This window comes from Haliotis cracherodii, unplaced genomic scaffold (genome assembly GCF_022045235.1).
Source record: "Haliotis cracherodii isolate W230 unplaced genomic scaffold, xgHalCrac1.p SCAF_15, whole genome shotgun sequence".
NCBI classification, from domain to species: Eukaryota; Metazoa; Mollusca; class Gastropoda; order Lepetellida; family Haliotidae; genus Haliotis; species Haliotis cracherodii.
The window spans coordinates 12665162-12737250 of NW_027266270.1; the positions used below are offsets into that span (position 1 = coordinate 12665162).

At 39.7% G+C, this 72089-nt stretch overlaps 2 protein-coding genes across 2 annotated transcripts; both read left to right on the forward strand.

The window, feature by feature from the left end:
* The first annotated feature begins 23214 nt into the window (after positions 1-23214).
* On the forward strand, positions 23215-24156 carry LOC139461525 (adenosine receptor A2b-like). The gene has a single exon (XM_071243008.1). It carries the CDS (start codon positions 23215-23217, stop codon positions 24154-24156), a length of 942 nt encoding a protein of 313 aa, XP_071099109.1.
* A 7558-nt stretch (positions 24157-31714) lies between these two features.
* Positions 31715-54909, forward strand: LOC139461526 (uncharacterized). Its single transcript, XM_071243009.1, has 7 exons — positions 31715-32057; positions 42639-42715; positions 43749-43841; positions 45146-45534; positions 49207-49308; positions 53989-54109; positions 54823-54909. The coding sequence occupies exons 1-7, from the start codon at positions 31715-31717 to the stop codon at positions 54907-54909; spliced, it is 1212 nt and encodes a 403-aa protein (XP_071099110.1).
* Positions 54910-72089: the final 17180 nt, after the last annotated feature.

Below are 72089 nucleotides of genomic sequence, written 5' to 3' on the forward strand. Positions count from 1 at the left end.
AAAGGAACAATATCCATTGCGTCTGCAGCTGTACAAAAATACTTATTCGATGTCAAATGCCTATGTGAGAATCAAATACTTTAATAATAATTATTTGGAAACAATATTTGGAATATATATGAAATATATTAAAATATTTAAATATATCGTTTTTAAACGTTATTTAAATGTATCGAATATTATAACCCGTGTCTGTTTCTTAACTTATCACTTAGTTTGTTTCAATTGTTTCACATAGGTGCCAAGTTAGCTGAGAAAGCCCACGTGACAACTATTTTTATAATGTCCACGGTTCTTAAAAACATACATTGAGTTAGATAACAATAAACAACCAGTCAGTGTATTATCGGTTACCCTTTGAACAAAGTATGTTGTTTTTACATCTGTACTTCACGCCATGATATGAGTGTATTCCCTAGGTTTAGTAACCCTACCTTCACATGTAAACACTTACTTTTGACATATCCACTGTGCAAGATAACAGTAATTAATCGATCAACGTATTTCCTGTTGATCCTTTGATGTCTGGGAATGATCAGTTGATTTACAAAAAAAGTAAATCAACTGATCATACATCTCTTGCTGGGCTGCCACGTGCATAATTCACATTCCACCTCACTTCAAACCTGGATTTAGATTAAATAATTACCCCAGGTACAAGAAAGACCAAATTTGAACCTTTATCCGGTAATCTGAGTGGTGCTACAACTGAGTATACATAATATAAATTCATTAACTGAGCAGCATGTGAATTACGACAAATACACAAGTGTAGGGTTATACCAGAAAATGTGGATGACAACAAGGGAGTAGTAATTGTATCATCCACGCAATCCGAAATCCGCAAATGCTTTCACTCAGCGATACTTTTTTTTATTATCAAACTGTAACAATCAGGGGTATTTCCAAATAACGACATCCGATGAGCTTTCGCCGTTATTTGTCTGTTTGTTTAGGCTGAAGAAATTAATTACCATGCGCCCTTTGTTGAAATCTTCATTGATCACGGGTAACCAATCAGTTTTCAAAAATGTGTAAGTTTATTTAGCTGTCCTTGCAGACTGGTAGCCCAGTCTCTTGTCACGCTCGGTTGCGTTAACGAGCAAATTGACTCACGGCAGCTAGTAAGCCCAAGCGGAAATCCAAAGGTCGTATTACCTGAAGAATCAACCTTCATTTGCGAAATATCTACTGCTCTTAAAATCAATATTTCTCCCAATACTAAAATTCAGAACTTTCTAACCAAGGATTACCAGTTGAAACTGGTCGATGGCTGAACATTCCCAGGTAAGAGAGCCAGTGTCCACTCTGTGATTCTATCGCTGTGGGAGATGAATTGCATTATTCATTCCGATGTGAAGCTTTACACCAACGGCGATATGAACTCTTAAATAAGCAATATCTTAAGTTTCCAAACATTTAAGAAAATTATGACCACTAACAGTGTAAGAAATCTAAAAGGCCTATCTAAATTCCTTAACAATGTGTACAATACAATTAATAATTTGTATTAGTATCCACGTATCCTATTTTTATTATTTTTGTTAAATTGTACATAATAAAAATTGTAGATAATTGTATGTCATGTTATTCTAAGAATAAATGAGTTTGAGTTTGAGTTCGACACCTGAGAAGAAGCCAGAGATTAGTGCTCCTTTTTGAATAGTTTACAATCATGTGTTTTAGGGTTAGCTGTGTTGGCTTAAACGTATTTTTATTTCAAAAGAAATCTGGATCGGTAAACAAGCAAAACTTGCTTGTGTAATACCTCTCCAGGTAACAACTTAACAACAGCTGGATATATATATATAAGAGAGTGATGAACATAAACATACAAAATGCACAAATGAAATACACGAAGCCAGTGCACTGAAGCAACTGGTGTCTGTGAAATAAGGTAATGCAGTTTTCCTTTACTACATGCATAAAATTAAGCTACTCAAACCTTTTGCTTTTGACAATGATGTCATGAACTGATTTAAGAAGAGTCATGTTTGTAGAACTGCTTAGCTACTGCCATGTAATATCATGTTTAGACCATACCCATGTGTGTAGAAATACACAGTGTTTCTGATATTATCGTATTTTTTAACAGTTATAGAAAAAGTGAATTGCATCTTCAAGGTGATATCCACAAGTGCAGTCTGGTATGTCTGATACATGTCGTCTAAACTTATCAGCGTTTAAGTCACTGTAGCCGAGCCTAAGGCGACAGTGGACAATTTGGCATGATCTATGAAAATATTTGAAGTCAAAATTATTAATAATTGCATCAGAACGATTAATTAAGGATTTGATTTCTTTTAATGAGCGAGCATTAGTTACTTCATCGGATAGAGGGTTCCGCAGGTTGATCATATCCAGAAGAAATGATAATAAGCATAGGTCTGTGTTCTACATTTGATTGTTTGTATGTTGAATCTTTTTCTAAGGTTATATTTGCTGTTATCAGAGAATTGAATATACACTTTTCAAATATTTTGGCTTAGCAACTTGTGAGTGCTACATGTACAGGTCTATGATTTGGGCATTCATGTTCATTGCTGACACTGACACCGCATCAGCCCGGCAGTGGACTTGACACAGGTATTTGCGCACTGATTATATAACTCCTACAGACAGGTGGGGTGGTTGTTCAAAGCGAAACGGACGACCCCGTCTGTTATCTAATAAATGCTGTGCGGCGCCTTTGATCTTGCCTCCAACCATACACCTTATAGTAGTAAACGACGATCAGGATGGCCTGGAACTAAACACAATTCTGTCTGCCCAGTGTATCCACAATTAACTAGAATGCTTCATATCTACAAATATATATATAGAAAATTGCATCAGTGTGGTTTATCATGTACAATGCTTTCTTACGCTTGGTGAGGCAGACTGAAATTGAACATTAGGATAACGTCAGCAGGGATAAAAGCGGTCATACCAAAGAACTTTATTTACTAGTGGAAAAATCAGACATTCCGATCAACCACTACAAGCCCCGGCCGGATCTCAAGGTTGACCAGATCAACACCCCAAAGGAATATCTCTACGCCAAACAAGGAGTCCCTTTCGTCATGGTGCACAAGAAGGGGGGGCAGGACATCGAGTAAGACATCACAAACTACACAGACTTGTACCACTTCTTCCAGAGTAGTGGCGTACCGACCTCAAACCACTTCGTCGCACATACCGCCGCCCTCCTTGCCAAGAGTCTCTACCAGAATCCCGACCCCCAGGATGAGAAGCTGACCAAGAGACTACTACAAGGACTAAACTTAATTTTTTTTTAATTTTTTTTTGTGGGGTGGTGGTGTTTGCACTTCTTTATTTAATCATTACGCTTTTTTACCCTAATAGTATAAGTGCTTCCCCGTGTGCGAGATAGGCTAAAGTCGGAAAGCGCACGTTAAATCTCCGAGGTACCTATCTACCAGAACTTTATTTGCTGTTCTGGTCATACATAAATATATGTAAGTTACGTACATGGGGAGGCTAGATTATTTACAGCTTACAGCAATATAGTGCAAATATTATGTTCAATAAAAGAAAACGTTGATAGATCTATAACACACTTTTTGTACTTTTAAACAAACTGTGGACTTTTAAGACATTTTCGCTTATTGAAATAACATCTAGCTAACCAATCATGTCTATCTATGAAATCTACAAGCATAGTTGCTGTCAAACCTAAAAAACATATACAGGGAGGTAAGTTTTGACTTGCCAAGCACCTTAAGGTGAGTTTACTTTTAAACTGTCAAAAGCTATTGTCCCTTCAATACTAGTATAAGTCTGGAAGCTGTCTCTCGGACTGTTATGAGTTATGATGTATTTTATGATATAACTGGGGAATGTTCAAATTAGTTACTGTCATTTAATCCAACGTTCTAACTGTCAACTGTCTCAACAGGATCATAGGTTTGGTTATATATCTCCTCCCTGTCTCTATGTCTGAAGCTGGTAATCGGTAACTGCGGTCCAAATTTATCAACTTATTCATCTATTGTTGCAAACTTGACTGATTTAAACATATCTTATTGATCATGAACTACTCAGTCAGTCAAGCACCTGTATCAGAAATGAAAAACCAGCCATGTTTCATGTAGTCCCAATATCACTGAAAAATGCCGATGTAACGTGACATATAAATTTACTCACAGACAATATATTTTTCGTGAGAGTGAAGCACAATTTTATTAAAGTTTTATTAACAATTTCATAAACTATAATAATATTAATATTAAAATTCATCATCACTTGCCAAGTTTATGAAAATGTCCCCATTTGGGAGATGTCACATATAAACAAGGATTCGAACTAAATTTGATCGTCTTTGACACTGAGGTTTATCCCCACTTTGCCAGCAAACTGCAGAAGATTAACAGTGAGTGAGTGAGCATCGTTTCTATGTTTATACAAGAAAAGATGTCATGCCAAAAACGCTCACAGTAGTTAGTGAGTAAACTCACGACCTGTCATGACCTGGTTGAGTGACTTCCTCCAATCAACATGAAAGGATTACCCACAGAGAAAGAAAGGATTAAAGTCACCCATAAATCTTCTCCTAACGTAGTACTCCAACTTCTAAATGCCTCTCAAAGAAGGATTAAAATCCTAAAGATATCCTATCTACGTGGTATAGGTACTCACAACCTCTAATAATAAACTGTTACGTTTGGTATCCCCAGCAATACTCACCATGGTCATTGGGCAAATGTAAAAATCACAAACCCTAACGAGATTCTGTCAACATGGTCACACCCGGTGATTGTGAAGATCTCAAATTCTATCAACTGTCAGACAGCATGGCTGTTCATATTCATTTACAACATCCTCTTATAATTAGTATAAAAGTGTCCCACACAAAACCTTCTTTTATTTATTCTTTCAAAATACAACACAGAAAGTGGGGTGTGGGGAAATGGGACATATTCCTACGTGAAATAATGAGACATTAGTAGTGGTGACGGCTATAACATAATTGTACTGTCTAAAGCATAAATTTGGCGAACGAAAAACGTTATATTTGCAATCAAATGGAATGACTCGTGTGGGCAAATGAATATGTTCGCAATCCACAAACAATCATTTTATTAATGGCGAACATTTACCAACCCGCGACAATCGTGTCAACACGGGGGTTCCCCTAGCAATAAACTCGCATCTAAATTCACTACTGTTCTACTGTCGGCTAGCCACAATGGCTAGACTGGACCATAGTGGAATGGTTCATGCCATAAAAGTCTAGCAACCGAACACTAATTAAGATGGGCCGACCTTGTATTTACGGTCTGGTGAGCACAGCTCAATGGCCGCTCATTAACTCAAATTTCACATCTCACTGTTTTGTTTTATCTCACTATTCATTTGATAAATTTGTCAACTTCAACTGGAACCCGGTCTCGTGTTACACGCGTGGCACACGCGTGTGCAACGGGTTGCACACGCGACGCACACCCGTTGCACACCCGTGTCCAACGGGTGCTCACCCCGTGTGCAACCCGTTGAGCACCCGTGTCACATGCGTGTTACACGCGTTCTCAACGCGTGTTAGGGGAATGAACTTTTAGGCAGTAGTGTATCTCGAGCCAGCACTACTACAAATCGAACTTAGGTATAATTGAATATGAGTGTTTCAGTTGAATTCCGTTTTCTTCAAGTTTGCAAGAGGACTAGTAATAAGTAAACTCTTTAGTGTTTGTCAGCCTGCTAGCTAGCTGTGCATCGTTCTAAATTCCCAGTTTCCAGAATTCAATCGAGGTATATGTCAGATCTAATTTCATACAAGACATTCATCGTGTACAGATAGCTTTAATTTGATGAAATATGTATTTTAGACCTGGCAAGCAAATTTTATAGGAAATAAACTATTGCCAGTTCTGTCCTGAAATACTGTGTCATCAGTATGATGTGTCCAAGCGCTACAGTAGTCACACTGACTCCCTTGATGTCTCATGTCTGATCATCTTCGTGCCGAATACCTCGACAACAATGATAAGCAGGTAATGTGATTTTCCCCGACCTTGGGCTGTTTCTTCAAACGAGGGAGAAATATCCAAAGATTGTTCACTTCCATGTATACTACAGAAGAGCATTTCCCGTACACATTGTATTGTTCTTCACAAAGGCAACTCTATATGATATGCCATTGTTCTAACACAACCCCTATATGGGAGTGAGTGAGTATGGTTTTACGCCGCTTTTAGCAATATTCCAGCAATATCACGGCGGGGGACACCAGAAATGGGCTTCACCCTATATGGACATATACACGATAGCCGTGAAGATCCGGCGTATAATATGTCTTCAGCAACCTATCTTTGTCGTTAAAGGCGACTATGCCTGTCGTAAGAGGCGACTAACGGGATCGGGAGGTCAGGCTCGCTGACTTGGCTGATGCATGTCATCGTATCCCGATTGCGTGGATCGATGCCCATGATGTCAATCACTGGATTGTAAGGTCCAGACTCGATTATTTACAGACCACCGTCACATAGCATGAATATAGCTGAGTTCGGCGTTAAACAAACAAACAAACAACGTGTACACGAATCTTAAATGAACAATAAATATAAGCACATGAATTTAAACAGGAAACATCCATACACACAAACACAAACACTACACTGCCGTGTTATACTAAATGAGCAGATTTGTTGGCCCCTGTTGTGCTCCTTGTTGTCTGATTATGATTTTCTAACTTGATGCTCACTGACGGTGTCCACATTTGTGCATTTCTACATGCAGCTTTACTTAACCCCTTCCAGTAGATTACCATCTTCCCGAGGCAGGAGAGTTAACTGACTTAAAAGTTAAAGAGTTTAGTTTCCACCCTTGCCGAACTAGCCTGGAAGTCCTGGGCTCGATCGTAGCCCCACCAGTGGTTATTACGAGTTATGTCCCTTCTAAGCCTCTCCTATGGACCATTCAAATTCCACCTCTTGTATCACTTGCATTTGCTTCAAATAAATGGTGGCGCCCAGTAAAGACGATCTGATCAAAACTCAAGATCAATATTGGGATCAAACAGGTCTTTCATCGCGAAGTTCACCTTGATTAAAAACATAAAAACATTTGTAAAATATCTGTTGAAAACGAGTTGGCGGTACATATGCTTTGCAAATCCTGCAATTGACCGAAGTCTGCACGGCAGTTTACGAACCGGATTTCGATTTCGTTGCGCGATTTTGATTGGACTATGCATAGACTCGCTAGCCCATCCAAAATGTAACTCCATTATACCATCCTAATTCGGCAAGGGTGGAAACTGGACTTTGATCGTCATTTAACTCGTTTGCCCCGGGAAAATGGAAGATTACAGAATAACGTCATCACATCTGTTTTTTGACGTGTGTACTTCTACATGCAGTTTGACCTAACCCCATCCAGTAGATTACAGAATAACGTCATCACATCTGTGTATTGACTTGTGTATTTCTACATACAGCTTGACCTAACCCCATCCAGTAGATTACAGAATAACGTCATCACATCTGTGTTTTGACTTGTGTACTTCTACATACAGCTTGACCTAACCCCATCCAGTAGATTACAGAATAACGTCATCACATCTGTGTATTGACTATGTACTTCTACATACAGCTTGACCTAACCCCATCCAGTAGATTACAGAATAACGTCATCGCATCTGTGTATTGACTTGTGTACTTCTACACACAGCTTGACCTAACCCCATCCAGTAGATTACAGAATAACGTCATCACATCTGTTTATTGACTATGTACTTCTACGTGCAGCTTGACCTAACCCCATCCAGTAGATTACAGAATAACGTCATCACATCTGTTTATTGACTATGTACTTCTACGTGCAGCTTGACCTAACCCCATCCAGTAGATTACAGAATAACGTCATCACATCTGTTTATTGACTATGTACTTCTACGTGCAGCTTGACCTACCCCCTTCCAGTAATTACAGAATAACGTCATCACATCTGTTTATTGACTATGTACTTCTACGTGCAGCTTGACCTACCCCCTTCCAGTAGATTACAGAATAACGTCAACACATCTGTTTATTGACTATGTACTTCTACATACAGCTTGACCTAACCCCTTCCAGTAGATTACAGAATAACGTCATCACATCTGTTTATTGACTATGTACTTCTACGTGCAGCTTGACCTAACCCCATCCAGTAGATTACAGAATAACGTCATCGCATCTGTTTATTGACTATGTACTTCTACGTGCAGCTTGACCTACCCCCTTCCAGTAGATTACAGAATAACGTCATCACATCTGTTTATTGACTATGTACTTCTACATACAGCTTGACCTAACCCCATCCAGTAGATTACAGAATAACGTCATCACATCTGTTTATTGACTATGTACTTCTACGTGCAGCTTGACCTACCCCCTTCCAGTAGATTACAGAATAACGTCATCACATCTGTTTATTGACTATGTACTTCTACGTGCAGCTTGACCTAACCCCTTCCAGTAGATTACAGAATAACGTCATCACATCTGTTTATTGACTATGTACTTCTACGTGCAGCTTGACCTACCCCCTTCCAGTAGATTACAGAATAACGTCATCACATCTGTTTTTTGACTTGTGTACTTCTACATGCAGTTTGACCTAACCCCATCCAGTAGATTACAGAATAACGTCATCACATCTGTGTATTGACTTGTGTACTTCTACATACAGCTTGACCTAACCCCTTCCAGTAGATTACAGAATAACGTCATCACATCTGTGTATTGACTTGTGTATTTCTACATACAGCTTGACCTAACCCCATCCAGTAGATTACAGAATAACGTCATCACATCTGTGTATTGACATGTGTACTTCTACACCCTGACCTAACCCCATCCAGTAGATTACAGAATAACGTCATCACATCTGTGTATTTACTTGTGTACTTCTACATACAGCTTGACCTAACCCCATCCAGTAGGTTACAGAATAACGTCATCACATCTGTTTTTTGACTTGTGTACTTCTACATACAGCTTGACCTAACCCCATCCAGTAGATTACAGAATAACGTCATCACATCTGTGTATTGACTATGTACTTCTACATACAGCTTGACCTAACCCCATCCAGTAGATTACAGAATAACGTCATCGCATCTGTGTATTGACTTGTGTACTTCTACACACAGCTTGACCTAACCCCATCCAGTAGATTACAGAATAACGTCATCACATCTGTTTATTGACTATGTACTTCTACGTGCAGCTTGACCTAACCCCATCCAGTAGATTACAGAATAACGTCATCACATCTGTTTATTGACTATGTACTTCTACGTGCAGCTTGACCTAACCCCATCCAGTAGATTACAGAATAACGTCATCACATCTGTTTATTGACTATGTACTTCTACGTGCAGCTTGACCTAACCCCATCCAGTAGATTACAGAATAACGTCATCACATCTGTTTATTGACTATGTACTTCTACGTGCAGCTTGACCTAACCCCATCCAGTAGATTACAGAATAACGTCATCACATTTGTTTATTGACTATGTACTTCTACGTGCAGCTTGACCTAACCCCATCCAGTAGATTACAGAATAACGTCATCACATCTGTTTATTGACTATGTACTTCTACGTGCAGCTTGACCTACCCCCTTCCAGTAATTACAGAATAACGTCATCACATCTGTTTATTGACTATGTACTTCTACGTGCAGCTTGACCTACCCCCTTCCAGTAGATTACAGAATAACGTCATCACATCTGTTTATTGACTATGTACTTCTACGTGCAGCTTGACCTAACCCCATCCAGTAGATTACAGAATAACGTCATCGCATCTGTTTATTGACTATGTACTTCTACGTGCAGCTTGACCTACCCCCTTCCAGTAGATTACAGAATAACGTCATCACATCTGTTTATTGACTATGTACTTCTACATACAGCTTGACCTAACCCCATCCAGTAGATTACAGAATAACGTCATCACATCTGTTTATTGACTATGTACGTCTACGTGCAGCTTGACCTAACCCCATCCAGTAGATTACAGAATAACGTCATCACATCTGTTTATTGACTATGTACTTGTATGTGCAGCTTGACCTAACCCCATCCAGTAGATTACAGAATAACGTCATCACATCTGTGTATTGACTATGAACTTGTACGTGCAGCTTGACCTAACCCCATCCAGTAGATTACAGAATAACGTCATCACATCTGTTTATTGACTATGTACTTGTACGTGCAACTTGACCTAACCCCATCCAGTAGATTACAGAATAACGTCATCACATCTGTTTATTGACTATGTACTTGTACGTACAGCTTGACCTAACCCCATCCAGTAGATTACAGAATAACGTCATCACATCTCTTTATTGACTATATACTTCTACGTGCAGCTTGACCTAACCCCATCCAGTAGATTACAGAATAACGTCATCACATCTGTTTATTGACTATGTACTTCTACGTGCAGCTTGACCTAACCCCATCCAGTAGATTACAGAATAACGTCATCGCATCTGTTTATTGACTATGTACTTGTACGTGCAGCTTGACTTAACCCCATCCAGTAGATTACAGAATAACGTCATCACATCTGTTTATTGACTATGTACTTGTACGTGCAGCTTGACCTAACCCCATCCAGTAGATTACAGAATAACGTCATCACATCTGTTTATTGACTATGTACTTGTACGTGCAGCTTGACCTAACCCCATCCAATAGATTACAGAATAACGTCATCACATCTGTTTATTGACTATGTACTTCTACGTGCAGCTTGACCTAACCCCATCCAATAGATTACAGAATAACGTCATCACATCTGTTTATTGACTATGTACGTCTACGTGCAGCTTGACCTAACCCCATCCAATAGATTACAGAATAACGTCATCACATCTGTTTATTGACTATGTACTTCTACGTGCAGCTTGACCTAACCCCATCCAGTAGATTACAGAATAACGTCATCACATCTGTTTATTGACTATGTACTTCTACGTGCAGCTTGACCTAACCCCATCCAGTAGATTACAGAATAACGTCATCACATCTGTTTATTGACTATGTACTTCTACGTGCAGCTTGACCTAACCCCATCCAGTAGATTACAGAATAACGTCATCACATCTGTTTATTGACTATGTACTTCTACGTGCAGCTTGACCTACCCCCTTCCAGTAGATTACAGAATAACGTCATCACATCTGTTTATTGACTATGTACGTCTACGTGCAGCTTGACCTACCCTCTTCCAGTAATTACAGAATAACGTCATCACATCTGTTTATTGACTATGTACGTCTACGTGCAGCTTGACCTAACCCCATCCAATAGATTACAGAATAACGTCATCACATCTGTTTATTGACTATGTACTTGTACGTGCAGCTTGACCTAACCCCATCCAGTAGATTACAGAATAACGTCATCACATCTGTTTATTGACTATGTACTTCTACGTGCAGCTTGACCTAACCCCATCCAGTAGATTACAGAATAACGTCATCACATCTGTTTATTGACTATGTACTTCTACGTGCAGCTTGACCTAACCCCATCCAGTAGATTACAGAATAACGTCATCACATCTGTTTATTGACTATGTACTTCTACGTGCAGCTTGACCTACCCCCTTCCAGTAGATTACAGAATAACGTCATCACATCTGTTTATTGACTATGTACGTCTACGTGCAGCTTGACCTACCCTCTTCCAGTAATTACAGAATAACGTCATCACATCTGTTTATTGACTATGTACTTCTACGTGCAGCTTGACCTAACCCCATCCAGTAGATTACAGAATAACGTCATCACATCTGTGTATTGACTATGTACTTCTACGTGCAGCTTGACCTACCCCCTTCCAGTAGATTACAGAATAACGTCATCACATCTGTTTATTGACTATGTACTTCTACGTACAGCTTGACCTACCCCCTTCCAGTAATTACAGAATAACGTCATCACATCTGTGTATTGACTATGTACTTCTACGTGCAGCTTGACCTACCCCCTTCCAGTAGATTACAGAATAACGTCATCACATCTGTTTATTGACTATGTACGTCTACGTACAGCTTGACCTAACCCCTTCCAGTAGTACGTGCGTATTTTCACATGTAAACTAATTTCCAAAACACTCTAAATACTAAGTGTATTTTTCTAAGCTGAGGACCAGTATATTGTACTACACATGAATCCAACAGAAGCAATGAATTTGCCATCACAAAACGTGGAGAATAGACAAACAGGTTGCTGATGGGAGGTTATAAATGTAAAACTAATTACATGTAATTTCCTGGTACTATCAATATAACAAGGAATTGCTTTGGCATAACATCATGACAGTCCACCTTAGATGCCTAATGGCATACATTGATGGTTGTGGACAAACGGGTGTTAAAGTTAATGTCCTTTCGATGGGAGACAGTTGGCGTTTAGCGTTTGTGCTTTATCACACTGCGCATACACGTGCACACAAGCATACCTGTCCTGTCCCTTGCTTCAGTTTCTTTCTGTTGGAAAACTACTTTCTCAAAGCAGTGATGGCCAATAGTACCACAAGTCACATTTTATGTGTCTTCTGTGAAGATGTTTCCTGGGTTGTGTTTCGGATAGCCTTCGGTTTCACCGTCGTGATCTTCAATACAGTGACAATCATAGCTCTTACACGATGTAAAGAGTTAACCATGTCTTTGAAATACTCCTTCGCGAGTCTTTCATTGAGCGACATGCTCTTAGGAATAACTTACATCTACACCTACACTGTGTCGGTTTTCAAGACTAAGAATGATCTTGAGTGTAAAATCCGTGTCTGGTTTATGTCGGTGATGTCGTGTGTGGCTTTATTTACTCTTAGTTTACTGTCTTTAGACAGACTCATTTCATTGGAATGCCCTCTGAAATATAATACTTTTGCCACCAAACGGGTGTTACTCATAATGACTTTTCTGTGTTGGAGTGTGACTATCATTTGTGTCACCTGGGCTTTGGCAATGGTTCGGGATATCACAACGTGCAACTTTATACAACTTATAACTCCAGAAGCGTTAATCCTGTTTGCGGCTGTTGGTTCTCTCATGATCTCCAGTACCATTTGTTTTCATTTGCGAATCTATGTATTAGCTCGACGACAAATCTCGAAGATTCTTCCTAGTATGCTTCAGGAGGATCGAGCACCTGCCGCCATTAAACTTAACACAAAGACAATGGTAACAACTGCTGCTGTTTTGGTGCCATTTGTTCTGTGTAACACGCCCTCGTACATCTCTTTCCTATGTTTTTCACAGATTCCTGATTTCAGTACACGCGTCTACGCTTCTGACATTCTTGATATTCTTTTGTTTCTGCAGCTTTTGAGCAGTTTACTTAATCCGATAATTTATATCTGGAGACTTCCTGGAGTTAGGAACCAAATGAAGACAATGGTGTTATGTCATGGACAGTAAGATCACAATTTGAAGCCATCTGACCAGAGGACTGATCGAAGTATCAAGCGGGTAGACAGGGACCTGACTCAGTTGTGATACAGTCAGAATCGTACAATAGACTCTGCCTTTAGCACTGATTTCCTATAAATATGGAAAGGGATTTGTGGGTTTTATTGTAAACCTTTGCAACAGCGAGACACATAAAGATATGATGATACAGATTCTCCTTCAAGTTTCAGAAATAGTGGACATATGGAGAGTGATATATCAATGTTGTAAAATCTTAAGATTAAATATGTAGATTCATATGTTGTTGATGCAGGAGTCATTCTTTACTTTTAGAGGTAAGTCATATATGATGATTATGTGTATCCTTCAAATCTATTTTTTGGTCCAGAAAGGATTTCCCCCCAAGTTTATGTGTATATTTATCACTCTTATTACTATGTAAAATAACCATTATCTAATGTATTGTAATAAATTGCTTTCAATGTTTGTTTAACATTTCAAATCAATTCTTTCATGGAGCATGACCTCGTAAACAGAGAACCCTTCATATCAAGTACCAGGTTTTATGAGGAGCATTGTAATATTTGTATTACATAATGGTTTGATATTCTGTGGAAACGAGTTTGTATGGTGTTTCTTTCTTTTTATAAATATAATACTTAAAATTATATCCAAGGCCTCCGAATTAATGTGGCGGTTGTGCAGCCGGCCTAGTGGTTAAATGTTCGCTCGTCACGCAGAGGTCCCGGGTTCGATTCCCCACATAGGTGCGATACTTGAAGCCCATTTCTGGTGTCCCTCGCTGTGTTATTGCTGGAATATTGCTAAAACGGTGTTAAAACAACCCACGCACTCACTCAGAGGTAATGATGACTCATCGACTCTTCTTTATGTAGAGATTTCTATTGGATATGGAAAGGGTTTTGTCGCTATATTTATATGCAGACTGTGAGTAAAGTTGCAAAAGAAGGACCCTTATCTGAACTTTCTGGGACAGACAAGTGTGCATGACATATTTGCATGAATGTTGTTCAAAGAACCATTTGTTGATTACACAATTTCGTTGGCAATATTTCCGTTGTGTTGTGTTGTGCCAGTAGCCGCCAGGTAATCATCTGTTTAATGTTGAACATATTACTACAGATCGAGGTTGACCTCCGGATTCGTCACATCCACATTCGACACAACGAGTTTCGACTGCATTATTACTGTCGGAGAAATATTTCAAACCAACTGCTACTTAATCACAAATTCAAAATAACTAAGCTCCTGTTATTTAATAAGGTTCTACAACCTGTCACCCTTACAATGGGTGGGAGTTGTCATGTTCGTTTCCCAGGAATTACTTGTCGCAATATATGCAACAGGTTGGGATGAAATGAAAAATATATCTCTATGGAGAGTTATTTCGTCATTTTTTTTCTGCCAAGTGTAATATTTTTTTAATCCATCTTCTGAAACTTATTATGACAAAGCAGCTCTATTCATGGTAATAATAACAACGCATGTTTCGCTGTAATGCAATGTGGCAGTGGAGACTTGTGAATTTATTCGTAGTAATGATATAAGTACTTGTGAAATATCCAGTTCTGTCGGTGGCAACTGGTGGAATTTAGAGTTATCGTCATTATATGTAGGGCGGGCTGGATCATTTGAAAAGTTTCGGGATGGGCCTATTGCTGGAAGGCTGTCTGTACCTTTAAAAGCGAGAATAGGCTGATATGATGCCTTTTTCGACCAGACCTGTGTCTCGTCTACGTTCCAAGCATAATTTGTAAACACCGAATTCCCAACAACTTCCTTCCAACAATGTTGGATTCGAGGAGGGAGACAGGCGCGTTACAAGACACAATTCTGGTTGGTTTGGTTGGTTGGTTTGTTGTTTAACGGCGGTCTGTTGATAATCGAGTCTGGACCAGACTATCCAGTGATTAATATCATGCGCATCGATCTACGCAATTGGGATCGATGACATGTATCAACAAAGTCAGCGAGCCTGACCACCCGATCTCGTTAGTCGCCTTTTACGACAAGCATAGTCACCTTTTACGTATGGGTTGCTGAAGACCTATTCTACCCCGGAATCTTCACGGGTCGACAAAATGCTGGACATTCGTGAGTGGACTTGTATTAATTAAAGGCCTTGTTAATAGTTGCAGCTGTCATTTGTTTGACCCTTTGTATTGCATTGATTTATTGCATACTTAAAACTGTGTTTTTGAATATAATCGATTGATGAGTCATTGATCTTGTGTGGTGATTTAATGATTTCACAATTTAGTCCTGTACGTAGTGATTTCAGAGTTAAATTTTGCGTTTCAATTTGGAAATAGCCCCGTGACACCAAAAATCCCAAATGACACCAAAAATCCTTGTCCGAAAGTATCTACCTTTCCTTATAGTTAATTGTTAACCGTATTCGACGTAATAAGCACCCAGGGCGCTCTCAAAATTAGAAACAGTCGGCTCTTATTAGAATATTATGTTGGTGAAAAAAAGAGAGTTGAAAGATAAATTTCGTGGTTTATGGTGACAGCCTGAAATGTTTATGTACGACAGATATATTTTTCCAGAAATTAATTGCCCAAAATTAGAGGTGCATATTACACACGAGTGTGTATTATACGGGAATAAATAAGTCTTGTGTACATTGATCAATCGGAAGGGGTGCTAATTGGGATTGTTCACTAGCCAATATATCAGCAAATATCGACCTGGGCGATTATTAGAGCAGGGCGCTTATTACGTCGAATACGGTAATAGTTAATATACGAAACAATGTGAAATTAAGTATAAAAGCTGACCCAGTACAAACACTATTTTTATATCGATTTGATCTGTGGAAAGTTCTTGGGTTTGTATCCACTACATTCTTCCACCAGCCCTGAGTAATAGGGCTGATATAATATAATTGATAATATTATTACCTCCTTAAGCTGATGAACTGCATGTCAACGCATTGTGGATTAGGCTGTAACAGGGCAATTGGTGTCGGTGGGGATTAGAACTTGCAATTGTCTGTCATTTACTCAACTGAGTAGTGCATTTAGAGCCTAACTGTCTGGTATTCTACGTATTCAACTTAGGCTTCAAACTGCAGCATAAGAGGTACAGTATATATACACTATTATCTGTACATGGTATATACAGTATAAACAGTGGTGTTGAACTTGGGTTTGTAACACATATTAATTCAAATAAGAGAAAGAAAGGAAAGATGTGGTACAAGTTCAACTGTAAAGACTGTAAGATACTAACATGAAATAAACACATTTACACTTACAATTACACTTAAAAGCAGACATAATAATCTTACAAAAAATAGAGAGTTTCCTTTTTGTTCCTACCTTATGATTATTAAAAAGAATATTCATTATATATATTTGGTTTTAGGATATAAATGTTATTGAAATTAGCTTTTTTCAATCAGTTTCAAAGTTGGGATAAACAAAGAGATAATGAAATTCTAACAACGACACCTTTTAGGTTACATAAATTACACTTTCTTTTAATTAATGGGATTTATTTCCATCTACATGTCTCAAATGGAAGATAATGATTTGAGTTTCTAAATTTAAGCAATATTCTCCAGTTATTCTCTTGCAGAATACTTGGGTACGATACGAAATGAAGATGTAGTTTTTTTAGTCATGTTATAAATGATTCCTTCAGAAGAGTTTTCTATTGTAGACACCCATGTTTGCTGATAAAAGTCTTTCAGTTTAGTTTTGATGATAATTTGAACCAATGGATACTTTTGAATTTCTGTGATGTCTAAATGTAGCTCAACCCAAGTTCGTTCAATGTTCTCTTAATGCAGATTATCCATGACTATGTACTCGTAACATGTCTCTGGTGACTTACATAAGATGTCCTTCCACTTATGAGGTTTCTACTTAGCGAGATTTCACTGTAATTTGTAATCATTTTATAATTATAAAATGCTGAAGTTATTTTGCTGAAAAACCATAACGTTTGTAAATATGCCTTTATAGCTGATTATATTTTTCACTGAAAGAACGTGTGTCAGGTCAGGGTGACTGCAGAAATTGGCTGAGGCTACACTAGGACTGTCTCCCCCTCAACTGACATAGTCCAAATTAGAAATGACAAAAATATATATGCAAAATAAAATCAAAGTATTCCCTTAAAAATTATTATTTTTGATACTATCACACTGTCATATTGCCCGCTAGCGTCGAACTCCAAGTTCACTAAACCTTTCGAGTTAATATGCATGGTCATTAATGAACATTTAACACAGAACACAAGGCTGCACGTTACCTTTTGGACAAGCTACATCGCATTGCCCTTGATACATGGTCGTTTACACAGTTACTTTGTTACAGCGTTGCTTCAATACGAAATTGAGAGAGAGAGAAAAGCAGCGTCAATGGGTACATCTATCATGCACCGCAATTTATTTAAACCTTTCTCACGAATGCATGGTTAATTATTCAGTTGCTGATCGATCAAAGAGTCGATATACATTCATCAGTCAAATGCATTACATTCCTACCATTACAGGTGCAATGTGTCCGCGCTGCTGAACATGGCTTTGACATGATGTACTTATGTACTGCCCACCCACGTGTTTGCCATCTGTTCTATGAAAGGCTTGATGTATTCTATGATGGAAACACCATCAACACAAACTTCGTGTAGCTGATTTAGATCTAAATCGCCTACGCCCCTTGTTGCTTTACAATCGGGCTTACTCAATAATTTCTACATGTGTGCGTCATTAATATGGAGAAGCTTATTCACTGATCAACCGATTTACATAGTACGTGTACTTGTAAATGGGATTTGTATTAACTTGCGTGCTTCTTTGAAAAATGGAAGAGATGATGTTGGACAACTCTACTAATACGGATGACAATTACTGTTATTTCTGTGCCGACCCAGCCTGGGTTATATTCAAGCTAGCCTTTGGTGGATTGGTCGTGATCTTGAATGCCATTTCACTCAAAGGTCTTTTGAGATATAATGAGTTGAATATGTCTCTAAAGTATTCCTTTACAATTCTTTCATTCAGTGATACACTTATGGGAATATCTTACCTATACAATGGTTTTGTGGCATTTTTCAAGGACACTCATGACATTGAGTGTAAAGTGCGATTCTGGTTTTTGGGAATGGGATCCTTCATGGCTTTGGCTACCGTGGGTTTATTGTCATTTGATAGACTCCTGTCATTGGAGTTTCCCCTGAAATATAGCGCGTGTGCCACCAAAAGAGTGTTACTAGTGACCACCCTTGTCTGTTGGATAGTAATTTTCATCGGTGTTACATGGACTGTGGCAAAGTTTCAGGATTTCATTTGGTGCGACATTCTGGACCTACTGTCCCCAGAAGGATTCATCCTGATGACAATGAGTGGCATTTTTGTCATATTCGTCACCATCATATTTAACTTGCGAATCTTAGTTTTAGCCCGACGCCAAATCTCTAAGATACTTCCAACCATTCTTCAGGAGGATCGTACAACAGCCGCCATTAAACTGAACACAAAGACAATAGTAACTACCGCTGCTGTTTTGGTGCCGTTTGTCCTATGCACTATTCCCATGCATATCTATTTCCTGTTTGTCATGGGAAGACCTGACTTAATCACACGTACTTATGCGCCTGACCTTTTGGAAATAGTGTTGTTTCTTCAGCTTTTGAACAGTTTCTTTAACCCGTTCATTTATTTCTGGAGACTTCCTGAACTTAGGCACCATATCAAGACAATGGTTACATGTCATGGACGATAAGATCACACTATGAAGCCATCTGATTAAAGGATTGAAGTATGTACCGATTGGACACGGATATGGCGCAAAAGACATACGCCTTGGAACGGTGAGCCACATAAAGACATGAATTGTTGAACACACAATGCCAAGTAGTCAAATGTAACACATGTTATAGTTGGTGTAACACGTTCTTAGTAAAGTTATGCCATATATAACATTTGTAACATTTTACCACTTTCTAAATGGCATGGTGTGTTCATAGCTTTCGGCAGTGGGAGCCGTGACCATTAACACTTGTCAGAGGGGTACACAAAGTACGTGGTCTGGACCACCAGTTGTTTGACTTTCATTGTTGCAGAAGCCTCGGTGGCTGAGTAAGTTAGATCTCTGTGTCGATTAGGTGCCTCATTCTGGCAGTGTGGGTTCGAATCCCGGAAGGGACTCAATCCACCAATGTACAAGAAGCTGTACTTTACTGAGAAAGTGTTATCCCAAATATAACATTTGTTAAAATGAATTGATGTTGCTTCAGGCTTCAAAATAGCAAAAGTGCATTGCTCTCATCTAATAAGTATTTATGATATTATAACATATATTTATAATAATACGCCAATCGCTGTTGTGAATATTGGAATATATAGATCGACTTTCATATGTAATCGTTTGGAGATGAACGACTTTCCTCTTTTGTAATTCTTTCACGTGTAAAAAGATTATTTCTCGTGGTTGTTAAGCATTTAAAATAACTTCATATAATTTGTGTGTTTGTAGAGAGTGTGTGGAGTGTTTGTGTTTGGCGTGTGTGTGACGTATTTGTGTATGTGAGTGTGTGTTTGTCTGTGTGTGTTTGTGTGTGCGTGCCTGTAATTTTGTGTATCCCTATATGTGTATGTATGTGATATGTCCTTTTTGTGTGTCTGTGTGTGTGGTGTGTGTGGGCGGTGTGTCTGTGTTTGTGTGGTGTGTGTGTGATGTGTATGTGTGTATGTGCATGCGAGTCCTCTCATAGACGCTGCATCAGGTAATTGTTAAAGGGGGTGTACGCTCGGGGTACTTGGCAGTCCCAGCACGTTTGATTGATGTAATAAAAACAACACTTTGTCTTCTGTCTTAGATCATATACTATTGATCAATCTAACAGCTCAGTATCACCCCTATTGTATTGAGAAATGGACCCAGTTCCCAACTCAGCACTACTTACAACGTCTAGTAGACTGGGATAGTCACATGGACAAAAGTAAATATTACTCAGAAAGGCAAGTTGTGAGGTGTCATTTCAGGGCATGCTGAATAATAGCGATCAAATGCACATCAACCAATCATCCGTCCCCTGTTGCACTTCCATTTGTATATTACTGATTGTTTTTCTTTAAATCTGCATTAACTGGGTATGGAACGTTTGGCGACACCCCGTTAAGATTACCAACGACTAATACTACTTTTGCATGTGTTATGTTTGTTAAGGAGGAAGCAGCGATATGAAATGGTAACTCAGTGTCAGTTTTAAACAATAGACGCATGTGTAGTTGGCAAGGAAGGTTTCAGTAGCGTATATCCAAGACACATCAGCCGAGTACGCACGCACGCACGCAGGCACGCACGCAGGCACGAACGCACGCACGCACGCACGTGTTGAGGAGTACGGAGATGTTATACACCGTTCCTCAGAAATTGTGTATTAAACGTTAAACCCAATTTCACCTCACCTCACCCCCATGAAAATTTATGATATTTTTCATTTATTTATAAACAAATAATATATAATGGGGGGAGTAATAGCCGAGGACAATTGTTTCAGATACACACAAACCTACACGAACAAAAACACACAGATAGTTCGTGAAAAAATATTGAGCAAACATGTATTGTAGATTGGAGACTGGTTAAATGTCAAAGGAGAAATATAGATCGATACACAAAATCACCATAATCTCTCACATTTTCATTGAAGCATTCAGTCAATATTACTGAGTAGGTAAATACTGAGGAACGGCGCAACGGTACACTGACGCGTCCATACTCATCAGCAGAAGAACAAAGCAGTGACACCTAATGTGTATCTGGTTTGCTCGGGTTTTGCGACACCTAATGTGTTTTACGATCCAAATGTATCCAAAGTTGACCATTATGTTAATGACCTGTTTGTCTCTGCGTCCAGGAACGGTATTCCATCATGGTTCCATTCCAATCAATGATACAACCCCATGGGATTCCTGGTTAGAATAGGTCCTCGGCAACCTATACTGGTTGTACGAAGCGAGAAAGTGGATCGGATGGTTAAAGAGGTTAGATTGTCTGTCTTTTCGCCTTGCTGTACTGAAAGATAGGTCCTTGGATGTGTGGTAATTTTATCCTCATAATAGGCAAGTCCAGCTAAGCCGGCAGTACGCCAGCCACTTTCAGGGACACATTTTTCTTATTATTTATAAGATCAAGAAATTATGATTTAAACTAATAATTATTGTAGAGACCTGTGCAATCTACCTGCCATTTTTGTTCCCCGTCATGGAATGTTGCTGATAATATGAACAACAGTTGTTTTGGTCTGGACCAGATTAATCAACAACGCAACAAAACCATTGGTTGGTTGGTTGGTTTGTTGTTTAACGCCTCACTCAGCAATATTCTAGCTTATATGACGGCGGTCTGTAAATAATCGAGTCTAGATTAGACAATGTGGTGACTGATATCATGAGCATCGATCCACGCAATTGGGATCGATGACATGCATCAACAAAGTCAGCGAGCCTGACCACCCAATCCCGTTAGTCGCCTCTTACGACAAGCATAGTCGCCTTTTACGGCAAGCATGGGTTGCTGAAGACCTATTCTACCCCGGATAGTCACGGGTCATCAGTGTATTTTTATTGGACGTCATTGACACTGGCTCCAAAACGAAGTTCGGAATAATAGCATGAAACGTTCGCACGGCGATGTGATGTTACAACGTGATATACTTACACCATCACAATAATTATTTGACTACTCTTTCAAAATATCCCTCTGATTCTTTGTATACAACATGACATAACTCCACATATGCGACCATCTGGGGAAAACTTAAATGTTTATTTACTAACTGCCCAGGATGTTTCGGTATTATCTTGGACATTATTCAAAACAAGATCATAGTCCCATATGGATATTTCCAAAAAGATATGTGGTAGTTCGAGATCTTCACGGGTCAACAAAACCATTGAAACTAGTGACTCCCCAGCTGGTAACTTGAATAGAATATGTTCTATTGACATGCCTTCGCATGTGTTTGTGACGGGTGCCACCGGTAGGGCAGGATACGTTCACCTTTTCGCGAACACCTGATATAATCACCATTTGATAGTACTAATGATATACAAAACAACCCGTTCCATAATCATAAGAATTCTGTAATGAAAACAGAATCCACATTATAAGTATAAGGAATTGCATCGGAGATAATTTTGGTCAATAACAATGTGTCACATTTGGAAATACGCTCCACGCGCGTGCCATAGGACGTTTCAAAAGCTCTATAGAAATCTCGGGTAATGGATAGCAATTATAGGTGTCCGTGCCAATCAGTCGTAGAAGAGGTATAACCTTGTCATGTACTAGTACTTATCCTAATGTCGATATTTCCTTGCCGACAATCACAACATGAACAATTAACGACTTACATTAAGACCACTTACCAGGAACCACAACGTAGCTTACCCTGTGTCAATTCTATGAACTCCTGAAAGCTGTGTCTATATCGTGTATGGTGACTGTACATGGATCACTTAACTTATTGTACATATTGATTCTGTTGATGACAAAACTCGGACAGTTTGACAGCCTAGAACATGTGCTCCTAACAGATGATTCTCTGGCTGCACCGAGAGTACTATCCTGCAACACACACTGTTCTTTTGTCAGTTTACGTTTGTTACGTATTCAAAACTAAGTAAAAATACGTTTTGTGTGGGGATGTTTGCTTGGAAGCCAACACACAACTTGTTTTTTTCAGTTTACACCGAGTTGTTACGTCTTCAAAACTAAGTAAAAGTACGTTGGGATGTTTGCCTGGAAGCCACGATGGACAACTCGACAAATCCTGAGGCTTTGTGTCTGTTCTGTGACGAGATACCTTGGATTATATTCAAGATTACTTTTGGAGGCATCATCATCGTCCTCCACATCATCACACTTGCAGCTCTATTTCGGTGCAGGCAGTTGAAGATGTCTCTAAAGTACTCGTTCACCAACCTCTCTGTCACCGACTTAATATCAGGCATCATGTATGTATACTACGGCATTATGCAGTTTTTCATCCACACCAGCAGCTTGGAGTGCAAGATACGGTTCTGGTTTGTGTCCATGACATCTTGTGTGACGCTCTTCACTCTCAGCATGTTATCACTGGACAGATTGCTCTCCCTGGAGTTTCCTCTGAAGTATGATACGACCATTACCAACAAGCTGTTACTGATGTTCACCTTCATCAGTTGGATGATAGCTTTTGTGTTTGTCACTCCAACTGTGGCAATGTTTCGAGAAATGACCATCTGCAATTTTGTTCAAGTGATGACCCATGACGGATATATCACTTATACATGTGGCGGTTTCTTACTAATCACGGTCATCCTTGCTTGCCATTTAAGAATATTTGTTTTAGCTCGACGTCAAATTTCTAAGATCCTCCCCACGATGCTTCACGGTAATCGTGCAACTGCCGCCATAAAGTTGAACATGAAAACAACAGTTACCACTGCTACTGTTTTGGTGCCTTTTATTCTACTTAACATCCCAATATATGTTTATTTCCTCTGTTTGTCCTTTGAAAGTGATGTGTCGTCAAGTGACAATGCTCTGGATATCATGGACGCCGTTTTGTTTCTTCAACTTTTGAGCAGTTTCCTAAATCCGATTATTTATGCATGGAGGTTGCCTGAACTTCGACGTCATGTTCGGAGAATGCTCTCTTGTGGAAAGTCAGAAACGGAAACAACTAATTACTCTTCATCGACTGAAGCATAAGAAAGGCAAGTGGGTATAGCTATCTGATTCATTCAGTGTGGGAGTAATACTTGGCAAGCTGCTGAAGAGTTCCTCCTACAGTAATTCAGACCGGTATTAGGCCTTTGCATGCGTTTGTGACGAGGGCAACCAGTAATGCAGGATACGCTTACCTTTCCGCGAAAACCCGGCATCATGGTTTTTTGGTGATTCATGCAAATCATAAACTCATAAACTTATAATATAGTCGAAATCATTCAACGGACCTTTCTTTTCGGACAGATTGCTTTTTTTCCGTATTCGACTTTAATATATAGTACAAAATGTTTCTTTTTTTCATAAACACATTATCATTGGTCGTGAGTGAGTGAGTGAGTGAGTGAGTATGGTTTTACGCCGCTTTTAGCAATATTGTACCCATGTCGGGAATCGAACCCGGGTCTTCGACGTGACGAGCGGACGATTTAACCACTAGGCTACCCGACCGCCCCCATTGGTCGTGGAGACGGCGTATGCTACATCACAGATCATATGTGTTTTACGGACGTGATCGCTATATTGCTGAAATAATGCCAATGCAACGTTAAATTTTAACTCATTTCATTTACGGACGTGAATGCTTTGCTCATGGAATAGAGCTATCTTGGCTATATGCATTTCCTTGCCCTTTAAAACTAGGATGTGGTTCGGTTTTCGATTCCTTGTTTAGCTGCATATATTTAGTGGAATGTCATCACACGTTTTCTTATTCATTACAGTTAACTACGGTTATAACGAACTCAAATTGACCACTGATTTTAGTTCGTTATAACCGTAGTTCGTTAAAAGTATATCTACAACATCTATACAGCAAATGGCCGGGACCAAAAATTGAGTTCGTAATATCCGCCAGTTCGTTATAAGCGTGTTCGTTATAAACGTAGTTACTGTAATATATTACCCAACTGAAATAATAAAGAAAAATCGGTACCTGTGACGAAAGTTGCTTTATGATGTACCAAGACTATTCATTCTAACCTGGCATTTTTTCTAAAAAAATTCTCCATATATTTTCTATGGTGTAGAATAGCGATACGTACAAGAGAATAACGGCAATGCCACTAAACACTGTATCAACAAACCAGTGTAATGAACTCATATTAATCGACGAATAGTGTGTGAATCTGGCGCCAGGTCATCTGTGAAAAGGTAAACGCATGAATGGTAGAATAACTAAACCCACTGATCTATGTAATTACAAGGAATGGATTCACCTGATGAAGGAATAAGCACAAACTCCGAAACGTTGTGTTCCTCATGATAAAGAATTTGACATCCATCGGGGGCACGGGTGGCCCAGTTGTTTAAGGCGCCGCGATTCGCTGCGCAGAGTTGCGCCCCTTGGGTACACCAGACACCTATGATGGTGGGTTCTAATCCCGATTCGCTCAGATTAAGTTTCTAGGTTTGTCAGCACCATACCCGTGCTCGTGGGTACGACTGAGACCTGCATCACTTCGGGCTTTCCCCCCACATTAAGCTGACACGCCGTGATTTAACTGGAATACTGTTGAAAGCGGCGTTAAACCCAACTCGCTCACTCACTCACTACTTATGCGTGTCACTTCTAAATGCCTTTCAAAGATGTGAAATAGCATCTACATTGAGATGGCGACTTCGAGTTTTATTTAAACCATTTAAATGATAATAACAAATTCTTTACAAGCCAATATGTAATATAAAGCTGATGTGATACTTTTGACTGCGGCGTTCAACAAAATTCGGTCACTCATATTTAACAGCTGATGATCCTATTATAAATACATTAAACTACAGTTATAACGAACGCAAATGGACCATTGATTTTAGTTCGTTATCACCGTAGCATATATACAACATCCATACAACAAATAGCCAGGACAAAAAAGTAAGTTCGTAATATCCGCCAGTTCGTTATAAGCGTGTTTGTTGTAAACGTATATTACTGTACTAGTATACAATTAACTACAGTAAACTACGGTCATAACGAACTCAAAGGGACCACTAATTTTAGTTCGTAATAACCGTAGTTCGTTTTAAGCATATATACAGCATATATACAACAATTGGCCGGGACTAAAAATAACCTCGTTATATCGGTCAGCTCGTTATAAGCGTGTTCGTTATAAACGTAGTTTACTGTAAATAGTAATAATGAAACAATACAACGATCATGATCTGCATCATATGCACTTGCTTTTGTATTGATTGTAATTGTACCAGCTCAGTTGCCTGGGTAAATGTAAAACGTCAACACCAGCGAAGAATCAGCCTCGGTTATCTGCCCAAACATGCCATTGGGAAGGAAACATAGCGGCGACAATTTTATGAATGGATAACAGCAATTGGTTTGATGCTAATGTGATTTAGTTGGCAATAGAATGTTACCTCCTTTCTCTCCACACCGGACGAGTTGTCGTATCCTACTGCTAAACACACTGAAAAAAGGTTGGTGAGGACATCGCGTTTCAGGACAGAAGGCGTTACCTATGGAGAAAGAATCTGTTTTCACTTGTTCAGGGGAATGCGATGGAGTGTTTTCGTCAAAGATTTAGTGCGCCACGTCGACTGGCCCACGAGCACATTTTCCACTCTTGCTGTTGTTATTGACTGGATGGATGATGCATGGTTCCATTGTCAGGTGTTCATTATTTAGTAGTACTGCAATGTTGAGTCATATAACAACATAAATTGCAACAAATAAACGTTTCTCATTTATCAGATCTATGTTTTGTATTGTACGCCAGACAAAATATATATTGTGGGCGTGTTCCAGAAAGCATGCAATCAACATGCTGTATATGTACAGCGTTAGTAACAGGTGACATTTGAAATGGATAATTTAATGTTACTTAATCGATATAAAATTGTATATTTATGGCATATTACGCGAACTTCAAGTGTACCGAGTAAAATATTTTTTATCACTTAAATCCCCACTCTAAATAGCCTGCAACGTGGCTGTGTTTCAGTTTCGAACAGTGGCTGACAATGTAAACACAACCGTGTGTCGGGAGAAGCTTTTTGAAAACCGTACGTAAACGAGATCACCATTGACCGTCGCATTAACTTGAATGACAAACCTTGGATACCACAAAACGCTCAATATCTAATTATACGTCAATATATTTTCTGTATTTTTATCACAAAAAATCGAATCGATCGTGTTTGGGGACTGCATCAATGACAGTGGGCGGAGCTTATTTACGGTTGCGCTATAAATAGCAAAGCACATGGTCATGTGTACATGTGACACATTCAATGCATTTGTGGTCAAAGTGTATTGTGTTGCATATGGTTGACAAAAGAAGTGTTAACATACATATTTGGCTTCATCTGGTGAAATCTCGGTGTGACACTGATTCACTAATCCTAAGAATCGGCACTGAATTTGTCAAAGTTTCTGTTGCACTTGCAAGGGCGGGAACAGAGGCGCCATCTTGTCGATTCGAGTTGTGAATCGGAATGATGTCATCTTGAATTGGAACTTTCTCCACGATAAAGTCACCAATGTCATAATCGAAATGACCAAATGCTCCCTGATTATGTCGAACAACTCTTCGTCAAATTCAGAGTTACATAAAAATGTTTTGTTACTCATTTTGGAGACAAGCGAAGTTCTTGACAGTCCTAACTCAGATGCGTCATAGGGCGTGGTTGCTAGGAGATCGCGTGGTCAGGAAGGGGGGAAACAAAAAGTTTTAGAAAGTAAAATATAATGTGATTGTGTGTATTACATTGTTGAAATCAATTGACCAGGATGATTGTTGAGGCTTTGACATTATGACAGATGCTCGTCATGGATGGAGACAAAAATGCATCTGAGAGAAACATTGTTGCCTTGAGACCAATTTGTCTTCATGCCGATGTATATTACAAGAGAGGATGATCCGTGTTGCCAGCGACCTGAATAATCTTGATGAAAATAACGTTGAAATCCATTTTCATGTACATGAATTTGAGTTCTTTTCTTTTATCTGAACATCGTTTCGAAGTATGTGAGGCTGACCGCATTTTATCTGTGTTCACCATCTCGATTCCAACGAGAAATAATATAGTTTTTGTGACTCAATTCGTCCTGCCGCTGTGGAAAATTGTGCACAAATCTAATAAATGAAACACTAGTAGATCAATATCTACCATTGCACCGTCATAAAAGAAAAGGTCAACTTTATCTTTCTTTAGTTGTTTATTAAAAGTTCGTTTCCGAAGCAAAGCGGCTAGATCTACATCATAAATTGTATAGACTAAATTCTAGTACCCAGTGTTTTAAACGTATTTTAAAATGTCATAAATTAACTTTCACTGTTATTGAAAGGCATTCAAAAAAATTAATATATATTACATGTTTTATTTCGTCCACCCGCTCACTTGTTAGTTGAGGTTTGAGGCTAGAAACATATATAAAAAGTATGGATGTCCTTATGCAAATGACACTTGGCATGCCAATCAATAGGTAATCTGGTTCACTGCCATGGGACCCATAAATATTCAATGATCGAGTGACTTCGGCATCAGGAGCTTTCGGACAAGTGTGACGTTACCAATGACGGAATCTGATTACGTTTGGTGCCGTTATACGTAGTATGGTGTTTTGTTCAAAAACACTGCTTTTATTCATCACGACAAACGTGTTTCTTTCTCGTCCAGAGAATAGGGCAGAACTAATTTGTGTGTTGGACTGGAATAAAAACACAAATCGTGGCCATTCCACAGTGTCATTTTAAGAAGATGTGAAGACGTCTTGGCAGGTAGGTTTTGGAACCACAGACCTACCCGTTTGTTGAAAAGTCTTGGAATCGTCTGATAGATATATTACCATTACCATTAAAACTAACGTTCTTGTTGTGAAACGCCCACATGGGTGGGTGTTTATATGACGTCACCCGTTTACACATTAACCGATGACATTTGTGTGTTATCATGACGTAACATTGACCTGTCAGATCTCTCGTATAAGCCCACTCGTATAAGAGTGCGGTTGGCTCTACCGCAGATGCCCCTTTAATTAAATGCTGCAATGCGACTGAGAGACGTGTTGGGATTGCAGTGTGCGTCGATCTAACCACAGGGTGAGTCATTGTCATCACGTAGTGAAATATATTTACTGTTATTATTTATGCACTAACGGTAAACAGTTGATTATCGTAATGTATTCAAAAGCCAATTAATCGTGTTAATAATTTAGTACCACCAAATTACAATTAAGTATGTAAAAGTAGAATTTGTGTGTAATCTCATGTTAATTGCGCTCTTTGACCCAGTACGCTATCTAAGCAGACTCATCAGACCAGATCACCATAAAATGGACATCAGACAATGCGATCTAGTGTAGCTTTAGATATTCAATTCGGTGGAATTCATGGATTGAATCTGTAGATAGTGTCAACAGCAAAGGCTGACTAGACAGAGTCTCAAGCTCGGAGGGGCGGTCGGGTAGCCTAGTTGTTAAAGCGTTCGCTCGTCCCGTCGAAGACCCGGGTTCGATTCCCGACATGGGTACAATGTGTGAAGCCCATTTCTGGTGTCCCCCGCCGTGATATTGCTAGACTATTGCTAAAAGCGTCGAAAAACCATATTCACTCACTCACTCACTCAAGCTCGGAAGTCGTCAGTTCACACTGCCGCAGAATCCACTGTTGGGTGAATGAAGTATATTAAATGCAGTATATCAGTGGATACATGTCTGGCTGATTTATACTTATGTAGTTGTAGCCTAGATGCAATCATGCTGAAGCGCGTGGCGATGTCAATGCTCGCGGTCATCTCCGGTGTATGCACGGTACTAACAATATATCAAGGACAGGCAATGAAGTATATCTAAAGTAATTTCACGCCATCCCACTGCGTGTAATGCCTACTGAATAGAAGATTATTCACACGAGTGCGAATCATTGAGTGAATTTGGAGCTCGTCCCAGGAATAAAATATCAAATTACCCCTGCTGTGTGAAACAGCAGTTGTTCTGTCATGCTCTTAGGGACATTTCAGGACTTTGCAGTATTACGCTTTGCAGTTTGTATTGTGGAAAAAAGGCCCATTGTGTGGCGCCATCCGGCCCTGAACAATAATGTTCTGTCGAACAAATAGAATATAAGCTACATGTGCACAGGATCATGTAATAATTGAATTAGATATTTTACTGCTTAATACATTTGGCATCATTTTTAACTTTTCTCTGTGAAGGGCTAGGTTCCAATTTTCAGCTACTGGCCTACGATGGCATGCATCAAACAATTCACTGAACCTGACCACAGGATCCCGTTAGCCGTCCTTACGGCAAAAATGGATTGCTGACGAGCAATTCTCACCCGGATCTTCCGGGTTGCCCCCTCGTGTATGAAACACTCTCACGTACGACGTGAATGATTGAAGTCAACATTGAAGTGACGCTGTTTCACTTTCGGTGACGAAAACGACCAAAAATAGGCTTTAAAAAGGGAGAACGTTCGTTAGGTTTGGTAGTTTAGTTTTTTTTAAAGTCAGAGATGGAAAGGACCCGTGAAGATCAGGGTAGAATAGGTCTTCAGCAACCCATGCTTGCCGTAAAAGGCGACTGATGGGATCTGGTGGTCAGGCTCGCTGACTCGGTTGATGCATGTCATCGATCCCAATTGCGTGGATCGATGCTCATGATGTCAATCACTGGATTGTCTGGTCCAGACTCGATTATTTACAGACCGCCATCATACAGCCGAAATATTGCCGTGTGCTTCGTAAAACGACAAACCAACCAACCAATGGAAAGCTGAGTTACGAGAGCAACTGGGAGATTTGAGAATAGAGTTTTACGTCTTTCAAAACAAATGGCTGGAACACGACAGCAACAGTGGGCTTACGATCATTGCTTATTTCAAAATCATTCGAGCTCTCCACCTCTTGGTAATGTGACTGATATAATATGAAACGCTTAATAGTAAAAAAACACGACATTACAAAATATTTGTTGTATTTCATTCCAGCATCGACAATATACGTTAAACTACATACTATCCGCCAATCTATCCAATCATCAACCTTTTACCTATTTCAGCACACAAGAAAATACAAACACACAATATAAAGTGTTTCTATAAAACAGTATTGACGTAATGGTGGTATTGGCACTGAGCTCGCTTTGTGCAATGAGAGCTGTGGTATTGGCACTGAGCTCGCTTTGTGCAATGAGAACTCTGGTATTGGCACAGAGCTCGCTTTGTGCAATGGGAACTCTGGTGTTGGCACTGAGCTCGCTTTGTTCAATGAGAACTCTGAATCTTGGAGTCATAACTCGCGCGCCATTGTTTAACCAAGACTTATGATTGTTCTCGCGGTTGGTTCTGAGCCAGGAATTCAGTTGCCATTCTGAACGTGCATTACAGACAATGTCACATCGTTCCTATCAATAACAAATGTCTGTTGCCCTTTGCTTCTATTTTTTAAGAAGCTTATAGTAATGATGTATTGGATGATTTAACAGTTTAAAATATTTTATGCTTATAATATTGTTTTATTTTTGTTCTTAATATATGTTTCTAGCATATTTCAGGTAAACGTGGATATATATGTGGACAGCATTGCGATGTGCAGTGAATATCCGAATAGATGGTTCAGGTATTTTGTTGCAACTTGGGCGTTCCTTGAGACCTTCCTCCTGGCCGGGTATAAAGCTGGGTGGGCCTCTCTGGTGTACGTTCTCAAGAAGGAAGGAATATACCGCTCCCTTTGCCATGGTTCATCGCAGAGATACAAATACATGCCAATACATGCTAACATGACATACAGGAGATACTTTGGTGTTGTGGACAACACAACTTACGGACAATATGGGAACTTTACCTTAGAAGGCACTAAGATCCTGCAGGATGAAGACACTGGATGCGCTGACCAGGATGCCATGTTTGAGTTGTGTGTTTCCATTAGCAGTGTGCTATCAACTTTCCTTAGCCTGCTCATCTGTCAAATAAACTTTGCTTATGGAATCAGGACTACAAGACTATTTTCCATGTAAGTGCATTCTTGAGTTTTAAACAGAGATTAAAAGTTGAAATATGGGAAATCAACCAGGCTTGAATGACCTGAATCGTTGTTAAGTGTATTCCCCAATTTTACATGTAAGCCAGGGACATCTTCCCCAGGCAAAGGGAGTTAACTGACCATGAAAGATTGGACTATGCATAGACTCGTTAGTCCAGCCAAAATGTAACTCCATAATACCAGCCTAGTTCGGAAAGGGTGGAAACTGGACTTTAATAGTCAGTTTAACTCTCTTGCCTCGGGAAGATGGGCCAGGGAGAGTATCTAGTGAACTGCTTATTTATTTTCAGTTCCAACTGTAACACATCAACATATTTTTGCTATCGATGACATTCTCAGTTATTCACTTTAATTAGGGAAGATACATGTCTAATTATCGCACATAAACCTGTGAAAAAGTAAAGCAACATTCCTGCTCTATTTTCATATATCCCGATGGTCATGATATCAATTCGGCATCCGCACCCCACCGCCCCCCAAAATAAATTGAATATTGCGAGTAAGTATGTGATCAATAGGAACGATAGATAATTTGTAGATTTATTCTTTGATACTGTAATAATGATTAGACTTATGGGATAACGAAATTAATTTAGATAAGTATTGACATGAAACATATAATCTCATGGTTGATGGAAGATATTACATGCAGAATATCAATAACGAATTTAATTTGGTAGTCTCCATTGATCGTGCTTCATTGATATATATATATATATATATATATATATATATATATATAGCATATATATATATTAATTTATATATTTATATATATATGCTTTTCAGACAAAAGACTGGCTTTCAATAACTTTCCCTTTTTGTTGAGCAATATATATATATATATATATATATATATATATATATATATATATATATATATATATATATATATATTGCTCAACAAAAAGGGAAAGTTATTGAAATCCAGTCTTGCCCTTTATATATGCTTTTCAGAAAGTTGTTGAAAGCCATATATATATATATATGCTTTTCAGACAAAAAGACTGGCTTTCAATAACTTTCCCTTTTTGTTGAGCAATAGTCCAGCTGATATAGCCTGGTGTCTACATTTCACAACTGTTAAAGTATAATCTAACATGGACTTTCTGTTAACATATCAAACAACATAATACGACTGTTGCTCAAAACATGTTTGATCAGGGTTACACGTGTATAGCCATAGTAACGCGTTCAACAAGTTGTTTTTCAGGTGGACACCTTACGTGCCCTTGAGTGTGTTTGTGATGGGTGACTCCGGTGGTGCAGGGTACGCTCACCTTTACGCAAACAGTTAAGGATTCACTGTGTATTGTTTCGGTTCATTGGGATATGAATAAAAAAACAAACGATTTTGAAACTGTTTGAATCTGCATAGCGGATATGAATCAGGTGACTGTTTAATTTATGCACATAACGCGCCCACACAGTCAGTAGCCAATCAACGGAGAGTAGGATCAAAACAAGGTTCATATGACCTGTCAATCAAGGCAAGCTGCGAGAAGAACGGCAACAGACAGACTAGAAATATGTCCGGAAGAAGGAGGCTCTTTCAAATGACATTGTCATCACCGCCAGATCAAAACATTAGCTCCGGGAAGACATAGTTGGAAAAATGGGGTGAGAAATGAAACCCGAAGACATGAAATTTGTGGAACCTAGGCGAGCGGAAAAAAATGACCAGCGAGCCTGTACGTTTGCTGTTTCATTCCTTCTCGGCCTTCGGTCTCAAAGGGTAGTTAGGAATTTCGCTAAATATCCTGTGCATGACGATACACGTGAGCAGACTAAAAGGGAATTCTCTCGACTGTAACATTGAGATTCCCCAACATTCGTAGTAATATATGTAGTCCGCTTCGGTGGTCGTAGCTAAATGTTTAACATTCATTGGGAAATGAATACAACAACGCGTGTAAGCTACTAAGCTTATCAGAATGCAGTAATTACAATGAACACAACAAACCTTTAATTGTTTTATAATTATATACAAGAGGAAAACACATTTCCATAATTTCCATAAACATAACCATGAGTGGTTCACATTACATGCGAGTAATCATACCGTTTTATTTTACTTCTAATTGACGCTTTGTTCTCTGACGTTCACGTTTAAGGTAACAAACACAGCGATGTTCGAGGAATATCTAAATAGTCGTTGCACGTATTTTAGATATTATGTCACTGCTTGGGCATTCCTTGAGACCTTTCTTCTGTCCGGTTATTATGCGGGCTGGGCCTCTCTGGTTTACATTCTTAAGAAGGAAGGAATCTACAGCTTCCTTTGCAAAGGATCATCACAGAGATATGCCAACAACACAGCACCAATACATTATGACTTTACATATAGAAGAGATTTGGGTTTGATTGAAGGATATAATGTATCACTGGGCTTTACCTCTGAACGCAGTGTGACTGGATGCACTGACCAGGATGCCATGTTTGAGTTGTGTGTTGCCATTTGCAGTGTGCTATCAACTTTTATTACCCTGCTTATGGGTCATATCAATTTTGTGTATGGAATCAGGACAACAAGAATCGTTTGCATGTAAGTACATTTATGATTTTTAGCGGCGCCTTTTATTTTGAAATTCGAAAAGTCTTTTTTTTTCTGACGAACATATTCATAACTTAGTCTGTGTGAACATTGCGAAAGAATTCCGCTCGCGCGGCATTGGGTCATCCTCTGGCTAAACCTATGATGTAGAAAATGAAATTCTCTCTCTGAGAGTGTACAATACATTGTAGAAGTGAGACTGGTTTGAAAAAATGGGACAGTGTTCAGTGTTGTCCAGTCGTGTTTAACAACTACTAATGAGATTATCATGGGTATTAAGGGGCGAAATTTATGTTGCTAAGTCAGAAGTTAACATCTGGATGCCGACAAATATGTCAAACGATTCTAATGTTGTTATTGGCGACCTTTCAGACAATAATGTCTTATGTTCTGAATATCTGATATTTAGATTTCAAAACATACAATAAATTACGCCGTGAATACTGATTCAGTCAAATGTAAAATAATAGTGTTATTTACGATGTACATAATTTTCAGAGGAGGGATGATATCACAGAACAGAAAATTACCCCAGGAATTAAAAACTGTCAAGTGTTTTCGTGTGCGTGATGTACCGTATTCGCCGTAATAAGCGTCCCGCTCTAGTAAGCGCCCACTGCGATATTTGCTAATATATTGGCTAGTGAACAATTTCCATTAGCACCCCTTCCGATTGATCAATATGCACAAGACTTATTTATTCGTGTATAATACACACTTGTGTGTTATATGCACCTTTAATTATGAGTAATTAAATTCTGGAAAAATATAAATGTCGTGTATAATACGCAAAGACTTTTCTTTTGTATTATTTCAGACTGTCAGCATAAACCACGAAATTTACGTTCTTTCAAAAAAAAATTCCACCAAAATGTTATTCTCATAAGAGCCCCTATTTGTAATTTTGAGAGGGCCCTGGGAGTTTATTACGTCGAATACGGTAGTTTCAGTTTTATTCGATTTCAAAATGACGGTTGAAGAGGAGGGACATACGTGTCCCTGAAGCAACTCAATGTAAATATTTGTCTGCAAGAGAAATGATAGTTACTAGTGAGCGCCGTAATATATTAATGGTTCAAACTGGAATTGATCCAACCGAGATTTTGTGTTATTGTCACCATCATTGTCCAAGTTAAGTTAGACACATTATATTATGTCTTTACCAAACATCATATCACTATGCTTACGTTTGTACTGGAGGAGTGACTGAAGCTGGTCGAGGGATAATTAGCATCGACTTTAGGTGAACGTATGGTGCACTTATTACTAATATCAGTTATATTTGAATACTTTTTATGAGCAACTAGTGCCAAATGCTGAAACGCAAACAACTATTTTGGTTTATCTTTTCGTGTTTATCTCAATTTATTTACAACTACTGTTATTTACAAGTTGATTGGGTGCCAATATTGTGGACAAACTGTTTCTACATCCTGCATGCCTCTACCGTAAGAATTTTCATTTTAATACAACTTGTGGCTAGTGCGTGCATTACTTCTATGTAGAACTTAAAGCATTTGTTTAATGTGTATTTATTTGGAAGTCAGTGGATCTGTTTATCGAAGTTTATATGTTCATCCTAGGGGGAAACATTATCTTCTTTGTTGTTTTTCCTCCCACTCGCCCTTGAAGGAAATGAATGTATTCAACAAAATCCTCTCTATACCCTGAGGTATCTAATCAAAAGATTTTTAAAATACCATCATAAAATTCAGGAGATAAAAACGAAATTGGGAATTGATGGTATCCTCCTGAGAGATATGTAAGATGTCGTATCATGATAATAGCCCATTTATTGCCTATCAGGTATAGTTATAGTTGGGAAAATTGACCAAAGATGGTCCTAATCGCACTTGAGAACGAGGCTTAGTTTTTACGGGAAAGATATCAATTACAAACTCAACGTAAGCTTGCACACTGAAGGTAGCCATAGAGACATATGACTGTTTTTAAAAAAGTTTTCTTGCATTAGTCATGTGGTTTCCCAAACCGGAAGTTATGTCATTAAACAGAAATTGTTTAAAGGTTTGTAATTAAGATAATTGCGCTGGAGGCTGGAAAAAGTAGGGGATAACATTTCCAAAATTGTAAGGGATATTAGTTTCTAGTAATAGTTGTAGGATAATATTGAACGAAGTGGTAACACATAACAACCGTTCGCTCAGTCACAATGATGCCACCCCACACCATTACCGATCCACTGCCAAATCTGTCTCAGGCTGACATTTGCTTGACGTTCATTTACAGTTCAAAGTGACGTTAAACCAATTCACTCACCAGCTCTGTTTAGTGTGACGTTACCGGAACGACATCATCGTTATTTGAAAATAAAGTTTGGCATTAATAGTAACGAAGGGAGACACACTTTTAAGAATTGTTTAGTTTCGCCACACTGGCTTTTTACAGTTGATTTATCTTAATTGAATGCCAGGGTCCTGCTGTTAATAGTTGTCTGACTTTAATTACCTGCTGTTGCATTATGTATTGTGTAGACAATTGAACATATGTCACAACTGTACAGCATTCACAATGATTAGATGCATTATGATTCTGTACAATTTGGGACACATGTACTCTCTCATATATGATACTGAGCATATCGTTTAGAATTTTGTTTGAACTAAACAGTTGTGACAAACATTGCAATGTCTGAGGTGTGTCTGAATAGCACATTCAGCTGTGTCAAATATTTGATGGTAACCTGGGCTTTCCTTGAGATCTTCCACTTGTGCGGTTACTATGCAGGATGGGCCTCTCTGGTGTACGTCCTCAAGGAGGAATGAGTGTCAGCTTAATGTGGGAGGAAAGCCCGAAGTGATGCAGGTCTAAGACGTTTACCACTTCGGTGAAACCCACGAGCACGGGTATGGTGCTGACAAACCTAGAAAGAAAATTAGGGCTAACCGGGATTCGAACCCATAATCATAGGTTTCTGGCGTGCCCAGGGGACGCAACTCTGCACAGCGAATCGCGGCGCTTAGACAACTGGGCCACCCGTGCCCCCCTTATACCTATAAATGAAAACCGCTAGCAAGTAACAAAATGAGAATAAACATATTATCAGAAACGATATATCCCCTCTATTCCAAAACATAATAGCTGAGCATCCAAATGCATATTAAACGCATTTGGGCCCAGTCAAGATTGATATTATGTTTAAAAGTATTTTTTTTTCATTTAAACTGTAATTTCACATGTATGTTTAAAGTTAACAGAGGGTAAACGTATGTTTCTGTGTCTGTATAAATACTTATGATGGAAACAACTTTTAGGAAATTTAATGGATTTTTAATTTCAGTTAAAAATGTCTGAAATCTCTCAATTTGGAAATACCAAATACACGTGTCCTTCCCGTTGAAGGTTTGGCTGTCGGGAAACTTTATTCCATTACAAAAGTATCTATAATTAACGTGTCTTAAAACCATTCTTGAATCCAGAATAGTTTTTGAAGCTGGCAGAAATTCAGTGAGTAGAACGAGGAATCCAGTCAGTATTTGACAAGTAGATAAGACAAGTCATAACAAAAATGCTTCAAATCGTCCTCATGTCGCTATTATACAGGTACAACGAGCCTCCTTGTCCATACCCGAAACCTGCCTGACATATTCGTAATTCACCAGGTGCGGATAATCTGACCACTTTGAAAGGAGGCGCCACTAATTACTTTTCAGTACTCCCATGTACATCCATATTTTTTCAAAACAAGAATTAGTTCAATACCACCACTCCACACCATCACCCAACAAAACGACACCAAAAAAAAAAATATATAAAACACATGTAGAGTTATAACATACGATATACTATTAATGATATATTCGTTATGCAGTCACGCAGTTAATACTGAAAATGAACTAAATATAACCACTATTTACAGTTTTATATGATATTAAAGAATGCTTATCTAATTATTATTAATTCTATATTCAAAATAGTATACATGAGTATGAAGATACAATGCCATGTTTGCCGTTTTCGATTGGTGCCGTTTGAACCATAACTATAAGGTTTTATGCTACTCGTTTAATGATGAGAAAGATGATACAAACATTTGTATATAATTCAATTTGATGGTCAGTGGGTGCAATAACATGCATTTATAGAATAATGTTTTCTCTAATTGTAGAATGTGTACTAATAATAGATTCCCAGTACACAATCATAAATAGAGCTCTATATACCAAAAAGGAATTATTGAAGTTAATGGATGAGAATATATGCTCTTTTTGTGTCTCTAAACCTAAACATTTATCCCATGTGTATGTAGTATGCGTTTTGGTAAAGGAATTTTGGTTAGAAATTGAAATGTGCCTAAACACGAAACTTGCATATGATATTCATATTACCATTCTGGAATAGTTATTTTGCTACAACAATATCAACTTTCTTTCCAAACATATAATTCTTGTAACAAATGTTATATTTGGCATAACACTTTCTTTACTTTCTGTAGTTTATTTGGGTTGAGTCCCGTCCGGAATTCGAACCCACACTTGCCAGAGTAGGGCACCTAATCGCCAGCACACAAGTCAGCGTTCTAACCCACTAAGCCACAAAAATGAAAGTCCGACATTTGGTAGTCTAGATCGCGTACTTTGAGTACCCCTCTGAGTGTAAATTGGCACCGCTCCCATGGCCGAAAGCTATGAATACACACTGCCTAAACATTCTTTTGAAGTTTAAAACAACTGCCCTAAAACGATTGTGTTGCAAAAGGTACATATTTCTCAAACGTTTCTTCACTTACAATTAACAGAATCTCTGCTGGTACACAAAGAAATTCAAAATTCACTTATCATTTTTAATTTTAACAAAATCATTAAATGCGCTTTTGTACCACTGGAGTTTCTGGTCCATGAAACAATGAATGTCTGGTTTGTTTACAGGCCGCAAGGCATGAGTACTGCTGTCAGGCATAAAACATTTACTTTGTTGATGTCCATTGTGTGAATGGCAGGTGCTAGCGGCTGGTTCCCCTTTTGGCGAACAGCTGCTGCCATTACTGACTTTCATTTATCCCTCATATATAAATTTCACCGCCATATTGCCTTTTACGATCAATGGAATCTGTTTCGGAGGATAATGGAGACTGATTATTTCATGACGTTTTATATTGACAAACCTTCTCTCACAAATCGTGACGATAAGCAGGTAATCGTGACATATGTGCATGCCCTGCCGCATGACCTATATTGGATCCATTGTCATAGTTTAAAAGTTTTGATACCACTACGTCAGTGGATTTAAAAAAAAATTCCTTTATTAGATGTTTAGTTTGGCTTTGTACAGATACAAGTCGGGGTCACGTGACACATTTATGCTGTTCATTGTACTATATAGGCTATATGGTCATTGTTAATATTTTCATCTTTCCATCCGCAAATTGTACAATATTGAATATTCGATTCTTTCCAGTGAAATAAAAACCTCGTGAATTTGAGTTTCCTTCAATTGTTGGCGCTACTTCATTCTGAATAGAGAAGTTTGTAGATGGGTCGACAGTTTAGAAAGATGTTAGTTTGTAGATCTTGTTATGTGCGTACTGTTAAAACATTCATAAACATGGCCCAAGCTATTGCGTCATATGTGTGGTGATCGCAACAGGTTGGCCCACCTTTGTAAAACACAAAGCTTCATCAGTTGGGTTTCAGAATCCTTTTCTAAAATATGGGCCTTCATTTGAAAAGTGCGAACATTCATTTGTTTGGCATTTGACTGAGGGTTAAGTTCATTAAACTGCAAGTGTATATACCTTTATTAGCGAGAGGTATGTTTGATAGATGTAGTGCATAACACATGCGTGTTCCAAAACCCAGAAGTAAAGTTATTAAACCAGAATTGTTAATCAGTCTGAGGGCTCAGCCATTGCTACTGCATATAGAGGGAAGGTGGGGTTAGGTGAAATGGGGTTTAACGTCGCGTCCAAGATTATTGCACTTATATAGCGACGTATTGCACGTATATGTGTTTGTGTGGCAGCTTGTACCAGTCCGGACTGATGCCGATTTATAGTGCTAGCTGACTGAGATACCATGCCGCAGTTTAGCATGCATACCCCACTCAGGCACAGTATACTGACTCCGAGCCGACCAGTCCTTGTTTTAGCCCCTTAATGCCGAGCGCCAGACAAGGTAACAACAAGTACCATCTTTTAACGTCTTTTGGTATGACGCGGCTGGGGATCGAACCCCGGGCCTTCCGCTCTCCGGGCGGACGCTCTACTACTAGACCACGGAGGCGGTCCATATAGAGGGAAACAAAGCCTCGGCTTCATACAGGTTATAAATATATTCAATGCTAAAAGCCCCATAGTGACGTCACAACCCGTCACAGGAAGTGACAAATACAGTGCTGTACACATTGTTTTATCGTAAATCCTATAAAAAATGCTCTTATGTGTCTCATGTCCCCACATGCCCATTTTCCCAGATAGTAACAAATAGAACCTATATATACACTGTATATGCTGTGAGAACAAATGGTGCCCCCAAAATATTTTCCCAGGGGGTAAAGTCATTCATAATAGTATGTGTTCCATCCGTCTCTCCTATGTTTCACGCAACCATTGATCACTAACTTTCCTAAATTCGCCTAAAAATAGGAGGAGCTACAACTGGAAAAATGTTTTCAGAGTGACAAAACACTCTCAATAAGAATGTGTGACAGGGACCACTTCAACTTCCCAATCCTCAACTTTCATTTTTGTGTGTGTGTGTTTTGTGTGTGTGTTTCTTGTGTGTGTGTGTGTCTCTCTCTCTCTCTGTGTGTGTGTGTGTGTGTGTGTGTGTGTGTGTGTGTGTGTTAGCCCCAGAAAGTGTGTTAACCCTTGATAGGGGACACGTATGACTGTAGGGGAAAGTGAACATAAGTGTGAAGTAACGTTTCATCCAAATATATCTACTTTTCAGAACATTATTGGTGATTGGATCAACCATGTTCGCTGTCATATCTACAGGTAAGCTACCGTATTAAATACGTATGAAGCATATTTCATCAGAACTGCAGAAGCAGCATTGTTTTAGTAGGTTCCGACGCGAGAATGTAGATTCTTTGTAATTCATTTCCATTTCAAGTTTTGAGGTGATATATAAAGACGTTATCGTGATCCAACTGATATTTTTTTAATTTGAAGTTTACACGATATACGGCTTTTCTGTTGGACGAGAGGTCGGTCACATGAACGCGAAAGAAAACGCCATAGGTTCATTAACAACATCCGAAATCTCATCCGTCATGTTTATAGTGTCGGCCATTTTGACGTCTTGTACTTGATGTAAATGTATTACGACGCAGTGTCATTGTGACTGACTTACTGGGGTAGGCCTAAACAGACTTTTCTCATCTAATGTTGATATTATGTGAATACGACTGTTGTGTCAGAAGTTTCTGAAGAGGAATTTGTGCATACATACACTCATTTCACCTCTCCTTTTGAGGAACTATATTATTCCGCGACACAGCTGGTTGTTGTATTGCTGTCTGTGTAAACAGTAAGTCAAACGTACTAAATATATCCTTTGAAGTAAAAAAAATTGTAATGAAAAGTTACAAGAATTGACTGTCACTTTGTGTGAGTGACGGCCAAACATTGCATGAACGTCGTCACAAGCTCCGAAGGTTCATACTCCACAGAGCTCACACAAATTGACTGTCAATTCTTAAATAAATGCCGCTGTCCTGATATCCAATGATGTGACATGAACTGACATAAATATATGTAATGATATGATGACAAACAGTAAGGTTATGAACATGAAATGAAGAACCTTATATAAATGCATCATCCTTATTTTAGATAACTGTATTTAGAAACACAGGCTTATATCAATAGCTTGATAGATGAATGAACTCCGAAACCACATCTCTATTGATTATATGATAATATCATGATTTGCGGGTTTACCTTGCCTTGCAGACACGCCTTGGCTGATGTTCATTGGCTACATGGCTCTAGGAAATGGCGGAATGGGGATATTACAAACAAACAACCAGGTGGGACTGTTTGTTTTTGTTGAAAGTGCTCCCAGCAAAATTCAAGCTATATGACAGCGGTCAGTGAATAATCGAGTCTGGACCAGACAATCCAGTGATTGATATTATGATCTTCGCAAAATGGGATACGATGACATGCATCACTTGATCCCGTTGACTCGTGAAGATCCGGAGTAGAATAGGTCTTCAGCAACCCATGTTTGCTTAAAAGGCGACTATGCTTGTCGGAAGAGTCGACTAACGGGATCGGGGGGTCAGGCTCGTTGACGTGGTTGATGCATGTCATCGTATCCCGATTGCGTGGATCAATGCTCATGATGCTGATCACTGGATTGTCTGGTCCAGACTCGATTATTGACAGACCGCCGTCTTATAGCTGGAATATTGCTGAGTGCAGCGTCAAACAGAGGGTTAAACAACCAACTAACCAACCAACCAACCCGATCCCGTGAGTCCCCACAGAAGGCCATCCTATTCAGGATACGATGCCCCCAACGGGAATAATGGCCCTACGTAGGGCATCAATTTGGAGACAATGCATAAACAACTGACCCTCAAATAACATGCATTTGGATACCAGCCACAATTAACAATTATTAATATAAGGGTAGCGCTATTGTCCAGGGCATTATCATTTGCAGAAGCCTGCGGTTCAATTAACTTGAAAAGACCGAGGGCTTCTGCAAATGATAATGAAAAATAGCGTTATCGTTTTTGAAATATTTACTGCAATCGACACCAATGTCACTGACAAACTTTTACAAATATGGAAACGTCATAGAACAAACCAGCGGGCGTGATAATGGCCCGTAGTCAAGCCATATGAGGGCATTATCAAGTTACAGTGGCCCGCTCATTTTTGATAACATGCGGGCAGTTTAATGATAATTCTATCCATTTTAGCTATAATATATAAAGTCTTCAAATTGATGCCCTACGTAGATAAGTCTATATCTGTCGTCCTGTAGAATGCACAGAATGCAGATGAAGGAAACTGGACACCTTAATTTCATGTTGACTGATTTCATTGTAGGTATCGTACATGTTTGCGAAAGGTGGGCCGACTGTCATCGGCCTCATATGTGGAGCTTTCGATGCCTCCGCAGCTGTCATGCTGGGTGTGAAGGTAAAACTATTAACACTAAAAGCGCCGCTTTTAACAATATTCCTGTTATATCACGGCGCGTCAGTTTAATGTCGGAGGAAAGCTTGAAGTGGTGCAGTTCTCAGACGTTTATCACTTCGGTGAAATCCAAGAGCACGGGTATGGTGCTGACAAACCTAGAAACATAGTCGGCGCGAACCGGGATTCGAAATCACAATCACAGGTTTCTGGCGTGCCCAGGGGACGCAACTCGAATCGCGGCGCCTTAGACGACTGGGCCACACGTTCCCCCCGAACTGAAAAAATTCAATTGTGTCAGGGAACAATTACTCACAATCTGCCATGCCATACATTGAGATCTGCCGATCCTAGTAATTCGGTTCTTATGACACTCATAGAATGCTGGGACCCGTGAAGAACCGGGGTAGAATAAGTCTTCAGCAACCCATGCTTGCCGTAAAAGGCGACTATGCTTGTCGTAAGAGGCGACTAACGGTATCGGGTGGTCAGGTTAGCTAACTTGGTTGAAGCATGTCATCGATCCCAATTGCGTGGATCGATGCTCATGATATCGATCACTGGATTGTCTAGTCCAGACTCGATTATTTACAGACCACCGTCATATAGCTGGAATATTGCTGAGTGCGGCGTAAACAACCAACCAACCAACCAACCCGATCCCGTGAGTCGCCACAGAAGTATATGTATATGTATATGTATATATATATATATTAATGCCCTACGTAGATAAGTCTATATCTGTCGTCCCAATTGCGTGGATCGATGCTCATGATATCAATCACTGGATTATCTTGTCCAGATTCGATTATTCACAGACCGCGGACATATAGCTGGAATATTGCTGTGTGTTGTGTAAAACAACCAACCAACCATATAATGCTGGGAACTAGTGAGGTGAGGTGAAATGGGGTTTAACGTCGCGTCCAAGATTATTGCACTTATATAGCGACGTGCATGCACGTGTGTGTGTGTGTGACTGATGCCGATTTATAGTGCTAGCTCACTGAGATACCATGCCGCAGTTTAACATAATACCCCACTCAGACACAGTATACTGACTCCGAGCCGACCAGTCCAGGTACCATCTTTTAACGTCTTTTGGTATGACGCGGTCGGGAATCGAACCCCGGACCTTCCGCTCTCCGGGCGGACGCTCTACCACAAAACCACGGAGGCGGTCGCTGGGACTAGTGCTAAAGGGTGATATGATAGCCCAAGGTCCACTGTTGTAAACCCCTCACTGAGAGACGTGTATATGAGTATTCTTGAGCATAAAAAATGTTGAAATTCGGTTTCTTTTGCAGCTTGCATATGACCACGGAGTGTCTCTTCAAATGTCTTTCATCGTTATCGGATGTTTGAACATGTTGGTAGTCATAAGTACGTTTTCGTTCCTTCCTAAGAAATTTATCAAAAACACACAAACCGATTCGACCACTGGTGCAGACCATGAAGCAGTCTTATCTGAAGAGTCAAAACATGCTTCTGCAAAGGACAATAATGGCAGACAAATGTCGGAAAGGACAATTCTCCTTAGTGGTGCCTTGCATGAACTAAGATCAGGGGTTAGTGAACCCCACACGGGAACGGACACTATTCCCACAGATGAAGAGAGGAACCGTGTGTCAATGAATGGTGAAGAACCGAGGATGAAGGAGGATAAAGAAACCTCCAGAAACAGCCGACTGTTGGGGTACATCTTCAGTCCTCTTTATCTGCTGACGCTTCTATGGACGTGTGTGATTCAATTGCTATTTGTGCTTTTTATTTGTTCTTTAAATGCCTGGCTGGAACATATCACACACGGCGTAGAAGAGAGAGGTGAGATCCGAAACCGGTGTATGAGTGAGTGAGTGAGTGAGTGAGTGAGTGAGTGAGTTGGGTTTAACGCCGCTTTTAACAGAATACCAGTTATATCACGGCGCCAGGTGTATGTTTACAGGCAGGAGCATTAGTAATTCAGTTGTTGTACAATCGGCTCTGTTTATGCAGAGATTTCTATTGGATATGGAAAGGGTTATGTAGCTTTATTATTATTGTCTGTACACGTGTGAGTGAGTGAGTGAGTGAGTGAGTGAGTATGGTTTTACGCCGCTTTTAGCAACATTCCAGCAAGATCACGGCGGGGGACACAAGAAATGGGCTTAACATGTAGATCTGTGTAAAGCTGGGGAGGAATATATAAATTCAGTTGTTGTATGTCGATCTGAGAGTTGTTAATTCAATAGATGTATGTCAATTTGAGAGCTGTTTTGTTGCTTTATTATTATTATTGTAGGTACACATGTAGATCTGTGTAAAGACTGGTGAGAGTTATTAAGTCAGTTGTTGTATGTTGATCTGAGAGTTATTAAGTCAAAAGATGCATATCAATCTGAGAGTTATTAAGTCAGTTGTTGTATGTCGATCCGAGAGTTATTAAGTCAGTTGTTGTATGTCGTTGTGAGAGTTATTAAGTCAGTTGTTGTATGTTGATCTGAGAGTTATTAAGTCAGTTGTTGTATGTCGATGTGAGAGTTATTAAGTCAGTTGTATGTCGATCTGAGAGTTATTAAGTCAGTTGTTGTATGTCGATATGAGAGTTATTAAGCCAATTGTTGTATGTCGATGTGAGAGTTATTAAGTCAGTTGTTGTATGTCGATGTAAGAGTTATTAAGTCAGTTGTATGTCGATGTGAGAGTTATTAAGTCAGTTGTATGTCGATGTGAGAGTTATTAAGTCAGTTGTATGTCGATGTGAGAGTTATTAAGTCAGTTGTATGTCGATGTGAGAGTATTTAAGTCAGTTGTATGTCGATCTGAGAGTTATTAAGTCAGTTATTGTATGTTGATCTGAGAGTTATTAAGTCAGTTGTATGTTGATCTGAGAGTTATAAAGTCAGTTGTATGTCGTTGTGAGAGTTATTAAGTCAGTTGTTGTATGTCGATCTGAGAGTTATTAAGTCAGTTGTTGTCTGTTGATCTGAGAGTTATTAAATCAGTTGTTGTATGTCGTTGTGAGAGTTATTAAGTCAGTTGTTGTATGTCGATGTGAGAGTAATTAAGTCAGTTGTTGTATGTCGATGTGAGAGTTATTGATATATATTCCCTTCACCCAAAAGGTCCAGTCTTAACCGTTCGCGCAAGTGTCGTATTAGGGTACGCGCTACTGTAAGACGAATAGATCGGTAGCCGTACAACATTCATCTTTGTCGGTAACGTCAGCGTTCGTGTACGTGCAGACAATCTTTTCACGTGATTTGTTTTGTTTGTTTGTTTGTTGTTTAACGCCGCACTCAGCAGTAGTCCAGCTATTTGACGGCGGACTAAACAATCGAGTCTGGACCGGATACTCTAGTGGTTGACATCATGAGCATCGATCCACGCAATTGAGATACGCAATCGGTGTTTAAAGTGTTATTCCTCATGTTTGAATTCCACACTTGTATACATGAAATATATTTTAATTGTTTTATGGCAGATATAAATCTATGTCGAGGACATTCGCAAAATTGACGCATCAGTGACAAAAATTACCCCCGATACAATTCCATATTTGGACTTGTGTCATATGTTCCTTCGTTTGTTCCAGTGAGCAATTGGCTTGTACTTGCATGAACCGCACAATTAACTCTTGTACGATTTCTTATGAATATGGAGAGGGTTTTGTCGCTTTTATTTGATATGCAAATGCATGCCGTGTTATCACCGATAAGGCTACGTGCATTAATAATGTTGTTAGCCTCAAGGGATTTACTTTTCACTCATTTACAATGAATATATCCAATTTGGTTTGGCAATGATCAGATGTTTACAATAGATAATGCTCGTTTTGAATTTCACCAGACTTTAGCCGTTTAATATTCTAATTGATGATATTTCAAATTCCCACAACCAAATCAATTTATTTTTCCACTTTACTCCTGCGTTGTACAATGTCATGGTTTTGAATAGAATTATTTCATTTGATGTCTCTGTATAATTGTGCAAGTATCACATTAAATGTCCATGGCCTTTGATCAGTCCTTATCAGCATAATATTATATTTAAAATGTAACATAACTACATATACATTTACACATATCTAAATGGAAATCAATGTTTTTGTGTCTGCATTTGCATTTATGTTATGATCAAAATATACAGACAATTGATTATAATATTTATTATAAAAAAATTTGCTCAATCATAAATATACTTATCACTACAGTTGTGTTTGTTTGTGGTTTGTTTAACTCCGCACTCAGCAATATTCCAGCTATATGACCGCGGTCTGTTGAAGTATTGTTGTATACAGGATACCACATAAATAGACATATGCTTATACATAGTTGGAATCGTACAATGTACTTTCGTATAGATATGGAAATGCTTTTTTCACTTTTTATTTTTGTGTGTAATGGAGGTAACTAGTCACGATGTATCACTAACACAAGAAGCTACACATACATTGAAAGATGGTAGATTTGCATTTGCCATATTTCTAATTATTGTCAGAATATAAACAAAAATGAAATCAGATGAAAGAGCAAATGTTGATATGAAAGAAACAATAAAGTTGGTCCTTTCATCCTGTACTGTTAATAGTAAAGGCACGTATGTATAATAATTATGTATATATATTTGTAAATACTGAAAGAGTTACTAATTCTGTTGTAGTTGTTAATAGATTGGTGTGACATACTGAAAGGAGAGTTATTACTTCAATAGCTGTATGTCTACATTCATGAACTTGTTGTTAAGACATGGACCTATACTATGAATTAGTTGGCTATATTCGTGAAGTAGTTGTTAAGACATAGACCAATACTATGAATTAGTTGGTAATACATAGACTATATACATGAATGTTTCTGTTAACACATAGACTATGTTCATGAACTAAGTGTTAACTCATATACTATATTCATAAATTTATTAAGACATAGACTGTATTCATGAACTATTTGTTAAGACATAGATAACATACATGAAAGTCATTGAAAGGCATTTAGAAGTGATACACATAAGGAAGAAAATGTATGGACTTCTTTATTACGAGAAACACAAAGTTTCGGAGTATATAATGCGACAAAACCCTCTCCACACCCAATAGAAATCTCTTCATGAAGCAGATTCTGGCTTCATCATGAGCATGTTTTTATGAATCACCATCAAATAGTAAAGATACCAGGTATTCGCGAAAAGGTGAGCGTATCCATATGAGTGTTCACGTGAAAAAACACATATGGTACAAGTCAAAATAGGGAATTGTATCAGACATCATATGCTTACTCCTTGATCGGGCGAAGTACACTCTGAAACGTTGTGTTCCTCATAATAAAGAAGTTGACATCCAGACATTCTATTCCTTATATGTACATGAATCATCGCTTTTTTCTTGCAGTCAGCTTCTTGACAGACTTCATGTTCTCAGCCATGCTGGCATCGCCGGTAGTGTCCATACTATCAGGTGGCATGGTGGACTTCCTCTACTCCATGCAGCCAGGTGAAGTGTCTGCACCCTGTATAACGTTATTTATTTAGTACCATGTATTGCTATTTTGCAAAGTAAACATCACCACATATTCCAATGCTTTCTCTGAATCTAAAAGCCGAAATGACCATAAGCTGAATCATTTACGAGTTACACGAAGTACCTATTGTATTTGTTCGGCGTGAATGAAGCTTTTATGACAGCTCTCTCTTGAGAGCATGCATTATTTCTAAACGTTTCTAAATGCTATCCATGGTCATTTGAAGAAAGAAGATGAAATAAATACAGGGAATATAAAACCTGCAACGACACTTGAATGATGTGGGCAAAAAAAGGTTTGACGCTATAATAAATGACGTCATATCATATTTATTTCTTCAATATAGCAGTGTGACGTCATATAAATTCCAGGGACCATTTGTCTCCTGGGTGTCTAAATAACACTTGCACACCTATTTTTATTTCTATATTTCTTTATAGGTGGTATATGTATGGTTATAAACTAAGGACCAACAGAAGCTGTTTGCCTCAGTTGATTTTATCATATGTTTGATTTTCAATTGAAAATATCTTCGAACACGAACTTAGCGATATTATATCTAAAACATGAACTGTGCTGGCGCTTAGTCAGCTCTCAAAGAATACTTCTACATGTTTTTATGTTTTAAAATATAATAGATGCGTACCTAAGACATTTTATCTTTGAAAATCAATACATCTGCTTGTTTCGGCACAAATTTAAAACGCGGTAGGGGTCATGAAGCTGCAAATTCATTTCTGAACCCAATTTCACGGATTTTTGGACAAAATTACCCAACCAAACTTTTTACTTTAAAGTGCTTTACACCAATTACTTTTCACAAACCGTTGCAGGAATAAGAGGTGGTTAAAAAGACAAATTGAATATAACAACAGGGCTAGGTGTTTCAATTTTCAATTATATTAAAACAAACTCAGTATACTTTGTTTTGACACTCAGTTTAGGTGAAATTATTGTCAGTTTTCATTACTGAGCATTATTATGTTTACTTCATGCTGATTGGATAGTTCGAGACAATTGTTGCACTGTTTTCATTGAATGTGAAGACGCACATAGCTCGTGAAATCAACAGCTGTTTAATGTGACGTTGGCAATAGAATTAAAGAGCTGATGTCTCCATTTTTCTTCATTTTCCCAAACAGAAACAATGGCTTCAAGAAAGAATAACGCATCAACACATTCGCAACACGGAAATACATAGTATCTGTCCCACGAGAATTTGTGTTGAATTTCCGAGCCATGGCTTTGAACTTACAAACTTAATTCACGCTCGACAGATATTCCGAAATTCCTCGCAGCTCTTTTCGTATTACATTGACAAGAGCAATCAACGTCCTCACACCTGTGAAGATCCGGGCTAGAATAGGTCTTCAGCAACCCATGCTTGCCTTAAAATGCGACTATGCTTGTCGTAAAAGGCGACTAACGGGATCGGGTGGTCAGGCTCGCTGAGTTGGTTGATGCATGTCATCGATCCCAATTGTGTGGATCGATGCTCATGATAATAATCACTGGATTGTCTGGTCCAGACTCGATTATTTACGGACCGCCGTCATATAGCTGGAATATTGCTGAGTGCGTTAAACAACCAACCAACCAACCACACGACAGACACCATTTATATTTGGCTAGGTATGGGTCGACAGTATATTTAGTAAAACAATAGGCAAAACGCTTTGACAGGACATCCAAGATGTTCAACAATCAGTTTATTTAACCTGAGGAATTATCAGATTTTGTAAAAATCACGCTACCCCAAAGTTGTATGAAATGGTCGGTCCCTGAATTAATAAATATTTTTTCTATAAAATGTAGAAACGAGGAGCCACAAGGCGAGGACACATTATGCTTTAGCTGTGCCTATTGTCTTAACCAACGTCCTGGCCGTGATACTGTGCGCATGCGTTGTTGTCGAGAGAGAGGATATGACGTATATAACAGCCATCACTTCCGTGCTATACAGAACACTTCTCTACAGTGGCGTGACACTATTTACAAGATTGTTGTAAGTTTTTGCTCAACATTAATTCTTGTCATTACAGACGTTTAATATTCTATAAATAGCATTATCATATATCATCCAAAATTGTTTTATATAACCTTCGATTAGTTGAAAAGTATGCCGATAAGGATCTCAGATAATACAATCAAGAATCCTACACATTCCTGTATATAGTCTCTGTTCCTTATTAGGTACTACCTGTTAAAGCCAATGTAAATTACTGGTACAATCCATCCTACTATACCCAACAACAAAAGTTCCTGTGACACCAATATTTTAGTGTATTTTTCAAACAAGTAACGTTTGGTTTTCAATATTGTAGTACATGTATGGAATCAAGTCACAAAAACGCAACTGCTACAGAAAAGCATGCATTCCATTCAAAAGTTGATTTTTATGCAAACCCCATGCATTTCACTAACCAAGTATGGGTATAAAAACATTTGCGTTAACGGGATTCCATATGCATTGTTTAGCATAGTGCTGACAACAACCACACAGAAAAACAACAAAATTACGCAATTATTCAATATTACGAAATACCACGCCTGTCCGAAAACGAGCGTCTGCGAGCCATAGGTATGCTTGTAGCAGGATCGAGTCAACGAGATGTTGCAAGATAACTTAACGTCCACAGAAACACCATTTGGTGTTTATGGCAACGTTGGCAACAGACGAATGCAGTCAGAGACCATACTCGGAGTGGCAGGCCACGCGTAACCAATAATCGACAACTGGATTCGAACAACACACCTACGAAATCGATTCCAGCCAGCAACAGTGACTGCAAGAAGCATCCCTGGCCTTCCACGAATATCTTCACAAACCGTACCTCGTCGCCTCAGATGTGCAGGGATTGTCGCCAGAAGACCCGCCAGACGTCCCATTTTGACAGGAAACCACCGTCAAGCACGTCTACAGTGGTGCAGACAGCGTCTACGCTGGACGGCCATGCAGCGGAGACAAGTTCTATTCACTGACGAGTCTCGTTTTCACCTCAGCCACAGCGATGGACGGATTCGAGTGTGCCGACGTCCAGGTGAACGTTACGTCAATCATTGTGTCATGGAAGAAGATCGGTTCGGGGGCGGCAGAGTTATGGTATGGGGTGGGATTACAGTAAGATAGAGGACCCCTTTGATAGTGGTAGAGGAAAATCTCAATGGACAGCGCTACCGCGACGAGATCATCGGCCCTGTTTTTCTACCGTTTTTGCGTCGTCATGGCCCAGGCATTACCTTTCAACATGACAACGCTCGGCCTCATATTGCTCGATTTGTTCAGGTTTCCCTTCAACAAAACAACGTGAATGTCATCCCCTGGCCGGCTCGCTCCCCTGATCTCTCACCAATCGAGCACATGTGGGATGAGATAGATCGGCGCCTACGACGCCAACCACGTGTTCCACAGACACTCCAGGAACTTCGAAACATGCTCCAGCATATAAAGACAGATATCTCACAGGACCATGGTCCATTCCATGAGACAAAGATGTGTTGCTTGCATCGCAACCAGAGGTGGACACACACGCTATTGATTTGTAAATGGACATTTTGGCATGTTCATGTTTTTTAATAAAATCACGCATTTTCTGAAGTCAGTATGGCAAATTAAACCATTTGGACACTTACAGGAGTCTTTTATCTGTTGCAAACCGAAATTGTTTCAGATTTGGTAAAAACATAACTTTGCATTAAATCTTATTCAATGTCACAGGAACTTTTGTTGTTCAGTATAGATATTGTAAAAAATTCATCAATGTTCAGCACACATAAAAAATATTCTTATAACTAGCATTACCAAATATCATCAAATATTGTTTTATATTACCTTCGATTAGTTGCAAAGTATGCCGCTTGATTGTGATTTGCGTATTTATTGATTGATTTTTAAAATTTGCAATTATATAAAAGTGGTAATCAAATAACTTCAGCAAATATTAAAATATTTATTCTTGTACTATTGATGTTTCTTTCATGTCAATGCGTACCTCGTCTATGTTCATTCACACACAATTAGTGTATTTCTCTGCAATTATAATATGGCCCAAGAGGGTTCCCTTCTCATTAAAAACAAGACTTTTTAAATTATTAAAATTGATATTGAATCATAATATAATCGATAGTTTGATATCAAAGGACGCGGTAGGCCGAGTAGTCTGAGCATCTCCATTTCACTGAGCACAGTTGCGCCCCTTAGGCGTGTCATGATCCAGTGATCGTGATTATTGGTTTGTCACACCATAACCAAACTCGTGGGCTCTCCAAACGCGGTACACGTCTTAATATGACCTGCATCAATACAATCTCAGGGACGTATTTAACTGTTACAGATTGAAAAAGCTGAAACAATGTTCAAAGAGGCGCAAAACACAACCATGTGTGTTAATAACACGAAAGAGGGCAATTGGCTCAACGATATTTTATCCTGACCCGCTCCTGTGACTAGTTTATGTCAACAGGGCATTAGAGTCGATGCTTCGGATATTTGTGTTCTAAGTATGTTTATCATAACACAATACCATTAAGAAATAAAAAGAAATGACTAGGTGCAAATAGTTTATTGTTTTATCATAGACTTTTAACATTTTGTCAGATCTTTGTGAGAAATAATGTCGCTGCTAAGCCTGAATGTCACACTTCTTCTGCAGATACCCGAGTGACTATTTTGCCGCTCTGTATGGCGTCATGTTCATGATCAGTGGCTTCGCGAGTTTCCTGCAATACCCTCTGTTTCTCTGGTGCCAGAGCTCGCCAAGTGGATACAGACAGGTGAGTGTTATTCTCGGAGAATGACGTGTCTACGTCGTCACATTACATCAGACAGAGAGGCTGTGGGGTGGTTAAAGCGTTCGCTCGTTACTCCGAAGACCCGGGTTCGATTTCTCACATGGGTCCAATGTATGGAGCCTATACCTGTTGTTCCCCGCCGTGACATTGCTGGAATATTGCTTAAAGCGACGTTTATCTTACTCACTCACTCACTCACTCACTCACTCACTCACTCACTCAGGATCAGCAGACATCTATATGGAGCTTAAGGGACGTCACCGTCATATATAAAGTTCACGGCGGCCTGTAAACAAACGAGTCTGTAAATAATTTCGAGTGATTCATATCGTGAACAACGATCCTACGGATAGGAGAGACGACCGTGTATTGAAACGACACATTCAATTTGCACTCTTTGTGTGAAAGGAGCACGTCCAAGGCGGGGCAGTTCGTTGTGCGGAGTTACGTCCCTTAGGTGTGCCAGAATCCTGTGATCGTGGTTCAAAACCCAGATTCGCCCCGATTGGATTTTTAAATTCAGCACCATATCGTGATCGTGGGTTTTGCGAATGTGGTAAACGTCTTAGACCTGTGTCACTTCATTGTTATTTACAAATAAGTTGACTCGCCGTGATATAAGTGAAATACTGTTCAGAGCATCGATAACCAAACTCGCTCATTCTGTGTATGAAGAATACATTTTTTCTCCTCAGGTATACAGCATGCTGGGTCTGACGTGTATAATGATATTAGTACAGCCTATATACCTGGTATATACAGGACGCAGGGAGAAGCAGTAACCATCTTTACCTCTCAACGATGCTTTGAGTGTTAATCAGCTCATACCAAAATTCATGGTAACACATTTTGGGTTGTGGCCAGTGGCTTACATCTAATGTGAAAAGTCGGCGATCAAGCATCAAAAGAAAAGCTGTGATGAACAGGCTATGTGCACCCATGGGCAAATTCACAGTGCTACAAATGATGATAACTGAAAATAAACAATGATTAAAAAGCGAGCGTAGCCCTACAGATGCTGCAATTCTAAAGCATTAACGTAATCTTATATTAGTCGCTAAATCGGCTTGGGGAACAAGGACTTCAGTTTGAATATAACTATTTGAGAAACATTACATGTGTAAATTGTGAGATGAATTTTCCTGAACACAAATTCTTCTTTCATGGACGTTTTGGCATCTTCTTTATTTGTTGTGAGATGCGGACCAATCCTGGGCATATTATTTTGTGTATCATTGACTTATGAAAACATATGGCACAATCCTGGTGTAATTGCTTTATCGTAATATGCGGGTTGATCTTGATTATATATGTCAGCATATATAATTGCTTTACCATAATCGTGGTTCTATATGTCAGTATTTAATTGCTTTACCGTCACACGGGACATTATCGTGGTTCTATCTGTCAGTATATATCGTTTTTACCGTCACACGTGGCATAATCGTGGTTCTGTCTGTCAGTATATATCTTCTTAACGTAACACGTGGCATAATCGTGGTTCTGTCTGTCAGTATATATCTTCTTAACGTAACACGTGGCATAATCGTGGTTCTATCTGTCAGTATATATCTTCTTTACGGTAACACGTGGCATAATCGTGGTTCTATCTGTCATTATATATTGTCTTCACAGTAACATGTGGCATAATCCAGGTTTTATCAATCAGTATATTATTTCTTTACCGTAACAAGAGGATTAGTCTTGATTATAAATGTCCGCATATATAATGTCGTCAGCTTAACGTGTGGCATTATTGTGGTGACAGTGGGGGCGATGGGGTAGCCTAGTGCTTAAAGTGTTCGCTCATCATGCCGAAGGCCTGGTTTCGATTCCCCACATGGGTACAATGTGTGAAGCTGGTGTCCCTCGCCGTGATATTGCTGGAATATTGCTAAAAGCGGCGTAAAACCATACTCACTCTCTCTATATGTCTGTGTATAACTGCTTAATACTGGTTATAATTGCCAGGGTACAATAGAGTAAATCTTTAAACATATGTTACAAATCTTGTCACGTCTACCAGTGTATTATCAAGGTACAACAACAACTTATCGATATATGGAAATAAATATGTATTACATGTGGTCTCTGTTCTTGACATATGTATATCAGTGTATAAGATCAGCCAAATATGTTTTTTCTAAATATAGTTATTGTTTATAATTGGTCAGTCGACGACTATGCACAAACACAAGTATTACACTCTACACCTCAAATAATCGTGATCATTCACACACATGCACCTCCATAGCTTTCTTCCACAATACAAGGGGGTACGGGTGGCCCAGTCGTCTAAGGCGCCGCGAGTTTCGTCCCTTGGGCACGTCAGAAACCTATGATTGTGGGTACGAAGCCCGGTTCGCCCCGATTATGTTTCTAGGTTTTTCATACTCGTGCTCGTGGGTTTCACCAAAGGGGTAAACTTATGAGACCTGCACCACTTCGGGCTTTCCCCCCACATTAAGCTGACACGCCGTGACATAACTAGAATACTGTTAAAAGTTCCACAATCCAGGGAGGTTCGGGTAGCCTAGTGGGTAAAGCGTTCACTCGCCAGGCCGAATACCCGGGTTCAATTAAAAGCGGCTTAACACTATAATCACTCACTCACTCTTCCATAATACAATTTAGTAACTTCTCATTGTATGTATTTCATGGACCATATACCTCTCGTAAAGCCATTGACCGGCAACAAGTCAGCTTTCATGATTGGAGCTCGGTAACCTACTAACTTAATAGACAGGTGTATTTCGAACAACTTTATTATGTAATGGAACCATATGATATGTACTTACAGCAGGAACAAGTAATTATCCTCGGTGATTTTAATGCGGACATACACCATACCGTGAACAGGCGTACTCGATCCAAATTCTTTCAAAGAATGTTCGAAAAGAGAGATCTATTCAATGTAGTATCTTTAGATGACACTTCGTACAGACATTCACAAAGAAATATCAGTACAATCATTGATTATGTCTTTGTTAACATTGATTATCTACCAAATGTCTTTGGATACGCTATAGATACAGGGGTATCATACATTATTTCAGACCATTTGCCAATTATTGTCTGTATTAGAAATGACGAGAACCGTGAAGATCCGGGGTAGAATAGGTCTTCAGCAACCCTTTCTTGTTGTTAAAGGCGACTATGCTTGCCGTAAAAGGCGCCTAATGGGATCGGGTGGTCAGGCTCCCGATTGCGTGGATCGATGCTCATGATGGACCAAAACGCTCATTTACACGACGATAAACACGTTGTCTTCCATCTCTCCGATGAAGAAGAAATCGTGATTCGTAGCTAAACCACACTCGTCTCCAGTTTCTCAAATTCCAATGCTGTAAGGTATGGCACCATCGCAAGCGTCGCTGTCGATGGATCTGTTGCAAAACAGGGACGATAACTGGTCTTATGGGTCGGATTCCAGCCTCGCTAAGATGGTTCCTGACAGTCTGGTCTGATATCCTCCTCAAAGCAGGGATGCGTCCCGCAGTCTCCGTAGCTGTGGCCTTGAGATGACGTAGATGGAACAGTCGAATGCAGCGATCCTGTGCAGGGGTGGTAACTCTTGGTCGGCCGGTTCTCGGACGGTCTGTGGTGGAATTGAAATGTGTGTTTCAGTCCCAAAAGCGGCAAATGGTGCAGAAGACTGCGATTCCCCTCTTGGATACGTCCTATGGTGATGTTCTGATCGCCAGCGCTGAGTTTCGGCGCTTTCGAACTTGAGAAATGTTGACAATTGAATGACAAATATTTGGCTTATGCTTGCCTTTTTATAGCCACTACCACGAGTTACGAATATCATAACTGATTATACTGAATTTGTTCTCAGGTTTTACAAAAAATATCGTTCCCTGGACCTTGAAGATGTTCTGATAATAAATGTGTTGTGGTCCAAAGCCATTGTTTGACTCAATGGGTCCGCATCGTCCGAAAAGGGTCCGCATCTGTGGTCAAGTGGTAGAGGGTCTACCCGCAGACCGCCTGCCAAGAGAACGCCTCCATGGTCTAGTGGTAGATGGTCAGCCCAGATAAGGCCTCCGTGGTGTAGTGGTAGAGCGTCTGCCCGGGGACCGCCTCCCTAGTCTAGTTGTAGAGCGTCTGCCCAAAGAACGCCTCTGTGTTCTAGTGGTAGAACATCTGCCCAGAGAACGCCTCCGTGGTCTAGTGGTAGAACGTCTGCCCATAGAACGCCTCCGTGGTCTAGTGGTAGAACGTCTGCCCATAGAACGCCTCCGTGGTCTAGTGGAGAGAGCATCTGCCCAGACAACGCCTCCGTGGTCTAGTGGTAGAACATCTGCCCATAGAACGCCTCCGTGGTCTAGTGGTAGAACGTCTGCCCATAGAACGCCTCCGTGGTCTAGTGGAGAGAGCATCTGCCCAGACAACGCCTCCGTGGTCTAGTGGTAGAACATCTGCCCATAGAACGCCTCCGTGGTCTAGTGGTAGAACGTCTGCCCATAGAACGCCTCCGTGGTCTAGTGGAGAGAGCATCTGCCCAGAAAAAAAGATGGCCCAGAAAGATGCCTGGTGCTCGACATTAAGGGGCAAAAACAAGGACTGGTGGCCTAGGAGTCCGTGTACTTTGTCTGAGCGGGGTATCGATGTTAAACTGCTGCGTGGTAAATCAGTGGCGTGCTAAATCATTTGCATTCACACACACACACACACACACACACACACACACACACACACACACACACACACACACACACACACACACACACACACACACACACACACACACACACATACACACGTCGTCTATATACATTTAACTGCACTAATCTGGAAAGCCACTTTATACCCCATTTCACGTCTCGAAGAGAAATACATTCCATGTCAGGACGCCCAGGATATTAAATAGCCTCTTGCGGACTGTATATTTTTAATGAAGAAAATAATCACCACGGACCCCGCTCTAATTTACACAGAGAAAGAGAAATAAGGTTGGAACTAACACACTTTGGAATGATGAGCACAGGCAACCAATGCCCCGAAACCAATACTACTTGGAGCTCACGTAAAATCTCCATGCATACATTCCATTGACTTCACGTGTCCTCCTCGGACATTGAGGTCGTCATGGCCGCCTGCAGACCATTATAACAAACGCATTAAGATTATTAATTGACGTTCATTACCCTGATCTACTCCCATTATTGGGCCATCAAAGGTAAAGCATGGTGCATTAATTCCCTTCAGCACTGTGACCAATATAGCAGCTACAACAACGATAGTAACACCATTGAACCACGAGTTGAGGAGACACATGGGATTTCGCCAACACTGACTAATCACTTTCACAGAGTCTGCACACTTTAATGTTTGTGTATTGTGCGATATAAATATTTTTCACCGAGATGTGACATTTCACGAAATACTGTAATGGTTTGAACATTTTTCTATTAAGTTTTGGCGAACCAATCGTTATGATTTTGATTGACGAATTACTTTTTCCATATCTGTTTATATCGCAACACTTTTGTTGACGAAACACTCTTTCATCTCTTTACTCTGTCACAGAACACGTTGCCTGGGTATCATGTTCAGTTCTAAAAAAAAGGTGTGAGTGAGTGAGTATGGTTTTACGCCGCTTTTATCAATATTCCAGCAATATCACAGCGGGGGACACCAGAAATGGGCTTCACACATTGCAACGATGTGGGGAATTGAACCCAGGCCTTCGGCGTGACGAGCGAACGCTTTAACCACAAGGCTACACCACCGCCCCTCTGAAATTATGAAAAATATGGCTTAGACAACTTACGTCAAGTTATGCAATGTCATTCACATCAATTTAATCAGTAAAGGTTTGTGAGTACCTTCCGCTCGATGTCAACGTAAAATAAACGTTGACATTTGATGCAAAAGTTCACAGAACCCCACATATATTACTTGCCAATTTGAAGTCGTAGCAAGCATAAACACTGTATAGGATAACATTGCAGTTGATAATCGTCGTTAAAAATATAAATCATGGCGTTGTAAAGTGTACGTTACTCGGTCGAAAACAGTCACTGCAACTATGATACCCGTATCAAATACACCACCATCGAATAACCATTTCTTGTTACTTTCATTTTACATGGGTGAAATAGGAGATAAGCATACCGTGTCTTCAATGTAGAGCTAGGTCACCTTTTGATTGAACCGCGCTAAACTGAATTTAAAAAAGAACACACTTGCATTTGCTTCAAACAAATTGGCGGCGATCGATAATCAAGATATATACTGAACCGCAAAAGAAACGTCACCAAAAAGTAACGTTGCATGAAAAGTTGTCATTTAAATATCTGGGTATTTTTGTCAAAGTTTCTAAAATTTAACATTACCTTGTCCGGAAAAATGCAATTTGATGATAAAAAGACAAAGTAGATGACAATAAAACCGACCGCCCAAACGCATCACGGCAAGGGCCATGGTAACCCGATGCTCGTGAGTTCCGTACTAATTGAAATGCATATGCGTTCCCCCTTTTCTTGCCCTATAAAATCCACCCAGATCGGACAACATTCATTCGTTATTGAATTGCTACCACATGCCAAGATTGACAAGAAATCAGCGACACCAAGCCCTTGGCAAGCTGGACAAACCGCCCGGCAAGTAGCCAATGTATTTCAAGTCCACGTGAGGACCATATACAGGTTCCAGCAACGGTACCAGAGTCTGGCGACGCCGTGGGGAACGTTATTCTGATGCTTGTGTTGTTGAGAGAGACTCGTGGGGTGGTCCGATCATCATGGCGTGGGTGGAATTGGTCTTGCACAGAGGGTCGGCCATGTGGTCTTCCAGAACATCGGTCCAGGGAGAGGCAATGGTGTCACAGCAGCTCGGTACATTGATCAAGTCTTGAGACCACACGCCATACCTCATTTGGCACGTCGCCGCAACCACGAGTTTCAGCATGATAACGCGAGAGCAGCAAGAGACTTCATCCAGCATATTGGCATCAGAACCACGCAGTGACCTGACTTCAGTCCCGATTAAAATCCCATCTGTGGGACGAGATTCAAAGACGGTTGAATGACGTCCGACCAAGGCCGACAACTGCAATTGAACTGCGTCAGGCGTTCCTCAGAGTGTGGGCTCAAGTGCCTATGGCATTCATCAACCGCCTCATCCATTCCATGTATCGACGTTGCACGGCAGTCATCAATGCTCATGGCGGACACAAGAGATACGGACTTGTGATGCCATTTTCTCAGAGACTAGTGTTGTGTTTCACTTTAAGAACATTTGTCACTTTAATTTCAACCTTGATGATCAGTTTTGCCCAGTTTTATCTTTTTAATATGTCTCAAAGTATGTTAACAGTGTTTGGACAAATAAGGTTTCTCATATATCTATCCATGGTGACGTTTCTTTTGCGGTTCAGTATTCATTGCAATAAAAGGAGTCTTACCTCGCGAAGTGCATCACATGACGTGAGCACCTTAATTAAAAACATGAAGAGAATTGGAAAATATGCGTCATCGCCCAGCTGACGGTACACATCCATTGCAAATCCTGCAGTCGACCGAAATCTTCACGTTGAAATCCATGTTGCTTACGAACCGGATGTCGATTTCGTTACGAGATTTTGATTGGACTATACATAGACTCCTTAGTCTTCTGATTAACCAATCAAAATCGAGTATTTAGCAAATTCATGATATAATGCTAACTTTTGCTCGCCAGTTTCGTAAGATTACAAAACAGCGTCTCTTCCTAATAGTTCAACACATTAAATATCACTGCAAAATACACTAAGTGTTCTTATATGAACGCACTGAGACCTGAGACCCTGTTAGCAGGGAAATGTCACAAGAGAAGTGTATCGCTGGGCTAAACATTAATCTAAGATTAAAGGACGATAAAGTTGTATCTTTTTCATGTATTGACGTATTTCCGATATTGCGCTGCTTTCTCTTATTACCAGGTTTCTTTTAATATTTTGCTGTTAGGCATGCTTGTAAATGTTTAGGTGTTCATGCAACTGACATTTCTGCTGCAACTTTGTTTCTATTTCTGAGATATATAAGTGCTAGTTTTTTTTCTGTTGATGGAAATAGTTGTATTTAGTCTTACATTATTGTTCAGACCTTACTACACCTGACGTAACACTCTCATGCTGTTCAGTGAGTGAGTGAGTGAGTGAGTGAGTGAGTAAGTTTGGTTTTACGTTGCTTTAAGCGATATTCCAGCAATATCACGGTGGGGTACACCAGAAATAGGTTTCACACATTGCAGCCATGTGGGGAATCCAACACAGGATTTCGGCGTGACGAGAGAATGCTTCAACCACTAGGCTACCCCAACACCCCTCATGTTGTTCAGACCTTACTATACCTGACGAAACACTCTACTGTTGTCCAGACCTTACTACACTTGACGGAGAACTATACGGTTGATCAGACCTTACTACACCTGATAAAACACTCTACTGTTGCTCAGACCTTACTACACCTGACAAAACACTCCACTGTTGCTCAGGCCTTGCTACACATGACGTAACACTAAGCTGCTGTTCAGACCTTACTACACATGACAAAACACTCTACTGTTGCTCAGGCCTTGCTACACCTAACAAAACACTCTACTGTTGCTTAGGCCTTGATACACTTGACGTAACACTCTACTGTTGTTCAGACCTTACTACACCTCACAAAACACTCTACTGCTGCTCAGGCCTTGCTACACCTAACAAAACACTCTACTGTTGCTTAGGCCTTGATACACTTGACGTAACACTCAACGGTTGCTCAGACCTTACTACACATGACAAAACACTCTACTGTTGCTCAGGCCTTGCTAAACATAGCGTAACACTAAGCTGCTGTTCAGACCTAACTACGCCTGACAAAACACTCTACTGTTGTTCAGACCTTACTACACCTGACAAAACACTCTACTGTTGCTCAGGCCTTGCTACACTTGACGTAACACTCAACTGTTGCTCAGACCTTACTACACCTGACAAAACACTCTACTGTTGTTCAGACCTTACTACACCTAACAAAACACTCTACTGTTGCTCAGGCCTTGCTACACTTGACGTAACACTCTACTGTTGCTCAGACCTTACTACACATGACAAAACACTCTACTGTTGCTCAGGCCTTGCTAAACATAGCGTAACACTAAGCTGCTGTTCAGACCTTACTACGCCTGACAAAACACTCTACTGTTGTTCAGACCTTACTACACCTGACAAAACACTATACTGTTGCCCAGGCCTTGCTACACATAACGTAACAATCAACTGTGTTCAGACCGTATTACACATGACGTAACGCTCTCCTGCTGTTCAGAACTTGCTACACATGACGTAACACTCAACTGTTGTTCAGGCCTTACTACACTCGACTTCAAGCTCTACGTCTGTACCCGACCTGACCTGTTCACTGTGATTGGTTCCTATCGTACTGACCTGACCTGACCTGTTCACTGTGATTGGTTCCTATCGTACTGTACCTGACCTGACCTGTTCACTGTGATTGGTTCAGATTGTACTGTACCTGATCTGACCTGTCTACTGTGTTTGGTTCAGATCGTACTGTACCTGACCTGACCTGTTCACTGTGATTGGTTCCGATCGTACCGTACCCGACCTCACCTGTTTACTGTGATTGGTTCCGATCGTACTGTACCTGACCTGACCTGTTCACTGTGATTGGTTCCGATCGTACCGTACCCGACCTCACCTGTTTACTGTGATTGGTTCCGATCGTACTGTACCTGACCTGACCTGTCTACTGTGTTTGGTTCAGATCGTACTGTACCTGACCTGAACAGTTCACTGTGATTGGTTCAGATTGTACTGTACCTGACCTGACCTGTCTACTGTGTTTGGTTCAGATCGTACTGTACCTGACCTGACCTCTCTACTGTGATTGGTTCAGAGTGCACTGTACCTGAATTGACCTCTCTTCTTTGTTTGGTTCATATCGTACTTTACCTGAAATGACCCCTCTTCTGTGTTTGGTTCATATCGTACTGTACCTGAAATGACCCCTCTTCTGTGTTTGGTGTACTGTACCTGAACTTAACTCTACTTAACTCTCTACTCTCTACTGCGTTGAAGTATAACACCCTAGTTTGGTTTTGAAGATTCTCTACATGGCAGTAACACTCTTCTTTGTTTGGTTCTGATAATAAAACAGGTCGGCCAAAGATAGGTAATATAAATGGAATAATATATTGTATATTATCACAGTTCTATATGCTTTAGATGTAAATGCAAAGCTTTTTAAATTCAAATATCTCAGGAAAACCAGACAGGCTGCCATGCACTCGTGCCTTTTTGTACACATAACCATGGAAACATCGCAACACGTCCATAATCTCATGAAATGTCAGTTTGTTTCACTTAAAAACGAAATTCTCATCAATCGGTGATGAATGACTTTATTTTTTAAATTCTGCGTATCTTTGTAGAACGACAATACTGCTCCGCGACAACTACCGACCAGAAGACATAGGGTCATCTCATATAAAACCACAAACTAAATTAATCATGTTTTTCTAATTTTCAAACGGAATTTAGCATCAGCTTTTACATCAATGTCACCCAGAAACAAAAGACATTATTAATTTCTTGAGGAACATAAATTACTTATCATAGATATTTCGAAAGACGGTTTACCCATTTGATCCTACACGATGCAATTAGAAGATACCATTAGCGTTCTTAGATATTCTATCTAAATGTCATCAGTAGGTGTCTCATATGACCTTCTCTTTACATTCATTACTTTAAACAAAGATGTCACGATAGGGGAAGCATTCTGATATACAATCATGTCAGGCATCAAACCGAATAATGTAACAGAAATATGTCATATAACAGAACACACCATAGTCGAGGTAGCAACAGATGGCATCATCGCTAACTTATTAGTTACATTCAAGAAAACACGTCATTTGAAATTCAAAATACCATGACTTTCTCCAACAATACACGACATTTGAAATTCAAAATGCCATGACTTTCTTCAAGAAAACACGACATTTGAAATTCAAAATGCCATGACTTTCTTCAAGAAAACTCGACATTTGAAATTCAAAATGTCATGACTTTCTTCAACAAAACACGACATTTGATATTCAAAATGTCATGACTTTCTTCAACAAAACTCGACATTTGAAATTCAAAATGTCATGACGTTCTTCAACAAAAACGGCATTTGATATTCAAAATGTCATGACTTTCTTCAACAAAACATGACATTACAGAAATCTTGAGGTGACATGACACCATTATCTAGGATGACAACACATTTATATGTAAATGACACTGCACCAGACTTTGACATATGCACTACAGTTACACTTTTGTGACACTACAAGTTTCTTCAACAAAACATGAGACAACAGTTTTGTATTACAAATCGTGTCAACTTAAAAGTTAACTTGAATTAAACACGATAACGTCACAGTTATTTTAACTAAATATGACATCAGAGTATATTTCATAAAAACGTAATAATGAAAACATGAAACAATGTCACACTCAATTTGACACAGAAAAGACATACACAATGTAAGTGATGTTTAAACATGCATTACCGAATATAGTGAGTGAGTGGGTGAGTGAGTGAGTTGGGTTTATTACCACTTTGGACAGTATTCTAGTTATGTCAGCGTGTCAGCTTAATGTGGGAGGAAAGCCCAAAGTGTTGTATGTCTCAGACGTTTACCTGTTTGGTGTTACCCACGAGCACGGCTATGATGCTGACAAACCTGAAAACATAATTGGGATTCACAACTCAAGGGACACAACTCTACACAGCGAATTGCAGCCCCTTAGACGACTGTGTCCCCCTCCACCATGAAGATATCATTCTTAATGTTTGTTCATATAGGACACCTACAACGATCCTGGGGGGGCGAGGTATCGACACACATCATTTTTATTCATATGGGACACCTACAGCAGTGATGAGGTGGAGTGGTATCGACACACATCATATTTATTCTTATTACCCACGTGGTGAAGATACAGGTGGTAAGATACTTAATCCGTACGTCACACGTGTGTCGTACAAGGTTGACCTTGTTTTATTCGTTTTGATTGGATAACCGTGACCTCTGTCACACCGGGACTACTTTTTTCATTCATAAAAAATCGCGAGACGTCATTCATTTTGCGATTACACGGCAGAACTGAAGAAATTCATGAGAACGAGAGATATTTACAAACACCTTATTAAACCAAACAAGATAGTCACACGCATCAAATTCGGTTTGCATTCTATATAAGTTATGCATAGAGCTTCTACAGACATATAATCGAGCTAGATCTATAAATCGATTTACAATGTACGACTGCCGATCGAGCGCGTCCCTTGAGCGTGACGCACCCGACCACTTTCGCAACTTTCAATTTGATTTAACGTAAAAGGATAAGCGTGGTGAAATGAAGTCTGTTAAAACTATCTGGACAGATATCGAGACTTACTTGGGATGATCCGGTTGTGCCATCGGTGTCCCCTTTGAAGCGTATTTTGTGGCGCTGTTTCGGGAGGTGTTGTTCATGGATGAACGAACACGACAGCACGACCAGATCACTTAAAGTTCACAGTTCCGATACAAATCATTCGAAAACTCCGTGGAAGTGTGCCTGACTTCTGATTTTGTGGCCCCAAACATCCCAAATGTGAACAATAACATTCCCTATCTCTAGCGTAAAACGCTGTGAGTGGATCCCGGTTGTCTTTTCTTATTCCGGTGGCGACCTTGCCCTTCGATCGTTCGAAGCTGTCACTGACATGCAAGCAGATTTGAGTTTGTTGATTTTCACGTCTTCAGTATATAGGGTGGTACAGTTAACATGAATGTCTTTGGCGAACAGTCTGATTCCCCTCTTCCAAAATGGAACGGGCATGATATAAATTCAGCTGATAGATCAAGGAAACCGAACCATTTGGATTGCACAGACGGGACCCCGGCAGTGTGACCGACTGTTGGTCCGATATTCAAAACGCGGCGCTAATGTGACATTTCAAATTTTCTTATCGGTGTCCTGCGTACTAACAAAATGGCGCTTGAATTACCATAAGTTGAAGACTTTCTTCCAAAAGGATCTTGAGCGTCGGTGCTGGTTTGTGTTGTAAATGCGTATGCATAAACATGTCAACAATGCCCATATTTGGTCATATATCAATATTAATGTGCAACCAGATTTTGCAACCGGTTTCAGTTTGGTCTGTCAACGAACGAAAGTTGTTATGTATTTACACTTAAATATATATTTAACGTGGGTAATAAATAAAATACCACACTCATTCTTTCGCTCGGTCAGATACCATAGAAAGTCCACTCGTTTCGTAAAAATGGTATCTAACGAGAATGAGTGTAGTATTCTCTATATATGGGACACCTATAGCAGTGATGGGGTGGAGAGGTATCGACACACATCATATTTATTCATATGGGACACCTACAGCAGTGATGGGGTGGAGAGGTATCGACACACATCATATTTATTCATATGGGACACCTACAGCAGTGATGAGGTGGAGAGGTATCGACAACATCATATTTATTCATATGGGACACCTACAGCAGTGATGAGGTGGCGAAGTATCGACACACATCATATTTATTCATATGGGACACCTACAGCAGTGATGGGGTGGAGAGGTATCGACACACATCATATTTATTCATATGGGACACCTACAGCAGTGATGAGGTGGAGAGGTATCGACAAACATCATATTTATTCATATGGGACACCTACAGCAGTGATGAGGTGGCGAGGTATCGACACACATCATATTTATTCATATGGGACACCTACAGCAGTGATGAGGTGGCGAGGTATCGACACACATCATATTTATTCATATGGGACACCTACAGCAGTGATGAGGTGGAGAGGTATCGACAACATCATATTTATTCATATGGGACACCTACAGCAGTGATGAGGTGGCGAAGTATCGACACACATCATATTTATTCATATGGGACACCTACAGCAGTGATGGGGTGGAGAGGTATCGACACACATCATATTTATTCATATGGGACACCTACAGCAGTGATGAGGTGGAGAGGTATCGACACACATCATATTTATTCATATGGGGCACCTACAGCAGTGATGAGGTGGCGAGGTATCGACACACATCATATTTATTCATATGGGACACCTACAGCAGTGATGAGGTGGCGAGGTATCGACACACATCATATTTATTCATATGGGACACCTACAGCAGTGATGAGGTGGAGAGGTATCGGCATACACCATTCCCCATGGTTATTAATATAGAACATTTACAGTAGTAATGAGGTTGAGAGGTATCAGAATATACCAAAACGTTGTATTCCCTATGTGTATTGATATAAAACACTTACAGTAATGATGAGGTTGAGAGGTATCAGAATATACCATAACGTTGTATTCCCTATGTGTATTGATATAAAACACTTACAGTAATGATGAGGTTGAGAAGTATCAGAATATACTATGGAGTTGTATTCCCTATCTTTATTAATATTGAACACTTACAGTAGTGATGAGTTTGAGAGGTGTCAGAATATACTATGGAGTTGTATTCCCCATGTTTATTAACATCACTTACATTAATTATAGGTTGAGAAGTATCATAATATACCATGACGTTGTATTCCACGTGTTTATTGATATATAGAACACTTACAGTAATGATGAGGTTGAGAGGTATCAGAATATACCATGACGTTGTATTCCCCATGTTTATTAATATAGAACACTTATAGTAGTAATGATGAGGTTGAGAGGTATCAGAATATACCATAGGACACGTACAGTAGATATCAGCAACCACCATGACTTTTCTCCATGTTTATTCACAAAGGCCACCTACAGCAGCGATGAGGTGGAGAGTGTCAGTTAACACCATGTTCATATAGGACACCTTCAGCAGTGGTAGGAATGAGGGATATCAGCATACATCATCACGTTGTATTCCCTATGTTTATTAAAACCTACACATGTGTTGGGGTTGAGGGGGTCAGCAGTGGAGATGAAGGTGTATGTCCCATATTTATTCGTACTATAGAACACCAAAAACAGTGGCTCGGCTAAGAGGTATCAGCTGGAGTAGCGAGGCCTGCACGAGGAAAGTAATCTCTCTGGGCGACTGCAGAAGCTCTGCGCTCTGTCGCTGACAAAGGAGGTTCTGTCTCATCACTAATAGGACATTTATCAAATTCTCCAACGCAGTCAGGATATATATTCGATGTGGTATCTGTTTAACGGCATCTTAGAATACCTTGTTAATCAGTGGATCATGATGAATTAGCTTCAGTGTTGGGCCCCTGTAGTTTCGGCAACCTGCACCCAATATTATGCATTGACTTTCCTGTAATTTAACATCTATCGCTGTTATTTATGGTACTATCATAACATTATGTGATTTATATTACAAAAAAATATCTTCATCAATCCTCACCACTAGGCAACCTGATAGAAGATTGCACAATATTTATATATACATACCTATTTCAATCTTATCAATTGTCTTCAAACAAATTGTGGGGGCACGGGTGGCCCAGTCGTCTAAGGCGCCGCGATTCGCTGTGCAGAGTTGCGGCCCTTGGGCACGTCAGAAACCTATGATTGTGGGTTCGAATCCCGGTTCGCCCCGATTATGTTTCTAGGTTTGTCACCACCATACCCGTGCTCGTGGGTTTCACCGAAGTGGTAAACGTCTGGGACCTGCATCACTTCGGGCTTTCCTCCCACATTAAGCTGACACGCTGCGATATAACTGGAATACTGTTAAAAGCGCCGTTAAACCCAACTCACTCACTCACTCACTCAAACAAATTGTGTATATCAGTGAGACATTCGGCGCCTTTATATAATTGTGTGTGAATATATACAAAAACGTCCACTTTTATATTTACTCTAAGGCGTCCAAACTATTGATATTACGAATGAGTCAGTGAGTTGTATTATAATTTGAATAGTATTTCAATAATACTTTTTTCAGCTCAATGTTGGGGGAAAGCCCAAAGTGATGCATGTCTCTGGTGTTTACCACTTTAGTGAATCCCACGGACAAGCTGACAACCTAGAAACATATTCGTTGCGAACCGGGATTCGAATCCACAATCGGAGGTACCTTGTGTGCCTAAGGGACGCAACTCTGCACAGCGAATTGCGGCGCCTGCGACGACTAGGCACCCTGTGCCCACTATTCACATAGACAGCATCTTATCTAAGCGGATATGTTAATGTGTGTCATTTGTGGGTTTTATTTCATATGATCAATATACATTTCTATTTGAAGACATAAATAGGTCTGTAACAATATAACTGGAATTGGTCCTCAATAACCTATGTTTGGAGTGATGCGCATCGAGTCCGTTGATCGCGTGTCATCGTACACCGATAGATTGGAACGTTCCTAGTTATATCAACCAATGTTGTGTGTTAATCAAACTCGCCAATTTATAGGCCGTTGTGATATGACTGGGATATTGCTGATTGCGGCTTTGTACAATATTCACTCAATTACCTTATGGAAATATTAAATTAGACATCTCAACTAATATTGGCTAAGTAAGGTGGTATAAATAGTATTCGAACACGATGAATCTGAGGCATTCTATTCACCTAGGTAATAAAAAGGTATACAATGTAAGCTACCAACAAAGCAACATCCAAAAACGTTGTATCCATTGACAATAAAGCCGTTGTCATATTATATGTCCCATCCGTGGAAGTGCACGGGGACCTAAGTAGTCCAAGTCGGTGCAATTCACCGTTCAGAGGTACACCTGATCTTGGGTTTGAATCCCAAATTCATCCTGATTATGTTCCTTGTTTTGTCAGCACAAGACCGCAGTATATCTCACAAATACACCCCCACTCTACAAAACTTGTTTAAAAGATATTTTGCCACATGCATAGAAGTTATCACGCGAGTGTGTTTTCGAATGGTAAATATCCTGCATTAGGCGAGCGAAATACATAGTGTTTATTCCTAATACAGGATATTTACCATCCCCAAACACACAAGCGTGATAACCTCTTTATCATATAATGTCATTCTTTAAGTCTGTTCTTGAAAATCGCTTTCCCTCTCATACAAACCTTTCCTCACCGAGCTTTTCTCATATTTATTACATAACAGGATAAGTGATGTGTCACTTACAGTGACCGTAGCCACTATAGTTCCAACTGAAATCTGTTTCTTATACAGATGCGAAGCAACATATACGCGAAACAACAATTCTTTTTACTTGCCTTTCGCGGCAACCCATCGGTCTGTCTGCTAGAGTAACTGCCCTTTGTCAAAGGGAAGCTACTCTAACCCTAGTCTTTGAGATGTCAAGGCCACGTGCAGACGTTGTTGATTGTTGGCCTGTCCTGTCATAACGTTAAGAAGTGCAGTCAGATGTACACACAGCGTCAAAACGAAAGAAGGTAACAATTCAAACATATTTCGGCCAAATCCAACTATTTTAATTTGTTGAAAAGGTTTCAAGCCGCAAAGGTCTACAAGCACAGATATGGCTACTGATCCCGCTTGGCTAGGCCTAGTGCCCTCGCAAAATGGTTTCGAAGTTTATATCTCTAAAGTTGCCAAAACACAAGATGCCTTAGCTACGTCACAGTTAGACACTGATTTTCAGTATATTAGACTGTTCTTTTGATATTGATAGCAATTATCCCTGTAGGTTCTCCAGATTCCCGATGGTTTATGCTGACTCGTTCGCCGAATGATAAGGGTGACGCCATGTTTGTTTATAAACAGTGAAAGCAGTCCCTACTTGAAATTTGATATTTGCATCTCTATCCACATATGACCCCAACGGATATCGATTTTATCCGTTGGCTTTATCCTGCCGAGAAACCAACATAGTATATGATAAAGGGGATATATCGTCACATGAATATATTCGCCAATCTATCTGTTGAATTCGATGTGCGTGTCCTAACAAGGAATTCGATATGTGTTCCCCAACAAGG

What these genes read in the sequence shown, in the direction of transcription:
- LOC139461525 (XM_071243008.1), top strand. Translation starts at nt 23,215, where the DNA reads ATGGACAACTCGACAAATCCTGAGGCTTTGTGTCTGTTCTGTGACGAG.
- LOC139461526 (XM_071243009.1), top strand. Translation starts at nt 31,715, where the DNA reads ATGTGCAGTGAATATCCGAATAGATGGTTCAGGTATTTTGTTGCAACT. An exon ending in GTTGTGTGTTTCCATTAGCA is followed by an intron (nt 32,058 to 42,638) that starts GTGTGCTATCAA and finishes CTTGCCTTGCAG; the next exon opens with ACACGCCTTGGCTGATGTTC. An exon ending in CTGTCATGCTGGGTGTGAAG is followed by an intron (nt 43,842 to 45,145) that starts GTAAAACTATTA and finishes TTTCTTTTGCAG; the next exon opens with CTTGCATATGACCACGGAGT.